Genomic DNA, 72,089 nt, shown 5'->3' with positions numbered 1-72,089 from the left:
GACGGGCTTGGAAAAGAAACACTCTAGGTCGTTTGATTAGTGACAAACCTAGTAGTTCTTCTTGTGAAGGCGGGGAGCTCGAAGACTCTTCTTTTGAGAGCCCTGTCTTTGGAAATTTCATTTTGAAAACTTGACAATTAGTGAAGAAAGTACTCCTAGTCCTTTGGTAGTGCCAGAAATGGCAACTTTGAAAGCTTTATTAAACCCAACTAGGACCTCTCGTCCGTCTTGTATCAAGTTAGCTGAAACCGAGGCAAATTATGAACTGAAACCTGGGACTTTACAGATGCTCCCAATCTTTTTAGGAAAGAGAATGAGAACCCCTATTTTCATGTTAGGGAATTTGAGGAAGTTTGTAGTACTCTGAAAATTAAAAACCTAGATGATGCGTTGAAACTTAGGTTATTCCCCTTTTCCTTAAAAGATAAAGCCAAATCTTGGCTGTATAGTTTGCTCTGAGTCAATTGAAACCTATGACCAACTTACATCTGCCTTTATACAAAGTTTTTCCCAAGGCACAAAACATCGTCTATTAGGACACAAATCTGTACTTTTGCTCAACAAGAGGGAGAATCTTTATATAGGTATTTAGAAAGGTTCAATGACTTAATATCTCAATGTCCTCATCATGGTTTAGAGAAGGTTAGGTTAGTTCAGATCCTCTACGAGGGTTTAGATTATTCAACAACAACCATGGTTGAGTCCTTATGCACAGGGGTTTGAGAATAAAACTGTTGATGAGCGATGACATTTTTGAATGAAATCGCCGATAAGACCCAATGGGAAAATAGTAGGGAACCCCAGAAAACAATTCTTCTAAGTAGAGGAAATGTCAATAGGGTAGAAGGATCTTATGAGTCAGATGCTAAAATAGCATCCATAGCCAAAAGGTTAGACCTTAGAATTAGGTCATTCTAGTGGTAGTAGTGGTAGAATAGAGCCTTTTGGGAAGGCCATACTGTTGAAAGCAAGCCAATGCTCTTTATACAACACTAGATTTGATAACCGTCAGAAGTTTGACCCATATTCAGAAACCTATAACCCTGGCTGGAGAAACCATCCAAACCTTTCTTGGTCTAAGGGCCAGAATCAAGGTCAGTCTAGTAACGCTCAGGTTCCCCCAGGTTTTGGCTATACTAAGAATCCTTCAGCTCCGGCACAGTTTCAGAACCCTTCGATAAGAAGATCATGAGTGTAGAAGAGTCTCTCGCCTTGTTACTCGTAACACTGTGCAGTTTCAAATCAGTTGCTCAAGGTTTGAAGAAATAAGAGAATAGGTCAGGCTAACTCTCAGGCTATTTCCGAGTTGAAAACCCAGGTTAGTCAGATAAATGAGTCTTTAGAGAAAGAGGTAAGTTTCCTAGTCAACTCAACCCAACCCTAGAGGAATTAATGAAATAGGTGAAAGACCATCCGATCATGTGAATTATTAAAACCCTTAGGAGTGGTAGAGTGATAGACAACAAGGTTTCCATGCCTGATAGTGAACATGTTGTAGTTCACCCTTCTGAACCAGAAACTGAGGAGACTGATAGAGTCTCTAAAGAGACCAATGAGGTCATGAGCCCGGCTTTGTTCCTAGAGCCCCATTCCCACAGCTGCTAGTTCCAACTAAGAGGAGTCCACCTTTAATGATATATTGGAGGTTTTTAAGCAGGTAACTATCAACCTTCCATATTAGATGCATTAAGGATTCCCGCTTATGCCAAGTTTCCTTAAGGATATGTGTACGCGAAAGCGAAAGCTTAATGTCCAAGAAAGCCTTTCTAGCTAGTCACGTGAGTTCCATTATTCAGAATACCACTACTCCTAAGTATAAAGACCCAGGGTCCCCTACCATTTCTTGCACAATAGGTAAATACCGTGTTGAGAAAGCTTTGCTTGACTTAGGAGCCAGTGTGAACTTACTCCATACCATGTGTACCTTAAGCTAGGACTTGGTGAGATGAAACCTACCCAGATGACACTTCAGTTAGCTGATAGGTCCGTTAAAATTCCTCGTGGTGTGATCGAGGATGTTCTTATAGAGGTCACAAGTTTATATCCAGTGGATTTTTTATCCTAGATACCCAACCTGTCCCTGACCCAGAGAACCAATACCGTATTTTAGGTCGCCCGTTTTTAGCTACATCCAATGCGATCATTAACTGTCGAAATGGTATTATGAATTTGTCTTTTGGTAATATGACTATTGAGCTGAACATTTTTAATATTAGTAAGCTACCCTCTGAACTAGATGACTCGAACATAGAAGAGGTGAACATGATAGGAATTAGTCGAGGAGTCATTACCAAACACTTTGTTAGAAGATCCATTAGAGAAATGCCTAGATTTTGGGATTGATTTTGATGATGATAATGTGATTAGGTGAATGCTTTGTTAGATTCAACCCCTTTGTTAGACTAGTAATGGATGGAAACCTAAGTTCGAACCACTACCAGTTTCTAAGTCTACCCTAGTTCCTTCGTTAGAAGAGCCTCCTAAGTTGGACCTAAACCATTGCCAGATACCCTGAAATATGTTTTTTAGGCCCGTCTGAACTTTACCTGTGAATTGTAGCATCCGACTTGGATAGTGATCAGGAAAGTAGGCTAGTAACCGTCCTTCAAACAACAAGGAAGCTTTAGGGTGGACCATAGCAGGGTCCTACTGTTTGTATGCATCAGATCTATTTAGAGAGTGACACCAAACCTTCTAGGGAGATGCAACGGACTAACCCTAATATGAAAGAAGTTTCGAACGAGGTTCTTAAGTTGTTAGATGCAGGCATTATCTACCCCATTTCAGACAGTAAGTGGGTCAGCCCCGTTCAGGTTGTTCCCAAGAAATCCGGTATTACTGTAGTCCAGAATGATAACAATGAGTTAATCCCACCCGAGTGACCACGGGTTGGCGTGTTTGTATTGACTATAGAAATTGAACAAGGTCACTAGGAAGGACCACTTTCCCCTTCCCTTCATCGACCAATGCTAGAGAGATTAGGGACATAGTCACTATGCTTTTTAGATGGTACTCTGGTATAATCAGATTTATTGCCCCAGAAGACCAAGAAAACCACTTTTACCTGTCCCTTTGGTACCTTTGCGTATAGACGCATGCCTTTCGGGCTATGTAATGCCCCTGCGACTTTTCAGCGTTGCATGATGAGCATATTTTCTGACATGGTAGAACGGTTCTTAGAGGTCTTTATGGATGATTTTTCAGTGTTTGGTTCGTCTTTCGATGAGTGCTTGCATCATTTGTCATTAGTGTTGACTAGGTGTAAGGAAAAGAATTTAGTGCTTAATTGGGAGAAATGTCATTCATGGTTCGTTCAGGAATTGTTTTAGGGCATATCGTATCTTCTAAGGGTATAGAGGTAGATAAAGCCAAAGTTGACCTTATTAAGACTTTACAGGTCCCAAAAACCGTAAGAGATATTAGGTCATTCTTAGGGCATGCAGGTTTTTATCGTCGATTCATTAAGGATTTTAGCTTGATTTCTAGACCTCTTTGCAATTTGCTTGCAAAATGTTAAGTTTGTCTTTGATGATGCTTGTTTAGAGGCTTTTGAGAAGCTTAAGAATTTACTCACTACCGCCCCCATAGTCCAGGCACCCAACTGGAACCTACCCTTTGAGATCATGTGTGATGCTTCAGATTATGCTATTGGTGTTGTGCTAGGTCAGCGAGAAACAAATTACTTCATGTGATTTACTATGCTAGCAAAACTCTGAATGATGCCCAGTTGAACTATACCACTACGAGAAGGAACTTAGCCATTGTGTTTGCCTTAGACAAGTTTAGACCCTATCTCTTAGGTTCCATCATATATACTGATCATGCTGCTTTGAAATATCTTTTTCTAAGGATACAAACCTAGATTGATTAGGTGGATCCTTTTGTTGCAAGAGTTTTCTCCAGACATTAGAGACAAAAAGGTGAAAATGTAGTAGCAGACCACTTGTCTAGGCTAGTTGTGATTCCCCTGATGATTCCCTTCCTATAAGGGATATTTCCTGATGAACAATTGTTCTTTGTTACCCAATTACCTTGGTATGCGAATATAGAACTATCTTGTTACTGGTCGAATGCCCCAACATTGGGGTAAACAAGATCGTTCTAGGTTTTTAGCCGAGGTTAAGCACTTCTTTTGGGATGATCCTTATTTGTTTAAGTATTGTCCAGACCAGATTATTAGGAGATGTATACCTGAGAGTGACCAGTCCAGTATTATTTCCTTTTTCATGATCATGCTTGTGGGGGTCACTTTAGTGCTAAGAAGACTGCTGCTAAGATATTGCAGTGTGGATTCTATTGGCCTTCGTTGTTTAAAGACTCCCAAGTTACTGTGTTACTTGTGAACGTGCCAGAAATTAGGAACCATTTCCGTAGGAACATGATGCCCTTGAACCCTATTTTAGTTGTGAGGTCTTTGATGTGTGGGGTATTGACTTTATGGGTCCGTTTCCTAATTCTTTTGGTAACCTATATATCCTTGTCGCTGTAGACTATGTCTCTAAGTGGATTGACGGTTGCGTGTAAAACCAATGACCATAGGGTTGTGATTGAGTTCTTGAAAAATAATATACTTACACGTTTTGGTACACCGCGAGCTATAATTAGTGATGGAGGGTCGCACTTTTGTAATGGACCTTTTAGGCTTTTGATGAAGAAATATGGTATTACACATAAGGTAGCTACCCCGTATCATCCACAGACTAGTGGTCAGGTAGAGTTTCCAATAGGGAGATAAAACGTATATTAGAGAAAACAGTTAATCCTAATCGGAAACTGGTCGTCTAGGCTTACTGATGCCTTATGGGCTTACCGTACTGCGTTTAAGACCCCATTGGAATGTCACCTTATCGACTTGTGTATGGAAGGCATGTCACTTACCTGTTGAGTTAGAACATAGAGCTATTGGGCTGTTAAGCAGCTAAATTTTTCACTCGACAAGGGAGCCCATAGGAAACTCCAGCTCAATGAGTTGGAAGAGATTCGTAGAGATGCATACGATAGTGCTAAGGAGTATAAGAACAAAATGAAACTTGTGCATGATAAAATATTTAAGAAAGTCATTTTCTCCAGGTCAAAATTTTCTGTATGATACCCGCTTGCATCTTTTCCCTGGGAAGTTACGTTCTCGGTGGACGGGTCCTTTTATTGTTCGCACTGTCTTTCCTCATGGAGTGTTGAGATCGAGACACCGATGGTAGTAGTTCTTCGAAGGTTAACGGTCAGAGATTGAAACCCTTTTTAGAGCCCTTTCCTACAGGTGATTTGAGGAGGTCCCTCTGGAGGACCCTTTACCCTTGATTGACCATCGAGGCGATTGTATGTTGTATATTAGTTTTTGATTTCTCTCTTCACCCAGGTACTATCTTTCCGACTTCTCTCTTTACTGATTCCTCATGTTACTTTACTTTTTGGTATTGCTCTTTCATTAGAAACATTGAGGACAATGTTAGATTTAAGTTTGGGGTGGGGAAGAAACTTTTTGTTAGATTTTAGTTGCAATAAATGAACTCCAGAGCCTATGAAATTTATGTTTATTAAGGATGACACTAACCAATCTAAGTGGATGGAAGCATCTTGGTTTTAGGAGTTGAGTTACCAATCTAAGTGGATGGAAGCATCTAAATAGTCTATTCATAAAAGCACAGAGCTCAGGTATTACAAAAAAAACATGGTAGTTTCGCGATATCTAGTTGAATCCTTTTCACCTTCTGTTTCTATTTTCTTTTTTTTAAATATGTTTCTAAATGATTTGGTGAGGCGCACGAATTAAGTTGTTACCATGCTAGGTTGAAATAGAGTGATTGAGTTACCATGAAAAAAACAATTGAGACCAGACCATCAAACCAACCGGAATAAATTCAATAAAGTCGACCACTGGTGCCCTTGTATATGCCAGTTGTGTTGACCTAGAGTTAGGATTATCACCTGCTGGTCCCCTTGTATATGCCAGCTGTGTTGATATTAGTCATACCGGTATCTCAGTCCATTAGGATAGGTTCATCTTGGCATTGGCCTTCAGACAGATATGGGAAACCCGTTCACCTTAGTCAACATCAAAACCATGTACGTTTTTCTTTACATCCATCTTCTTAATCTATCCATGTGATTGGTTGACTCCGGTTATGATGTCCAGAAACTATCTGAGTAGAGCTCTGTCACTTATATATGAATTTTAGTATGCTTGAGTGCAAACTCGTGTACAACAATTGGAATTTCGCATCAGGGTACTTCCTCCTTTAATCAATGATTGTATGCCAACCAGGGAGATTCTTTAGTGCCTTTAAAGGTTCTGCGTAGATAGCTAGGGTATGGAGTAAAAGTTTTTTGGGTACACCTCTTGTAAACCCTCCCGAGACAACACTCGGCCGCTAGGGCCACCTAGCGGTTTAACAGCTTGTTGCACGTGCTAAGTATAGCCGTGATGCCTGCGACAGTGAGTTAGGATTTTATTTTCTAGATTATATTTGCTCGAGGACTAGCAAATAATAAGTTTGGGGGTATTGGATAGACACATTTTTGTGTCTATGTTGTCCTCAATTTTCTGTATTGTTAGTGCTCATTTTTGTACTTATTATGGTGTATTATGTGTGTAGGTATTTTTGGGGAATAAAAATTTTTGGGAAAATCGGCTCGAAAAGTTGTCTAGAGCACCCGGAGGACACGTGTTATTCAGACTCTCACTTTTGGATAAGGGGCACCTCAGTTGGAGACCTGTTATTCGTACCCCCATGTCTGTTAGGGGGAGGTCATCCCATACCTTTCAAATTTCAAAACTGGCGGGAAAAGTGGTTCTTCAGAAAACAGATTTTAGGGTTTGTATTTTGGAGGCGTTTCAGTGAGATTCAAAGGCTTAATTTGATTGGGTTTGTTCCTCTTAGCTAAACAGGGTTGGTATGGCCCTTTTGTTCGACTAATTTTGGCTGGATAATCCGACAGAATAAATCAGAGCTCCACGTTCATGAGAGAGGTATTTCACGAGATTGCATGAGTTTTGGAGAGTTTGAACGAGTTCTGCACATGTTTTTGACTCGAGAAACATATTGGGGCGTGACAGAGATAAATAAGGAGAATTTGCAGCTGTAAGACGCGTGCATGAGAAGAAAAAGGAAATAATATCTTCCCGTGTCTAGCAGAGTAATTGGGGATTATTCCAGAGTTATCACAACGATTTTGAAGCCCTGTCGAGTATATAGAGTGTTGAGGAGTTGTAGGAGGGTTACGAAGTGATTGGAAGGGAACAAAGTGAAGAAATAGAGAGATACAAAGATTTGTTGTTGCTGCCATTAGAGAAACACGAAGAACAATAGACTGCAATGAGCAGTCATTTTCTAGTGTCTTATTTTTTTTGAATTTCTGTAACTCCCGAGCTGCAACATTTATCTTCACTTATTGAGACGCACATAGTAACAACGATTTCTGCAACATCTCATCAGCGTTTCAAATCACTGTTTTATTATAAATCATTTTTGTAATCACCTTTTTGAGCAATAAAAATGAATTTTGAGTGTGTTTCCAACATGATGAGCGGCTAAAAGTTCCCGGTGACCAAGGCAACGGAGGAAACTATTCTCTTACGCATGATTGGTAATTTTCTTTTAGAATTTAAGTTATTATTAATTTAATTTAATTCACTAAGATCACCATAAGTATATGTTTTTATAAGATGAAAATGGTTTTCTTAACTAGTTGTGAATCAATTTGATGTCTTCTGCTTAGAAATAATTCTTCCATAATTCATGCTTAGGGATTACAATTTAATGTTTGGAAACCTTACAGATTATAAGCGAGTTAATGTAAAAAGAGCTTTATAATAATTCTTGAAATATTTTTTTGTCAACCAATCAGTTAAAGGAATAGTGGAATCCGGAGTCTTGGTCTAGTTTTAAATCTTGATATCACTTTACTTGAGTTTATCTTTGTTTATCTTATGAATTTAATTTAAAAATCAAACCTTCACAAGTCTCAACGAACCTTTTATTACAACAACTTTGAAAACACATCAGATCGGTTACACCTTACTTCCCAAATTAGCTTGTGATCGGTTACACCTTGCTTCCAGAAGTAGCTTGTGACTGATTACAACTAACTTCCCAATGTAGCTTGTTACCGGTTACACCTTGCATCTTAAAGTAGCCTGTCACGGATTACAACATGATACACATTATATGCTATGACCGGTTATACCTCAATTCTCAACATAAGTCAAGATAGGTACCTTGTCATCTTGAATTGGTCATCCAAAAGATATTCAATAAAGAACCGGACCAATATGATTTCCTTTTCTACTTCCTTAAACCAATGTAATAATACATAGTTTTCTAGGATGGAATAACACATATATCTTACACATAACCAAGTAACTAAATACATAGACTATGTTGATGTCGTATTTACGAAGTTTAAAAGATAAGCGTTATACTTCGTAATTCAATAAATTTATTGACACTTTGATCATAATGATATGACCAAGTCTAATCACTAGTGTATTATGTTTATAAAAATTCACATGTTATGTTTTCAATATAATACGACTTGAAAGATACGTTAGGAATGGAAACAAATCAAGTCAGTATTTCTAAACTTAAGTGGAAGGATGATGTCTTCGTTTCAGTCGTTACGTCTTCACATTCTCCAGGTCTTCAGAGTAAAAATTGTACGTCTCAACATTCCTAGACTTTCTAGTCTAACCTAAACGAGGTTGACTCTAGTATTTAATCAAGCGACTCTAGATGAGTTTTGATACTAAAATATGACAACCAAACTTGACATACCATAGCTTGGTGAGTTCAACCGAGTTATGCTCTAACAAAGTTGTATATGCACTGACTGCTATATAATCAAGCATTGCAAAGGCACCTGTAAAGATGCAACCAATTTTCTAGAAAGGGCTCATGAAAAACCTTACTTCTTTGGCAAATTTAGCAATTTGAAGGAAGACTATTTCATCCAATACATCCACAACTTCTCCAACATCTAAAAAAGTCAAAAGAGTTTTGCCAATAGCACATTTTTCATTCCTCCTAAGGATGGTATTCCTATCAACATGGATTTCCTACTCAAACAAACTGATAGATATTAGACTATGAAAAAGGCTTAGGACTTCTCATGATTCTTCTCTCAGTCTCAATGTGCCATCACTGATCACATCACATATATTCAAGAAGCTCAAAGGTGCACAACACGAGGAAAACAAACTGAAAATCCATTAATAGAGAGTCAGATTATTACTATACTGATTAATCTTTCCTGCATTAAATACTTTACTAGCATCATTGTTTCTCTAATCATTATAAGTTACTTATATTTCAAGTTAGGTATTGCACTTTCAAACATTTATTGCATAATCCTGCATGCATTTATTATCATCTTAAGATTTATGTATTTTCTCATTACAAACATCATAAATTTTTTGTTATTACTATTAATGTTTTTTCTTTATCGTTTTTGCATTTCAATATACAACTTTTAAATTCCGCACGTCCAAGGTTTAAAAACCTCTACCACTCGAAATCATCTTAATGATCTGATAAGGGCCCAAAATCCTGACATCATATTTCTTTGTGAGACAAAAATTAGTCAAGATAAAAGTAAACTTTCTTAAGACATTACCAATACCCAAATCAAGCTTTCATTGAGCCAGTAGGTTTATCTGGTGGTTTAGTTTTATTAAGGAAAAATGTTTTCACTTGTGACCTATTAGATGCTAGCCAAAATATGTTTAATTTACTTGTTCAATCAGATCCTAGCAAACCTAAACTTTTGCTCACATGTATATATGTATATCCTAAATACCTAGGAAAAAGATCAGCGAGAATACATTCATCAAATTAGTGGGATGGTCCCGGGATTCTAATTGGAGATCTAAAATTTCACCTTTTCGATGATATTAATAGTGCAATCTTCTTTTATAAATGGTTTGGTCAATGGTATCATTAACTCTTGTGGTCTTGAGGATATTGAGTTTGTAGGAAGGGAATATACATCGACAAGTAATAACCTAGTAATTGGAACTAGAAGATTTAGGATAGACATGGATTTAGGGAGTGTAGATTGGAATTATAATTTCCCTCACTCCGAACTTATGCATCTTACACAAGTAGGAAGTGATCATAGTTCTATTATGCTTGTCACGGATACCAATGTCCCAAATTGCTAGAAACCTTTCAAATTTTTTCTAACCTGGTTAGATGATAAAACATGTATCCTATTATTGGAAATGCTTGGAAGATAGATGTTTCTGGCTCACCTGGTTATCAATTAGTAAAGATATTTTAATCAGCAAGAAATGAGTTATCTTTGTGGAACATAACTCACTTTGGTAATGTTAATCAAAGAGTTAATGAGACGCAACAAGAACTTGATGCCTTACAAGCTCAACCTTCATCTGATGAAAACCATAACAAGATTCTCAGCATCAACAAAGATTTAAGCATATTGCACAAAGCAAGATCGACTTCTATAAAAAAGTCCAGGGAGCATTTCATTAAGGATATGGACAATAGAAGCAAGTATTCCCACACCAAGACCAACAGGAAAAGGCCAAGGAATAACATTGATGCTCTACAAGTTCACAACAATAAATGGTTCTACACTAGAGAAGAAATTTCTCAGTGCTTTACTTCTTATTTTAAGGATATAAGCACTTCTGTAGCTGTGAATCATGGTGAAAGTCTTTTCATGCTTCTTCCTACCATCATCACTAAGGCTGATAATCTTCTTCTTACAAGATTTCCTTCTCATCAAGAAATTTATGATACTCTTAAGAGTATGGAGAATTAGAGTGCCCCATGACCTGAAGGAACTCTTATTGCAACTCCTAGGGCAGAAATTACCTTGAAGGAAAACATTGTAAAACTCTTAGGACAATAGTAGAGAAACAACACAAGTGGTATGAAATAGAAAACTTTAATCTTTATTGCTTGTTCGAAAGAACATTACAATGTTTACTTTTTAGGAAATTCTTCCCTAGGTGTTTGATAGACACATTTTTGTGTCTAATTTGTCCTCAATGTCTGTATTGTTGGAACTCTATTTTTGTACTAATATTGTGTTTTTATGTATTTTTAGGAAATAAACATTTTTGGAAAATTCGGCTCGAAAAGTTGATTTTGGCACCCCGAGGACAAGTGTTATTCGGACTCTCTGGAACATGAAGAATTGAGACTGACAGAGAAGCAGAGGATTATTAGATGTATATAATTCTAAATGAAACTGAAGGCGGTGAAACTTGAATTGATGCTGATCGTGTAGTATTCTCAAATTTAGGCGGTGTTTGTAAATGTTGATAAAAGGAACTAAATACCTGATTTACGTGGAAAGGATTAAGATATGTTTTCCATTTTCCGGCTCATCGTTTTCATGTGTAATGTAATTAATACCCTTCACAATTTTCCCTTATAAAAGGATACAGAAGTGTCCTTGTAATCTTGTAAACCTAAGCCAACTTAACCATTCATCTTTACCTCAGATTTTTCATTACTGATGAGTAATTTTGTTTATGGTCCTTATGAAAGTTCCAGAGGCAATCAAAATACTTTTGCAAACCCCTTTATCATAAAATACTTTTTATTGAAATTGTTACAAGAATTCCGCGCAGTGGTATGCTAAACAAACAATAAACACATCTCTTTTGGTGCATTTGCTTTACCTTCATTCACATGCAAAACAGTATTTTTAACACCAAAAAATTTGTAGTTCTAAAAACAAATTCCAAGCCTCCAGTACAAGATTCATCAAGTTACTAAGTGTACCTGAATGATAAAAAAACCCTTCAGGTATGCCTTCAAACATCCATGACTAATAGGATCCCCTCTGCAACCAGCCTTTTATTTGTATTAAGGTATTTTGGTCAGTTATATTCATATGCATTACAGACCAGACCGCCCTTTATCCTTTCAAATATATCCCGGACATCCATGGCCTAACAAAATTTTAAGAAAGGCTTCAGGACCTGGCGTGGTGTCAGTGGTTGAAATTTTACTTCGGAGAAGAGAAGCTAAATTGCACCCCGGTCTTCCCTCGGTCATGCTCTAGTTGCTTTAGTATGTAACAGTAGTTAACCTAAAAGAAGGAGAAGACATCAATTTTGCAAGTAAGGAAAATGAATCGTAATAAATAAAAACAACAGTCATTTTTTAGGGTCTAAAATCGATATATACAGGACCCAAAAACAAGAAATCTGTTAAGCCCATTCTATGAGGCAGATTTGTGTCTAGCTGCTCAGAGTCTCGTATAATGACGAGTCAATCAAGAGCACCCAATCCTACTAGAGAGACAAAATAGTTTATAAAGCAAAATGATTTATATCAAATATTGATGACTAACCTCCATACGGAACAGCTTGGTGGGAACAACAATCCCAACTCCAGCAGAGCTGCGCATGACTCCCCAAACCTCTGGAATGAGAAACCCTTGAACTCTTCCACAGTTGCCTTGGAGAGCTTTCCAGCACAAGCAAACAAGTGACCATGGATTCCAGCTTCTCTGAGCACCCTAAGTGGAAGGTCAAAAGAAAGGTCTGCAAATGCAGTAACAGCAATGTTGCCTCCAAGAGCATATAAACTTTCATCATTGGATTTACCAACAGCAACACTTGTGGTTCACTAGGGCCTAGTCCCCTTGTCTTGAACCCAACCAATGTTGCTGGTCCTCCCAATTTGCAAACTGAAGATGAATTACCACCAAAGAAGTACCTCTCAGACATAAGGGGAGTCGTGTTCCAGAATCCACTACCCCATGGTACAATAAAACCAGCAGAGGCACCAAAGTTGAGAGCTGCATTATAGAAACCCAATGGCAAAGCAAAACGAACATCGCACTCCTGTTCAGAATTAAAAGCAAAGCATGATAATAAAATCACTCACTGAACTGAGAATAAAAGCTGTACTGTAAAAACAAATACATGGTTGTTTCTCTAGTTATTAATAAAGTGGCAATACATACACACAATTATAATAAACAACAATTGCGACAAATGCAGCCAAAAAAATTAACCACAAAAGAAGCAAAAAAGAATAAATAGTAGACTTTCAAAAGATGAAAATGCTGGCTTTCTAACATTTTATAAGACAAATTATGTTTAATCTAAGTTAATTGATTAGCTTAAGTTAAGCCATAGTAGTTATAACACCGATTCAGGCATGGTTAAAGTTAAATCATGCACTACAACTTAGCTTGTGGTTAATGTCAGATAAAGTTAAGTGGGCGTGAGGTGTCCTATGACTCAATTAGTGGTGTGTCTCATCCAACTCATGATAGCAAGGATAGATGACACAGGGCTATGGACTAAGATTGTCTTCTCGCTTCTTTTTTTATCCATCATTCTAAGCAAGAGGAGATAGAAGTAGAAGTCTAAGTCAAAATCCTAGCTAGTAGTTGTGAGACTACGTAGCTATTTGCTCTTGAAAAATTCTGGTGATATTAATTAATAAGTATGTTAGTGCTGTAAAAAATGGTGACTTTACTGTTGATGATGCTATCATCATAGTGGTTTCGATGCTATTCAGCTCATATGTGGTATGATTTGATTGTGCTACACCTGGAGTTGTCTTATAAATTGGAGTTGTAAAGTATGCTAATATGACTGAATCTGGTTTTAGCAAAGGTTTCTTTCTAATCATGTTTAGGTCTACGGCATGATGATTATAAAGCTGAAATTCCAACTGAGTTCCTAAACTAGCAAGACACAAAATTCTTTGAAACAACTCAGCTAATTGAAAGAAGATTTCTGTGTGAACACAAAGAACATCTGTACATTAACTGAGACAAATAAAGGGATTTATGCAGTGAATATAACAGCAAATACAAGCACCACAATACAATAACATACAAAACAGCCATGAGCTGCACTGTAGTGAGCGCAAGGCAAGAATAGAAGCTAAAATATAAACAATTCCAAAATAACAACTTGGGAGCAATAAATTAGCTCATTCAAATCTAGGAAATATGATTGAGAAGCACCGTGTAGGTATAGCCTACTTATATTTAGTCATGAGAATCAAGATATAATTATAAAGTAGAGAAATGAAGCAAGGGATGACAAGTTACTGCACCTGGCGTAAAAATCGCGAGCTACGACTATCAGGTGCCAGACCACAGACTTGTGATGTAGATTGAAATGCATATCCACTTGTAGGTCGCACAGGAGAATCTCTTTGATCAAACTTATATGTATGTTTCAGCGATGAAAGTAAACTATGTCCAAGCTGACTTCGTATTGACTTAAAGGAACTTTGTGATGGATCTGCCAAGGACCGCCATGTTAAATTGTAAGCCAAGTCATGATGCATGGTTGAAATTAAGCCAACAGACAAGCCTAATAATTGATCTTTGTAAGAAGATAGCTTCATCCAGTCTTGGGAAAGAAGTGAAACTCGAGCTGTTAATGGCGTATTTATTCCTTTGAATCTGGGTAGAGAAAACCCGCTGCTTATCTCTGCTGTTTGGTCCCACCAAAAAGCCCAAGAACCATCCCAAATGTCACCATATCCAAAAAGGTTTTTCAATTTGGCAGATCCTTCAAGTGACCAAGTCTTGGCCTACAGAATCATGTGTATAAGCTTTAAATACCATATGAAAAGCAATACAATGACATTTTTACGATCCTTGCAAACACACTTACATAAATGTATACAGACAACTTGTTATATTAGTCAATATAAGAAGGCAGCCTCACAGAGTACTATCTTAATGTGTGTGTATTCAGTATAGGTAAGAAAGTGTCCATCCGACTGTGTGTATATCTAATATGTGGTTACTTCTAAGTATATTTTACTGTATAACCTTCAAATATTCATTCACGACTGTATATATATGAAATATGCATTTGTCAGTGGTTAAAGGTTAGATGTGGGTAAGTTTTAAATTCAGGCCGATGGTTCAACTCCAATGACTTATCAGTGCACATACATCTGTAGTCATCTCAGACAATATGACTGGACTGCTAATATACAAGAAGATGTACCTATTAATAACGAAATACAACTTATAAGTATAACATCCTATCTTAATACATTTGATGCATGACTGTTAATTAATCAACAAAGCTCAGCCCACTCACTACTACTCCCTAGTCCCTACCATATATGTACTTGAAGTTCTTTCATGTGTGTCAGTGTATCCCTATCTCAACAAATCTATGAGTACATATTCATGGCATTGTGTCCAGTTTAGAAATTAAAGATTCTTATTTCAGTAAATTCACAATCAACACTCAACCAAGTTTCTATACACTTTCCTTATTCAACTTCCCCCTTCCAAAAGGATAGCAAGTGATGCCATCCCTTTCAGGCATCGTCCATAAAAAGAAAAGTCTCTTTAATTTCACTAATAGTGTGCACTAAAGGTTTCCTATTTTAGTCCCAAATGTTCATACAAAAACACTAAAATCAAAATATACATATAAATTCTTTTTTTTTTTTTGCTAAGTTAAATATACATATAATTCAGAAAACTCAAAAACTGAAGAATAGAAGGAAATAAATTACCTCAGGTTTGGAGAAAACTCAAATTCACCAACAAAAGGATTCTTAGGCTCAACAACTTCAACCACAACATTAGTTGTACCAGGTAATTCAGTGGTCCAGTATCAAAAGTAATTCTAACAGAATCAAATTTCAAACCTCTGAACCCGAGAATTTACAAAGTAGCAATTGCAAGAAGTTCTTGAATTGTTGTTGCATCTTTTAGGGCTTTGATTTCTGATTCTAATAACGAGTAATTAGTTTTCTTGTTTCCTTTGATTACTACATCTTGAACTTTTAGGGTTATAGTTTCTGTTGATAATCTACGAACTAAATTCCCTAATAGATTGTCTTTCATAGCGTATTCTTGATTCAATACTTATAATCTTCTACTTGATTTTCGTCATCATCATCATCTTCTTCGGAGAACTCTTCTTCTACATCGTCGTCATCTTCGTCATTATCAATTGCATCATCATCATCATCTTCTGAATCTTCGATTAGGGTTTCTTCGTCGAGTGATTTCGCCATGGATTTTTGAAGAGTTTAGAGAAAGGGACAGAAATGAAGAAAGAACGAAAGAAAATGTGGAGATCTGTGGAAGCAGGTAGGACTTCGATCTGGTGCTGGAGTTTGATCTGCTGAGTTGGAAGGACTTTGATAATTTTTGGGCTCCACACTCATTATCGGCAAGTACCTATCTCACTTTCCATCAATCTCAACTTTCCATCAAGCACTATGGTGCACCATGTTAGTCATCATGTTAGTCATTTAGAGCAATTCCTTTGGATTGAACAGATAAGAGGTTTGTTCATTTTGTTACCGACATGAACTCAATAATCATGAAAATGAGTGAGCAAATGGACAATTTTATTGGTTTGTTGATTGGGGGGAAGGAAACCGCGCGTCTAAACTAAAACCTCGCGTACAGATAAAATCCACCGCCAGATAAAATCAAACCGCGCGGATGAAATTAATTCGGTGGCAGCTGGGAACATTGCGAGTGTCTTACTAAATCCGCTAACAGATACATCTCAATTTTAATCATCTAACGGTTTTACTCTTTTCATGTAATTAATTTAGTTCATTTCACACTTAAAATTCGCACCTTCTACACCTCTACCTCTAAATTTCACGATTTCATATCATTTCATACTCAATTTTTCCTTGTTTTTCACGTACAACTACTCGTACCATCCCAATCTATCAGAAAAATTCCAATAATCCCTTTTACTAAAAAAATATGGCATCTCCTCGCAACAACCACTACACAAACGCAACAAAGATGCGGCAGAGTTGGTGGTGCTAAGTATACGATGGATGAAGACGAACGAATTTCTAGGAATTATGCCTTTTTATAATAGATCAAATCAACGGTTGCCAGCAAGAAAATAATTCGTTTTATGGAAAGATTTTTCAAAAAAAAATATGAAGAAATCGATAACATTAATGGTCGTGATCCTGAGTGCTTGTCTCGTCGTTTTCATGCAATAACAAAAAAGTTGGTGAATACATATCTTTGATCATGCAAATGTGCCGCTCCAAAAGAGGCGGTGAAGTTGAAAAGGATGTGGAACGAAGATGTCGGGAAGAGTGGCAAAGATCCCAAAAATCTGGTTTCCAACAACGAATCTTGTTACAACATTCTGAAGGTGCTTAACAAGTTTAATCAATACTTGTTGAAAGGTAATGAAATGCCAGCAAGATAACCATATGGTCTAATATCGCAGGATTTTCAGAATGGTTCGCCTGCTTCCTCATCGGAAGGAAATGGATCTCAATATGCTGGGTCTCCAAGTAGTCAGGAAAAATATAACTCCAACCTGGCCGTTAACACCAATGTCAAGAGAAGAACAGAAAGAGGTCAGAAAGCTGAAATAGCAGCGAGGGATACAACCCAAAGAACAGCAGAAGGAGGTTCCCACGAGTTCAACTATTCTGAGTTCAAGGAATTCGATCATAAGGTAAAACAAGATAGAACCATAGACCGGGGATTGTCAATAAGGGAACTTCGAAAAAGTCGTCTTCCGTGAGAATAACATTACAGGGATTGTAACAGGAACAAGCTACTCTTCATGAACATTTCAATGATGAATTCACGACAACTTACTATATGGAATAGAGAAGTGGATAAGGAGGAACAACAACTGGATAAATAATAGTACCCACAACATGTCCAGTATGAGAATGAGGAAGACGATGCTGATGCTGATGCCGATGCCTCTGAAGAATAAGAAGATGAATACTGCCTTGATTACTTAGATGTAGTTAATTGTAATTTTTATATAGTACCTAACTTTAATTTAAATGTAATAGTTTAGTTTCCTTTAACTTACAATTAATTTATATAGTCTCAGTGCATTATATTTGATTAAATTAAACAACATTTAATTGAAAAAAACATTTATCTGTCCCGATTTTGACGACCCCGTATATCGGCTCTTGCTCTTTTTGTATCTTAAAGGTGCTTAGTTAGATTTTCCCTTAGGTTCCCATAGAGGCCCCAATTTTGAATTCTGTCAGTGGTCAATCTACATTCTCTTACAGGATGACCATGGTGCACAATAAGCCTCGGCCTCAAATCTTCGTATGAAAAACTAGTCCAGGTTGGGTCACGTCTGGTTTCCTCAATAACCATGTTAATTAGCATAATTTTGTTTATTTATTAAAGATAAAAAAAAAGTGTATCGGCTCAGCTATAATGGCGAACTTTCTTTTCAAAATTCCAAAAGTGTGTTCAACATCATTTCTCAGAGCCATTTGTTGGGTGTTAAAATATTCCATATCCTTCGCAGTCGTTGGTCCAAACCTTGTCTGACTATAAGCTTGAACCAAAGTTGTCCATTCTGGATAGATCCTGTCTGCAATATAATATCCCTAAGTGTAGTCATGACCGTTGATGGTGAATTATAGTACGACGCGGTCCCATGCTTTAGTTCTTCAAACAATGATGACTTAAGAAAAACACTGATATCATTTTGTGAACACGGGCATCCGAAAAAAACATGCCAAAAAAAATAATCATAAGTAGCCGAAGCTTTCAAAATCACAATTGGTTTTAGATAGTGAACCTTATATTTCCCTGTCCATTCAAACATACACAGGTACCACGTCCAGTGCATGCAATTGAGACTACCTAGCATTCCTGGAAAACCCCTCTTTGAGATTCGGCAGTGATTCTATCAACATCTACCTGAGTAGGTTTTCTTAAGAAAGTTGGACCAAAATGGTCGACTATTGTCTCGCAAAATATTTTGAGATACCTATATACGTTTGTTTTGTCCATACAAATGTACTCATCTGTGGAATCCGCTGGTACCCCATAACATAATATACATAGGGAGGCAGACCTTTTGTTCGGGATTAAATTCCCGTACATGTCTTGCATCAAACTGAAAATTAAATAAAGATTGTACTTGGAAAATCTCGGCAATAATCCTTTGAATCACGTTGCGGCCCATGCGGAATCGACGATGAAAATTTGCATCAAAAATACACACATCCATGATTAAAATAATCATGCATCATCTTGTCGTGGTAAAAATATCGATATCGCCACGTCCATCTTCTAGTCATAACTTCTTGCATCTCTAGCGGCCTTGGTATTATCCCTTAATGTAGTTACAACATAAAATTTCACCTCCTTATATCCTCAATTGCATCTTCATCCAATTGACGAAAAATCTCTACATACAATTCTTCCTCTTCTGCATCCAAGGTTTCATCCATTTCCATATCTTCCTTAGAAGAACCAAATCAGGATTGATGGTTGAAAATTTAAAGCGATTGAGATTGAGAAAACTATTAATCTTGTTAATTCCTTCAAGAAATCTGGTTGTGAGGATAAAGGAAAAGAGAATGAAGATGTAACATCTCATGCATGAGTTACTAATCTTCTTGTCCAAAACAGTTTGGACGCTAAGAGTGATATTCTCAATCTTCGCCAAGTACTTATCAGTACTTTTGAAACTCATCATAAACACGCAGCGTTACTAAGAACTGTTATTCGTAACCAAGTAAAATTGATTAAACTTGGAATCATTAATGGGGAGTATGCAAGAAATATTATTCGGAATGTTAATGCTTTAGCCTGTGAACATAATTACGGTACTGTGTGTAGAATCCAAGAAATCAATCGTGATGTTGTAAATGAAGATCCCGAAAAACTTGAGGATATTGAGGACGATATTTGAGAAAGACTATTCAAAGGTCTAATAGGGAAATAGACATGAATGTGTTGATTTATTTCGATATTTTGCGTAAGGTCTATTTGAATAAAACTATCTATTATGAATGAATAAAATTATTATTTTATAATCTTTGTTGATTTTTTGATAATTCCGATTGCACAACCTTTGTATGAATGCTTATATTTTTCTATGTACTTTCGGATTTATGAGATGTTTGATTTCGGTTTTTACTAACCTAAATATTCTATCTTATATGATGAATGCCCTTATGATTTGTGTGGCTTTTTGATTTAGCGAGATTAAGTTCAAGCCCATGTTGGTAGGCTTTATCAAAGGATCATAAGGTGTTCCGATTGAAACTCATATGTGAAAAGTCACAATATGTTGATAATTGATTTATGTTTAGATAAGTTGTGTTTAACATAACATATGTGTTTAGGGTTTCAACTTTTGCTATTGGAACGTATTAGTTAAAACCGATTCAACCTTTCTCTCGTAAAGGTTGCTTTTGTTGTTGTTCTTTTGTTCTTGCGAGAGGATGACAACACACAGAAGGAGAGTTCTTATTTGAACTTGTGTTTAATGATATATCTATCTGGGGAGAAGTGGTTGCGGAAATTGAGGTAACGATGATGTCGTCGTTGTAGTTCGTTACTTCTTCACATTCTTCAAGTCTTCGGAGTAATACTTGTATGTCTCAACACTCTTAGACTTTCTAGTCTAACCTAAACGAAGTTGACTCTATTATTTAATCAAGCGACTCCAAATGAGTTTTGATACTAAAATATGACAACCAAACTTGACATACCAACGCTTGGTGAGTTCAACCGAGCTATGCTATAACACATATCTTGAGAATATTTTCCGTTTTGGAATTTCCTTGTTATCCAAACAACCTTGGTCTAAATACTTGATTTTGCATTTCTTGTAAATTATCCTAAGAGCCAGGCAAACTTCATTGTTGTTGTTTCTGGTAGATCCGTCTATCCGAAGTGGAAAGTACATTAATCAGGTGAAATCTCTTATGACCACTCGTTTAAAGACTTTTGTGGGATCAAGAATCTCTACGAGTACCGTTGGTGGGAAACTAGATAATTGCAGTGTTATTAGTTTTCGATTATTGATATGATTAACTAACGGTTATTGAAATTTTGATCGCACCTAGTTTGTTTATTCTTGAGAACCTTGTTTTCTGATATAAGCTCACTCAAACTAGATCAAAGTATTCACGGGATCTTTGGATCTAAAGACGTCTTGTGATAATTCATTCTTAACATACTCCGTTATGTGCATGATTGATCACAAGAGGATTCAAGTGGTGTTGGCAGGTTATTGAAGGAAATAAAAGATTTGAAGACGAATTCATATTAGTTTTCATATCTTGTGGATTTAGTACACAAACCTTGATCGAATGGGATCCAACTAGAATCAGTTTATCTTTGATAAACTTGATTGATTAGTTGCATGAGATCGATATTGCTTTATAATTTATCTTTGATATCTATATTGATGATTAAGAATCTAGAGTATGATTATTTCGTTAATCAAAAGGTAGATTGATCTAACCAGACAAAGGAGTTTATTAGATTAAACAGAAGAGTCTTTCTCAACAACTTATTAATATCTTCTAGCAAGATTGATTAGAGTGGTTACCAAAAAGATTCTTCTTTTGTTGTTTAGAATACGATCCAAAGGACTTGCTATGCACGTGCGTGACTCTAGAATTCGAAGGCGCAGGGATACTGACGAAACTAAGTAGATAGGAGTAGTGTACTTGGTCTCAACTATACGAAATTGGTATTAGATTTTGTAGCGGCTTAATTCTGAGAGTATTCAAAATTGTATTAGGTCTCGGGGTTTTTATGCATTTGCGGTTTCCTCGCTAACAAAATCTTGTTGTGGCATTTACTTTTTTATTTTTCATTATAATTGTTTATCATAAATAAATTAAATTGCACTTGTACGTTAATCCGTAACACTTGATATTGATCCTATAGAGTTTCGGTTATTACGGTACCTATTATCAAGTGCACACTTTGTTGTCAAATCGTCTCGATCTTGTATCCATAGTCAATCACACAAGTGATCTTGTTGTATTGTCTCAATCTCGTATCCATAGACGATCACACGAAGTGTGAACCAATTTTTTTGTATTATCTAGACTCGGTCCATAGACGATCACGTTCGGTAAAGGACTTATAGGCGGATAATTAAAAGATTGTGGTGTATTTGGGTACCCTCGTCTTTTCAAAATTCTGTTATTAGCGTGGCACATTAACTAATAACCTTTTCTAGAGGATATGTTTTAATTGCTGGAAATCAAAACATATATATTTGAAAATCATAATTAAATGCTTTTCAATATTTCGGTTTGGGTTACCTTGAGCATCAAGGAGTATCTTTGAACAATTAATGATAAGAGTTATGTACATGTTCAAATAATATCGACATCTAGAAGTTTCTCTCAGCAAGCCCTAATTACAAAATCACATAAAACATAAAGAGATACGTGTATATTGGAAACTCGGTTTTGCTCATTGGGATCGGTTATACATTACTTACAATTTAAGTTGTGACCGGTCATACCATACTTCTCAAAATAGGTTGTGACCGGTTGCACCACTCTTCCCAAAGTATCTTGTGATCGTGATAGACACATTTTTGTGTCTAAGTTTTCCTCAATTTTCTGTATTGTTAGTACTCTTTTTTGTACTTATTATGGTGCTTTGTGTGTGTGTAGGTATTTTTGGGGAATAAACATTTTTGGGAAAATCGGCTCGAAAAGTTATCTAAAGCACTCGGAGGACACGTGTTATTCGGACTCTCACTTTTGGATAAGGGACACCTCAGTTGGATACCTGCTATTCGCACCCCCATGTCTGATAGGGGGAGGTCATCCCTACCTTTGAAATTTCAAAACAGCCGGGAAAAGTGGTTCTTCAGAAAACAGATTTTAGGGTTTGTATTTTGGAGGCGTTTCAATGAGATTCAAAGGCTTAATTTGATTGGGTTTGTTCCTCTTAGCTAAACAGGGTTGGTATGGCCCTTTTGTTCGACTAATTTTGGCTGGATAATCCGACAGAAGAAATCAGAGCTCCACGTTCACGAGAGAGGTATTTCACAGGATTGCATGAGCTTTGGAGAGTTTGAACGAGTTCTGCACATGTTTGTTGACTCGAGAAACAGATTGGAGCGTGGCAGAGATAAATAAGGAGAATTTGCAACTGTAAGACGCGTGCAGGAGAAGAAAAAGGAAAGAATATCTTCTCGTGTCTGGCAGAGTAATTGAGGATTATTCCAGAGTTATCACAGCGATTTTGAAGCCCTGTCGAGTATATAAGAGTGCCGAGGAGTTGTAGGAGGGTTACGAAGTGATTGGAAGGGAACAGAGTGAAGAAATAAAAGATACATAGATTTGTTGCTGCTGCCATTAGAGAAGAACACGAAGAACAATAGACTGCAAGATCAGTCGTTTTCTAATGTCTTATTTTTTTTGAATTTTTGTAACACCCGAGCTGCAACATTTATCTTCACTGATTGAGACGCATATAGTAAAAGCGATTTCTGCAACATCTCATCAGCGTTGCAAATCACTATTTTATTATAAATCATCTTTGTAAGCACCTTTTTGAGCAATAAAAATGGATTTCTAGCGTGTTTCCAACATGATGAGCGGATAAAATTTCTTGGTGACCAAGGCAACGGAGGAAACTATTCTCTTATGCATGATTGGTAATTTTCTTTTAGAATTTCAATTATTAATTTAATTTAATTCACTAAGATCACTATAAGTATATGTTTTTATAAGATGAAAATGGTTTTCTTAATTAGTTGTGAATCAATTTGATGTTTTATGCTTAGAAATAATTCTTCGATAATTCATGCTTAGGGATTACAATTTAATGTTTGGAAACCTTACAGATTATAAGTGAGTTAATGTAAAAAGAGCTTTATAATAATTCTTGAAATATTTTTTTGTTAACAAATCAGTTAAAGGAATAGTGGAATCCGGAGTCTTGGTCTAGTTTTAAATCTTGATATTACTTTATTTGAGTTTATCTTTGTTTAGCTTAGGAATTTAATTTAAAAATCAAATATTCACAAGTCTCAACGAACCTTTTATTACAACAACTTTAAAAACACATCAAGTTTTGGCGTCGCCGACGCGGACTTGTCTTTAGGCTAGAGTTTTTATATTTATTTGTTTTTTTTTTAATTTGTTCTATTTTACGTTTTTGGGTATTTGTCTTTTTATTACAGATTCTTGATTTCGGAGCGAAAGAAAAAGGAGTTGACAAAGCTTTTGGTGACCACTTAAAGATTTGGAGTCAAAAGACAAAGCGAAAAGAACGAAGAAAAGAAGAAAAAAAGAGGGAATTTTATTAGATTTTGTTTTTATCTTTTAGAAATTTTATTAGGATATTCTCTATTTTTGTAAAAAAAAAATATTTTGGACTTTACTTTTTGGACTTTGGACTTTGGACTTGGACATTTTATTTTATTTTTAAACCCTACGGAAGGGTAGTATTAAATATAAACTGTTTGCAGAGAAGGACGACAATTACGATATTGCCTCGGCCCCTCGGATTCGTACATGACATGGGAGTCGTGGCCCGAGTCGACTACAACGGTTCATCCCCCGTCTGGTACGGGAGGTAAGTTTATCGAACAACCCGTGAATCCCATGTCAGCGGGTTTACTGTCTTCCTTCGTATGCATATATGTTGAGGAACTGAACACGGATTTATTTTCTAGTAAAGGTCAAGGACTGGCCATACAAGATAAGGGTTCGGATTTCATCACCGTTCTCTTCTTTCCCGCCTTAGGAACACAAAACCTACGCGAACCCAAGCTTAAAAGACTGACTAGAACGAGGACGATAGGGTAAAGAGCTTAATAGGAAAGTCGTTCGAGAAATATTGGTTGCTCTTTTAAGCATACTTTGAAGTTCATGATGGTTAATGTAAGTTGAGCGTGCCGCCTTGTAACCAAAGTGAATGTTTTTCCAGTGAGGCCTGGGTGTCAAAGCTCCATTGAGCTTCTCTTGTCTCTATTTAAATTACTTTAACTCAGATTGATTCCAGAGGGGTTCGCTTAAATTGTAATGAATTCCCTTTCGATGGATTATAAGCTAGTCTAGAAACAATCTAAGTGGAGTCGTCATGCTTTTTTTCTGCTAGAAATCAGTAGGTTTGTTGTGGTGGAGTCAGCCTTGTTTGTGTTTGCATAGAACTTCCCTTCCTTTTAAGACTTTTCTTTTTAATTTTTTTTTTCTAGTGTATGCCCGAGGTCATTAGAGAACGGGCTTGGAAAAGAAACACTCTAGGTCGTTTGATTAGTGACAAACCTAGTAGTTCTTCTTGTGAAGGCGGGGAGATCGAAGACTCTTCTTTTGAGAGCCCTGTCTTTGGAAATTTCATCTTTGAAAACTTGACAATTAGTGAAGAAAGTACTCCTAGTCCTTTGGTAGTGCCAGATATGACAACTTTGAAAGCTTAGTTAAACCAAACTAGGACCTCTCGTCCGTCTTGTATCAAGTTAGCTGAAACCGAGGAAAATTATGAACTGAAACTTGGGACTTTACAGATGCTCCCAATCTTTTTAGGAAAAGAGAATGAGAACCCCTATTTTCATGTTAGGGAATTCGAGGAAATTTGTAGTACTCTGAAAGTTAAAAACCTAGATGATAATGCTTTGAAACTTAGGTTATTCCCCTTTTCCTTAAAAGATAAAGTCAAATCTTGGCTGAATAGTTTTCCTTCTGAGTCAATTGAAACCTATGACCAACTTACATCTACCTTTATACAAAAGTTTTTCCCAAGGAACAAAACATCGTCTATTAGGACACAAATCTATACTTTTGCTCAATAAGAGGGAGAATCTTTATATAGGTATTTAAAAAGGTTCAATGACTTAATAGCTTAATGTCCTCATCATGGTTTAGAGAAGGTTAGGTTAGTTCAGATCCTCTACGAGGGTTTAGATTATTAAACAACAACCATGATTGAGTCCTTACGCACATGTGGGTTTGAGAATAAAACTATTGATGAAGCGATGACATTTTTGAATGAAATCGCCGATAAGACCAAACAATGGGAAAATAATAGGGAACCCCAGAAAACAATTCTTCTAAGTAGAGGAAATGTCAATAGGGTAGAAGGATCTTATGAGTCAGATGCTAAAACAACATCCATAGCCAAAAGGTTAGAAGACTTATAATTAAGTCATTCTAGTGGTAGTAGTGGTAGAATAGAGCCTTTTTGGGAAGGCCATACTGTTGAAAAGCAAGCTAATGCTCTTTATAGCAACACTAGATTTGATAACCGTCAGAAGTTTGACCCATATTCAAAAACCTATAACCCTGGCTGGAGAAACCATCCAAACCTTTCTTGGTCTAAGGGCCAGAATCACGGTTAGTCTAGTAACGCTCAGGTTCCCCCAGGTTTTGGCTATACTAAGAATCTTTCAGCTCCGACACAATTTCAGAACCCCTCAGATAAGAATATCATGAGTGTAGAAGAGTCTCTCGCCTTGTTAACTCGTAACACTGTGCAGTTTCAATAATCAGTTGCTCAAGGTTTTGAAGAAATTAAGAGAATAGGTCAGGCTAACTCTCAGGCAATTTCCGAGTTGAAAACCCAGGTTAGTCAGATAAATGAGTCTTTGAGAGAAAGAGGTAAGTTTCCTAGTCAAACCCAACCCAACCCTAGAGGAATTAATGAAATAGGTAAAAGACCATCCGATCATGTGATTTCTATTAAAACCCTTAGGAGCGGTAGAGTGATAGACAACAAGGTTGCCATGCCTGATAGTGAACATGTTGTAGTTCACCCTTCTGAACCAGAAACTGAGGAGACTGATAGAGTCTCTAAAGAGACCGATGAGGTTCCTGATAAACCAGGCTTTGTTCCTAGAGCCCCATTTCCACAGCTGCTAGTTCCAACTAAGAGAGAGTCCACCTTTAATGATATATTGGAGGTTTTTAAGCAGGTAACTATCAACCTTCCATTATTAGATGTGATTAAGTAGATTCCCGCTTATGCCAAGTTCCTTAAGGATATGTGTACGCGAAAGCGAAAACTTAATGTCCATAAGAAAGCCTTTCTAGCTAGTCACGTGAGTTCCATTATTCAGAATACCACTACTCTTAAGTATAAAGACCCAGGGTCCCCTATCATTTCTTGCACAATAGGTAAATACCGTGTTGAGAAAGCTTTGCTTGACTTAGGAGCCAGTGTGAACTTACTCTCATACCATGTGTACCTTAAGCTAGGACTTGGTGAGATAAAACCTACCCAGATAACACTTCAGTTAGTTGATAGGTCCGTTAAAATTCCTCGTGGTGTAATCGAGGATGTTCTTATAGAGGTCAACAAGTTTATATATCCAGTTGATTTTTTTATCCTAGATACCCAACCTGTCCCTGACCCAGAGAACCAAATACCAGTGATTTTAGGTCTCCCGTTTTTAGCTACATCCAATGCGATCATTAACTGTCGAAATGGTTATGAATTTGTCTTTTGGTAATATGACTATTGAGCTGAATATTTTTAATATTAGTAAGCTACCCTCTGAACTAGATGACTCGAACATAGAAGAGGTGAACATGATAGGAATATTAGTCGATGAGCCATTACCAAACACTTTGTTAGACGATCCATTAAAGAAATGCATAGATCACTTTGGGATTGATTTTAATGATGATAATTTAATTAACGAGGTGAATGCTTTGTTAGATTCAACCCCTTTGTTAGACATTAATAATGGATGGAAACCTAAGTTCTAACCACTACCAGTTTCTAAGTCTACCCTAGTTCCTTCGTTAGAAGAGCCTTCTAAGTTGGACCTTAAACAACTACCAGATACCTTGAAGTATGTGTTTTTAGGCCCATCTGAAACTTTACCTATAATTGTAGCATCCGACTTGGATAGTAATCAGGAAAGTAGGCTAGTAACCGTCCTTCAAAACAACAAGTAATCTTTAGGGTGGACCATAGCAGGTCCTACTGTTTGTATACATCAGATCTATTTAGAGAGTGACACCAAACCTTCTAGGGAGATGCAAGGTAGACTGAACCCTAATATGAAATAAGTAGTTCGAACCTAGGTTCTTAAGTTGTTAGATGCAGGCATTATCCATTTCATTCAGTAAGTGGGTCAGCCCCGTTCAGGTTGTTCCCAAGAAATCCGGTATTAATGTAGTCCAAAATGATAACAATGAGTTAATCCCAACCCGAGTGACCACGGGTTGGCGTGTTTGTATTGACCATAAGAAATTGAACAAGGTCACTAGGAAGGATCACTTTCCCCTTCCCTTCATCGACCAAATGCTAGAGCGATTATCAGGTCATAGTCACTATTGCTTTTTAGATGTCTACTCTGGTTATAATCAGATTTTTATTTCCCCAGAAGACCAAGAGAAAACTACTTTTACCTGTCCCTTTGTTACCTTTGCGTATAGACGCGTTCCTTTTGGGCTATGTAATGCCCCTATGACTTTTCAGCGTTGTATGATGAGCATATTTTCTGACATGGTAGAACGGTTCTTAGAGGTCTTTATGGATGATTTTTCAGTGTTTGGTTCATCGTTCGATGAGTGCTTGCATCATTTGTCATTAGTGTTGACTAGGTGTAAGGAAAAGAATTTAGTGCTTAATTGGGAGAAATATCATTTCATGGTTCGTTCAGGAATTGTTTTAGGGCATATCGTATCTTCTAAGGGTATAGAGGTAGATAAAGCCAAAGTTGACCTTATTAAGACTTTATAGGTCCCAAAAACCATAAGAGATATTAGGTCATTCTTAGGGCATGCAAGTTTTTATCGTCGATTCATTAAGGATTTTAGCTTGATTTCTAGATCTCTTTGCAATTTGCTTGCAAAATATGTTAAGTTTGTCTTTGATGATGCTTGTTTAGAGGCTTTTGAGAATCTTAAGACGTTACTCACTACCTCCCCCATAGTCCAGGCACCCAAATGGAACCTACCCTTTGAGATCATGTGTCATGCTTCAGATTATGCTATTGGTGTTGTGCTAGGTCAGCGAGAGAACAAATTACTTCATGTGATTTACTATGCTAGCAAAACTCTGAATGATGCCTAGTTGAACTATACCACTACGGAGAAGGAACTATTAGCCATTGTGTTTTCCTTAGACAAGTTTAGACCCTATCTCTTAGGTTCCAAGGTCATAATCTTCACCGATCATGCTGCTCTGAAGTATCTTTTTTCCAAGAAGGATACTAAACCTAGATTAATTAGATGGTTCCTCTTGTTATAGGAATTTTCCTTAGACATTAGAGACAAAAAAAGGTGTAGAAAATGTAGTAGCAGACCACTTGTCTAGGCTTGTTGTGGATACCCCTGATGATTCTCCTCTTGTTAGGGATATCCCGATGAACAATTGTTCTTTGTTACCCAATTACCTTGGTATGCGAATATAATGAACTATCTTGTTACTGGTCGAATGCCCCACCATTGGGGTAAACAAGATCGTTCTAGGTTTTTAGCCGAGGTTAAGCACTTCTTTTGGGATGATCCTTATTTGTTTAAGTATTTTCCAGATCAGATTATTAGGAGATGTATACCTGAGAGTGTCTCGTCCAGTATTATTTCTTTTTTTCATGATCATGCATGTGGGGGTCACTTTAGTGCTAAGAAGACTGCTGCTAAGATATTGCAGTGTGGATTGTACTGGCCTTCGTTGTTTAACGACTCCCAAAGTTATTGTGTTACTTGGGAGTGTTTCCAGAAATTAGGAACAATTTACCGTAGGAAAATGATGCCCTTGAACCCTATTTTAGTTGTTGAGGTCTTTGATATGTGGGGTATTGACTTTATGGGTCAGTTTCCTAATTCTTTTGGTAACCTATATATCCTTGTCGCTGTAGACTATGTCTCTAAGTGGATTGATCCGGTTGCGTGTAAAACCAATGACCATAGGGTTGTGATTGAGTTCTTGAAAAATAATATACTTACACGCTTTGGTACACCGCGAGCTATAATTAGTGATGGAGGGTCGCACTTTTGTAATGGACCTTTTAGGATTTTGATGAAGAAATATGGTATTACACATAAGGTAGCTACCCCGTATCATCCGCAGACTAGTGGTCAGGTAGAGGTTTCCAATATGGAGATAAAGCGTATATTAGAGAAAACAGTTAATCCTAATTGGCAAAACTGGTCGTCTAGGCTTACTAATGCCCTATGGGCTTACCGTACTTCGTTTAAGACCCTCATTGGAATGTCACCTTATCGACTTGTGTATGAAAAGGCACGCCACTTTCATGTTGAGTTAGAACATAAAGCATATTAGGCTGTTAAGCAGCTAAATTTTTTCACTCGATAAGGCATGAGCCCATAGGAAACTCCAGCTCAATGAGTTGGAAGAGGTTCGTAGAGATGCATACGATAGTGCTAAGGAGTATAAGAACAAAATGAAACTTGTGCATGATAAAAATATTTTAAGAAAGTCATTTTCTCCAGGTCAAAATTTTCTGTTGTATGATACCCGCTTGCATCTTTTCCCTAGGAAGTTACGTTCTCGGTGGACGGGTCCTTTTATTGTTCGCACTTTCTTTCCTCATGGAGTTGTTGAGATCGAGACACCAGATGGTAGTAGTTCCTCGAAGGTTAACGGTCATAGATTGAAACCCTTTTTAGAGCCCTTTCATACAGGTGATTTTGAGGAGGTCCCTCTGCTGGAGGACCCTACTTACCCTTGATTGACCATCGAGGCGATTGTATGTTGTATATTAGTTTTTGATTTCTCTCTTCACCCAGTTACTATCTTTCCGACTTCTCTCTTTACTGATTCCTCATGTTACTTTACTTTTTGGTATTGCGCTTTCATTAGAAACATTAAGAACAATGTTAGATTTAAGTTTGGGTGTGGGGAAGAAACTTTTTGTTAGATTTTAGTTGCAATAAATGAACTCCAGAGCCTAGAAATTTATGTTTATTAAGGATGACACTAACCAATCTAAGTGGATGGAAGCATCTTGGTTTTAGGAGTTGAGTTACCAATCTAAGTGGATGGAAGCATCTAAATAGAGTCTATTCATAAAAGCACAGAGCTCAGGTATTACAAAAAAAAACATGGTAGTTTCGCGATATCTAGTTGAATCCTTTTCACCTTCTGTTTCTATTTTCTTTTCTTTTAAATATGTTTCTAAATGATTTGGTGAGGCGCACGAATTAAGTTGTTACCACTGCTAGGTTGAAATAGAGTGATTGAGTTACCATGAAAAAAAACAATTGAGACCAGACCATCAAACCAACCGGAATAAATTCAATAAAGTCGACCACTGGTGCCCTTGTATATGCCAGTTGTGTTGACCTAGAGTTAGGATTATCACCTGCTGGTCCCCTTGTATATGCCAGCTGTGTTGATATTAGTCATACCGGTATCTCAGTCCATTAGGATAGGTTCATCTTGGCATTGGCCTTCAGACAGATATGGGAAACACCGTTCACCTTAGTCAACATCAAAACCATGTACGTTTTTCTTTACATCCATCTTCTTAATCTATCCATGTGATTGGTTGACTCCGGTTATGATGTCCAGAAACTATCTGAGTAGAGCTCTGTCACTTATATATGAATTTTAGTATGCTTGAGTGCAAACTCGTGTACAACAATTGGAATTTCGCATCAGGGTACTTCCTCCTTTAATCAATGATTGTATGCCAACCAGGGAGATTCTTTAGTGCCTTTAAAGGTTCTGCGTAGATAGCTAGGGTATGGAGTAAAAGTTTTTTGGGTACACCTCTTGTAAACCCTCCCGAGACAACACTCGGCCGCTAGGGCCACCTAGCGGTTTAACAGCTTGTTGCACGTGCTAAGTATAGCCGTGATGCCTGCGACAGTGAGTTAGGATTTTATTTTCTAGATTATATTTGCTCGAGGACTAGCAAATAATAAGTTTGGGGGTATTGGATAGACACATTTTTGTGTCTATGTTGTCCTCAATTTTCTGTATTGTTAGTGCTCATTTTTGTACTTATTATGGTGTATTATGTGTGTGTAGGTATTTTTGGGGAATAAAAATTTTTGGGAAAATCGGCTCGAAAAGTTGTCTAGAGCACCCGGAGGACACGTGTTATTCAGACTCTCACTTTTGGATAAGGGGCACCTCAGTTGGAGACCTGTTATTCGTACCCCCATGTCTGTTAGGGGGAGGTCATCCCATACCTTTCAAATTTCAAAACTGGCGGGAAAAGTGGTTCTTCAGAAAACAGATTTTAGGGTTTGTATTTTGGAGGCGTTTCAGTGAGATTCAAAGGCTTAATTTGATTGGGTTTGTTCCTCTTAGCTAAACAGGGTTGGTATGGCCCTTTTGTTCGACTAATTTTGGCTGGATAATCCGACAGAATAAATCAGAGCTCCACGTTCATGAGAGAGGTATTTCACGAGATTGCATGAGTTTTGGAGAGTTTGAACGAGTTCTGCACATGTTTGTTGACTCGAGAAACATATTGGGGCGTGACAGAGATAAATAAGGAGAATTTGCAGCTGTAAGACGCGTGCATGAGAAGAAAAAGGAAATAATATCTTCCCGTGTCTAGCAGAGTAATTGGGGATTATTCCAGAGTTATCACAACGATTTTGAAGCCCTGTCGAGTATATATAGAGTGTTGAGGAGTTGTAGGAGGGTTACGAAGTGATTGGAAGGGAACAAAGTGAAGAAATAGAGAGATACAAAGATTTGTTGTTGCTGCCATTAGAGAAGAACACGAAGAACAATAGACTGCAATGAGCAGTCATTTTCTAGTGTCTTATTTTTTTTGAATTTCTGTAACTCCCGAGCTGCAACATTTATCTTCACTTATTGAGACGCACATAGTAACAACGATTTCTGCAACATCTCATCAGCGTTTCAAATCACTGTTTTATTATAAATCATTTTTGTAATCACCTTTTTGAGCAATAAAAATGAATTTTGAGTGTGTTTCCAACATGATGAGCGGCTAAAAGTTCCCGGTGACCAAGGCAACGGAGGAAACTATTCTCTTACGCATGATTGGTAATTTTCTTTTAGAATTTAAGTTATTATTAATTTAATTTAATTCACTAAGATCACCATAAGTATATGTTTTTATAAGATGAAAATGGTTTTCTTAACTAGTTGTGAATCAATTTGATGTCTTCTGCTTAGAAATAATTCTTCCATAATTCATGCTTAGGGATTACAATTTAATGTTTGGAAACCTTACAGATTATAAGCGAGTTAATGTAAAAAGAGCTTTATAATAATTCTTGAAATATTTTTTTGTCAACCAATCAGTTAAAGGAATAGTGGAATCCGGAGTCTTGGTCTAGTTTTAAATCTTGATATCACTTTACTTGAGTTTATCTTTGTTTATCTTATGAATTTAATTTAAAAATCAAACCTTCACAAGTCTCAACGAACCTTTTATTACAACAACTTTGAAAACACATCAGATCGGTTACACCTTACTTCCCAAATTAGCTTGTGATCGGTTACACCTTGCTTCCAGAAGTAGCTTGTGACTGATTACAACTAACTTCCCAATGTAGCTTGTTACCGGTTACACCTTGCATCTTAAAGTAGCCTGTCACGGATTACAACATGATACACATTATATGCTATGACCGGTTATACCTCAATTCTCAACATAAGTCAAGATAGGTACCTTGTCATCTTGAATTGGTCATCCAAAAGATATTCAATAAAGAACCGGACCAATATGATTTCCTTTTCTACTTCCTTAAACCAATGTAATAATACATAGTTTTCTAGGATGGAATAACACATATATCTTACACATAACCAAGTAACTAAATACATAGACTATGTTGATGTCGTATTTACGAAGTTTAAAAGATAAGCGTTATACTTCGTAATTCAATAAATTTATTGACACTTTGATCATAATGATATGACCAAGTCTAATCACTAGTGTATTATTTTATAAAAATTCACATGTTATGTTTTCAATATAATACGACTTGAAAGATACGTTAGGAATGGAAACAAATCAAGTCAGTATTTCTAAACTTAAGTGGAAGGATGATGTCTTCGTTTCAGTCGTTACGTCTTCACATTCTCCAGGTCTTCAGAGTAAAAATTGTACGTCTCAACATTCCTAGACTTTCTAGTCTAACCTAAACGAGGTTGACTCTAGTATTTAATCAAGCGACTCTAGATGAGTTTTGATACTAAAATATGACAACCAAACTTGACATACCATAGCTTGGTGAGTTCAACCGAGTTATGCTCTAACAAAGTTGTATATGCACTGACTGCTATATAATCAAGCATTGCAAAGGCACCTGTAAAGATGCAACCAATTTTCTAGAAAGGGCTCATGAAAAACCTTACTTCTTTGGCAAATTTAGCAATTTGAAGGAAGACTATTTCATCCAATACATCCACAACTTCTCCAACATCTAAAAAAAGTCAAAAGAGTTTTGCCAATAGCACATTTTTCATTCCTCCTAAGGATGGTATTCCTATCAACATGGATTTCCTACTCAAACAAACTGATAGATATTAGACTATGAAAAAGGCTTAGGACTTCTCATGATTCTTCTCTCAGTCTCAATGTGCCATCACTGATCACATCACATATATTCAAGAAGCTCAAAGGTGCACAACACGAGGAAAACAAACTGAAAATCCATTAATAGAGAGTCAGATTATTACTATACTGATTAATCTTTCCTGCATTAAATACTTTACTAGCATCATTGTTTCTCTAATCATTATAAGTTACTTATATTTCAAGTTAGGTATTGCACTTTCAAACATTTATTGCATAATCCTGCATGCATTTATTATCATCTTAAGATTTATGTATTTTCTCATTACAAACATCATAAATTTTTTGTTATTACTATTAATGTTTTTTCTTTATCGTTTTTGCATTTCAATATACAACTTTTAAATTCCGCACGTCCAAGGTTTAAAAACCTCTACCACTCGAAATCATCTTAATGATCTGATAAGGGCCCAAAATCCTGACATCATATTTCTTTGTGAGACAAAAATTAGTCAAGATAAAAGTAAACTTTCTTAAGACATTACCAATACCCAAATCAAGCTTTCATTGAGCCAGTAGGTTTATCTGGTGGTTTAGTTTTATTAAGGAAAAATGTTTTCACTTGTGACCTATTAGATGCTAGCCAAAATATGTTTAATTTACTTGTTCAATCAGATCCTAGCAAACCTAAACTTTTGCTCACATGTATATATGTATATCCTAAATACCTAGGAAAAAAGATCAGCGAGAATACATTCATCAAATTAGTGGGATGGTCCCGGGATTCTAATTGGAGATCTAAAATTTCACCTTTTCGATGATATTAATAGTGCAATCTTCTTTTATAAATGGTTTGGTCAATGGTATCATTAACTCTTGTGGTCTTGAGGATATTGAGTTTGTAGGAAGGGAATATACATCGACAAGTAATAACCTAGTAATTGGAACTAGAAGATTTAGGATAGACATGGATTTAGGGAGTGTAGATTGGAATTATAATTTCCCTCACTCCGAACTTATGCATCTTACACAAGTAGGAAGTGATCATAGTTCTATTATGCTTGTCACGGATACCAATGTCCCAAATTGCTAGAAACCTTTCAAATTTTTTCTAACCTGGTTAGATGATAAAACATGTATCCTATTATTGGAAATGCTTGGAAGATAGATGTTTCTGGCTCACCTGGTTATCAATTAGTAAAGATATTTTAATCAGCAAGAAATGAGTTATCTTTGTGGAACATAACTCACTTTGGTAATGTTAATCAAAGAGTTAATGAGACGCAACAAGAACTTGATGCCTTACAAGCTCAACCTTCATCTGATGAAAACCATAACAAGATTCTCAGCATCAACAAAGATTTAAGCATATTGCACAAAAGCAAGATCGACTTCTATAAAAAAGTCCAGGGAGCATTTCATTAAGGATATGGACAATAGAAGCAAGTATTCCCACACCAAGACCAACAGGAAAAGGCCAAGGAATAACATTGATGCTCTACAAGTTCACAACAATAAATGGTTCTACACTAGAGAAGAAATTTCTCAGTGCTTTACTTCTTATTTTAAGGATATAAGCACTTCTGTAGCTGTGAATCATGGTGAAAGTCTTTTCATGCTTCTTCCTACCATCATCACTAAGGCTGATAATCTTCTTCTTACAAGATTTCCTTCTCATCAAGAAATTTATGATACTCTTAAGAGTATGGAGAATTAGAGTGCCCCATGACCTGAAGGAACTCTTATTGCAACTCCTAGGGCAGAAATTACCTTGAAGGAAAACATTGTAAAACTCTTAGGACAATAGTAGAGAAACAACACAAGTGGTATGAAATAGAAAACTTTAATCTTTATTGCTTGTTCGAAAGAACATTACAATGTTTACTTTTTAGGAAATTCTTCCCTAGGTGTTTGATAGACACATTTTTGTGTCTAATTTGTCCTCAATGTCTGTATTGTTGGAACTCTATTTTTGTACTAATATTGTGTTTTTATGTATTTTTAGGAAATAAACATTTTTGGAAAATTCGGCTCGAAAAGTTGATTTTGGCACCCCGAGGACAAGTGTTATTCGGACTCTCTCTTTTGGATAAGGGGTAACCTAATTACTAAGGGGCACCCCCAGGTCACCCCCAAGGCATCTGCTATTCGCACCCAAGTCCATGATAGGGGGCATATCATCTTCAACCTTTTGAAATTCAAATTTTGGCGGGAAAAAATTGTTCTTGAACTGACGTGACTAGGGTTGAGGATTTAAAGGTGTTCCGGTGAGATTCAACGGCCCAAATTAAATGGGTTTGTTCCTAGGGCCTAGACAGAGCTGGTATGGGTGTTGGATTCGGTCAAATTTGGATAGATAATCGGTGGGAATCAAAACAGGGAAGATATTCTCAAATAGGGAAGATATTCTATTCTTGGAATTGTTGGATGGAAGAGACGTGCATGGGTTAACTCTATTGGCTGGAAACTTCTCCTACAGCTCAGAGATGATGCGTGAAAGAGATAAAACAGGAAACAATCCGTAACAAATCATAGAAATAAATAAAAAATATTTCGGAAAATATTCTTTTTATGGCCGGATATTCTTGGAGTTATTACAAGGATTGGAGTGACCTGTTGTGTATAAATAGGTCCCTAGTGTCGAGCAGAAGGGGTTAGCGAAGTTTAGAGAGAATTGGTAGAGGTTTAGAGCACTACAAAGCAAGAAAATCCAAGTTGCAGAGATTCTGGTTCTGCTACCGCTGTTGCTGCTGCGAGGAGGAAGAACGTGAAGAACAGACTCTCCAAGACCGTCGTTTATCAACAGTGACATCGACTGTCAGCTGTGGGTCGTAGTTTCCCAACGACAACATCACTTCAGCTCTGTCGTTGTTTCTGGACGCCTTCTGTGGGTCGCAAAATCCTGTTTTACATCATTTTCTTGTCTTTCTCTTCATTGTAAAACACTTTTGAGCATCAATGAAATATTTTGAGAGGTTTTCCAACATGATGAGCGGCTAAAATACCTGGTGACTGAGGCGATGGAGGAGCTATTCACTCATATTTGATTGGTAAATTCTTTTTATAATTTCTTAATTATTTATTTTATTTAATTCACTTGGATCAATAAAAAAAGAGATAAAAATGGTTTTCTTAATTAGTTGTGAATCAGTTTGATGTTTTATGCTTAGAATTAATTCTTTGATAAATCATGCTTAAGGATTACAATTTAATATTTGGACACCTTATAGATTAATAAGTGATTTAATGGAAAAAGAGCTAGATAATAATTATGAAATATTTTTGTAATCAATTAACTTGAAGTAATAGTGAATCCGGAGCCTTAGTCCATTTTAAATCTTGACATCACTCTTTGAAAATTAATTTGCTATAATTTTATTTAAAACTAAAAAAAAGTTACCTTCACAAGTTCGAAAAGAACCAGTTTTCACTATTATCTACAACAACTTTTGAAAAAACATCAAATTTTTGGCGCCGCCGACGCGGACCTGTGCTTAGGTAGAATTTTTTTTTTTTTTTAGGTTTATTATTTATTTTTTTAGCATTGTTTGTTCCTTTTTACGTTTCTTTTTGTCTTTATTTTGCAGGTTCAAAGTGAAAACTAAGGACTTGTAGAGGAAAAAGCTTAAAGCGAAAAGCGAAAACAGAAGAAAAGAGGACAATTTTAGGATTTAATTTTTAATTCTTTTTGAGTGTGTGAGGAAAACCGTAATTTTTTTTTCTTTCTTTTTGAACTTTAAATTGGACTGGACATTTGGAATTTAATTTTTAAACCCTACGGAAGGGTACCCTTAAATACAAACTGTGTGCAGGGAAGGACGGTGATTACAATATCACCTCGGCCCCTCGGGTTCGCACACGGCATAGGAGTCGTGGCCCGAGTCAACGACAACGGTTCATCCCCCGTCTGGTACGGGAGGTAAGTCCAATCGAAACACTCGTGAATCCCCTGCAAGCGAGTTACTGTACTCCTTAAGGTGCTAATTGTTTGAGGACGAACCAGACTGTCTTTATTTTCCTAGTAAAGGGAAAGGCCTGGCCTAAACAAGATAAGGGTTCGGATTTCATCACCGCTCCCTTCTTGCCCGCTTTAGGAGAACAAAACCTAACGCGAAGCCAAGCTTTAAAATCTGATTAGAAAGAGACCTATAGGGTATCGAGCTTGTTAGGAAAATTTTTCGAAGGATTATTCTTTTAGCATACTTCGAAGTTCATGACGGTTTCTGTGAGTTGAATGCGTGACTGCTCCGCCTTGTACTGCGGTGAGGCCTTGGGTATCAAAGCTCCACTAAGCTTCCCTCGCCTCGATTCAACTTACTTTAACTCGGATTTATTCCAGAGGGGTTTGCTTAAATTGTAACAAATTCCCTTTCGAGATATAGAAGCTAGTCTAGAAACAATCTAAGTGAGCCATCATGCTTGTTGTTTGCTAGAAATCTCTAGGTTTGCTGTGGTAAAGTCGAGTCAGCCTGCTGTGTGATTGCTAGAACCTTCCTGTTAGGATTTTTATTTCTTTTTGATTTTTTTTAGTGTATGCCCGATTTTGTTAATAGGGATTGGAAAAGAGATACTCTAGGTCGATTGATTAGCGAAAAACCTAGTAGTTCTTCTGATATAAGCAGGGAGCTCGAAGATTGTTCTTTTAAGAGCCCTGTTTTTGGAAACTTCAGTTTTAAGAATCTGTCTCTTCGTGAGGAAAGTACCCCTAGTACTTCTGTTGTGCCAGCGATGGCAACTTTGAAAGATTACATGTTCCCAACTAGGTCCAACCGAGCTTCGTGCATTAAATTGCCAGCCACTACGGCTAATTTCGAGATAAAACCTAGTATTCTTCAGATGATACCTATATTCTTAGGAAAAGATGATGAGAACCCTTATTTCCATATTAGGGACTTTGAGGAAATTTGCGGGACAATTAGAATAAAAGACCTTACTGATGAAGTCTTGAAACTTAAGATGTTTCCCTTTTCCTTGAGAGATAAAGCCAAGACCTGGCTGAACAACCTACCATCTGAATCCATAGAAACATGGCAGGTACTTATCGCTGCCTTCTATATGAAGTTCTACCATAAGCATAAAACTGCAGTTGTTAGGCAGAACATTAGTACTAGTGTGCAACAAGAGGGAGAGTCTCTTTATAGGTTTTTAGAGAGATTCAATGATCTCCTATCCCAGTGTCCTCACCATGGATTTGATAAGATGAAACTTATAGAGATTCGACCAAAGCCATGGTCGAGTCTATGTGCGCTGGTGAGTTCACTAGTAAAAATGCTGATGATGCTTTTACCTTCTTAGGAGCTATCACTGAGAAATCCCAACAGTGGGAGTCTTGTGTGGAACCCCCTAAAATACTCTTAGTCAATAGAAGTAGCACCAATATGGTAGATACAAGTTTTGCGTCGGATGCCAAGTTTGCTGCTTTATCTAGAAGGTTAGAAGCGTTGGAAATGGGTCAACCTAAAAATAAGTCCCTTGTTGAACCTAATAGAGCCTCTCAAATCTCTAGTTGTGGAATAGAGCCCGATAACTCATTTTGGGAAGGTCAGTTTAGTGAAGAGCAAGCTCATGCTGTCTATAACAATGCTAGGTTTGAGAACCGTCAGAAGTTTGACCCCTACTCAGAGACCTACAACCCTGGTTGGAGAAACCATCCTAATTTCTCTTGGTCTAAGGGCCAGAATCAAGGCCAGTCTAGTAATTCTCAGCCTCCCCCAGGTTTTGGTTATACTAAGAACCCTTCAGGACACACCCAGAACCCATCTGAGAATAGAATAACTAGCTTAGAGGAAACCCTTAGTATATTAAGGAAGAGCCAGGAAATGCTATCACAAATCCAGGAAATGTTAGTAAAAAGCCAGGGTAATTTTCAAGAGGAAACCAAACAGAATTTTAAGAATAGTGCCCAGTCTTTTGCTAAATTAGAACTTCAAGTCGGCCAAATAGCTAAGTATATTAATGAGAGAGAGGAAGGAAGGTTCCCTAGTCATACTGATCCTAACCCTAGAGGAGAGAAATCGTACAGTCATGTTAACTCTGTTACGACCCTTAGGAGTGGAAGGAAAGTTGATAATAAGGTCGACATACCTGAAAGTGAACATGTTGTAGTTCACCCGTCTGAACCAGAGAATGAAGAGACTGATAGAGTCTCTAAAGAGACCAATGAGGGTCATGTTGAGTCTAATTTTGTTCCCAGAGCCCCATTCCCACAACTGCTAGTTCCGAATAAGAGGGAGTCCAACTTTAATGATATATTGGAGGTTTTTAAGCAGGTTAATATCAGCCTTCCATTATTATATGCAATTAGGCAGATTCCCTCTTATGCCAAGTTCCTTAAGGACTTGTGTACGCGAAAGCGTAAGCTCAGTGTCCAGAAGAAAGCCTTCACAGCTAGTCACGTGAGTTCTATTATTCAGAATACCACTACTCCTAAGTATAAAGACCCAGGGTCCCCTACCATTGCTTGTACAATAGGTAAGTACCGTGTTGAGAAAGCATTGCTTGACTTAGGAGCCAGTGTGAACTTACTTCCATACCATGTGTACCTTAAGCTAGGACTTGGTGAGATGAAACCTACCCAGATGACACTTCAGTTAGCTGATAGGTCCGTTAAAATTCCTCGTGGTGTGATCGAGGATGTTCTCATAGAGGTCGACAAGTTTATATATCCGGTGGATTTTGTTATCCTAGATACCCAACCTGTCCCTGACCCAGAGAACCAAATACCAGTGATTTTAGGTCGCCCGTTTTTAGCTACATCCAATGCGATCATTAACTGTCGAAATGGTATTATGAATTTGTCTTTTGGTAATATGACTATTGAGCTGAACATTTTTAATATTAGTAAGCTACCCTCTGAACTAGATGACTCGAATATAGAAGAGGTGAACATGATAGGAACATTAGTCGAGGAGTCATTACCAAACACTTTGTTAGAAGATCCATTAGAGAAATGCCTAGCTCACTTTGGGATTGATTTTGATGATGATAATGTGATTAATGAGGTGAATGCTTTGTTAGATTCAACCCCTTTGTTAGATACTAGTAATGGATGGAAACCTAAGTTCGAACCACTACCAGTTTCTAAGTCTACCCTAGTTCCTTCTTTAGAAGAGCCTCCTAAGTTGGACCTAAAACCATTGCCAGATACCCTGAAGTATGTGTTTTTAGGCCCGTCTGAGACTTTACCTGTGATTGTTTCTTCCGACTTGGATAGAGATCAGGAAAGTAGGCTAGTAACCGTCCTTCAAAACAACAAGGAAGCTTTAGGGTGGACCATAGCAGACATTAAGGGTATAAGTCCTACTATTTGTATGCATAGATATATTAGAAGAAGACAAAACTTCTAGGGAGATGCAACGTCGACTAAACCCCAATATGAAAGAAGTAGTTCGAACTGAGGTTCTTAAGCTACTAGATGCAGGCATTATCTACCCTATCTCAGACAGTAAGTGGGTTAGCCCCGTTCAGGTTGTTCCCAAGAAATCTGGTATTACTGTAGTCCAGAATGATAACAATGAGTTAATCCCGACCCGAGTGACCACGGGTTGGCGTGTTTGTATTGACTATAGGAAATTGAACAAGGTCACTAGGAAGGACCACTTTCCCCTTCCCTTCATCGACCAGATGCTAGAGAGATTAGCTGGACATAGTCACTACTGCTTTTTAGATGGCTACTCTGGATATAATCAGATCGTTATTGCCCCAGAAGACCAGGAGAAAACCACTTTTACCTGTCCCTTTGGTACCTTTGCGTATAGACGCATGCCTTTCGGGCTATGTAATGCCCCTGCGACTTTTCAGCGTTGCATGATGAGCATATTTTCTGACATGGTAGAACGGTTCTTAGTCTTTATGGGATGATTTTTCAGTGTTTGGTTCGTCTTTCGATGAGTGCTTGCATCATTTGTCATTAGTTTTGACTAGGTGTAAGGAAAAGAATTTAGTGCTTAATTGGGAGAAATGTCACTTTATGGTTCGTTCAGGAATTGTTCTAGGGCATATTGTATCTTCAAAGGGTATAGAGGTAGATAGAGCCAAAGTTGACCTTATTAAAACTTTACCGGTCCCAAAAACCGTAAGAGATATTAGGTCATTCTTAGGGCATGCTGGTTTTTATCGTCGTTTCATTAAGGATTTTAGCTTGATGTCTAGACCTCTTTGCAATTTGCTTGCAAAAGATGTTAAGTTTGTCTTTGATGATGCTTGTTTAGAGGCTTTCGAGAAGCTTAAGTCATTACTCACTACCGCCCCCATAGTCCAGGCACCCAACTGGAACCTACCCTTTGAGATCATGTGTGATGCTTCAGATTATGCTATTGGTGTTGTGCTAGGTCAGCGAGAAAAAAAGTTACTTCATGTGATTTACTATGCTAGCAAAACTCTGAATGATGCCCAGTTGAACTATACCACTACCGAGAAGGAACTATTAGCCATTGTGTTTGCCTTAGACAAGTTTAGACCCTATCTCTTAGGTTCTAAGATCATATATACTGATCATGCTGCTTTAAAATATCTTTTGTCTAAGAAGGATACTAAACCTAGATTGATTAGGTGGATTCTGTTGTTGCAAGAGTTTTCTCCAGACATTAGAGACAAAAAGGGTGCCGAAAATGTTGTAGCAGATCACTTGTCTAGGCTAGTTGTTAGTTCCCCAGATGATTCCCTTCCTATAAGGGATAGCTTTCCTGATGAACAATTGTTCTTTGTTACCCAATTACCTTGGTATGCGAATATAGTGAACTATCTTGTTACTGGTCGAATGCCCCAACATTGGGGTAAACAAGATCGTTCTAGATTTTTAGCTGAGGTTAAGCACTTCTTTTGGGATGATCCTTATTTGTTTAAGTATTGTCCAGACCAGATTATTAGGAGATGTATACCTGAGAGTGAACAGTCCAGTATTGTTTCCTTTTGTCATGATCATGCTTGTGGGGGTCACTTTAGTGCTAAGAAAACTGCTGCTAAGATATTGCAGTGTGGATTCTATTGGCCTTCGTTGTTTAAAGACTCTCACAGTTACTGTTGTTACTTGTGAACGATGCCAGAAATTAGGAACCATTTCCCGTAGGAACATGATGCCCTTGAACCCTATTTTAATTGTTGAGGTCTTTGATGTGTGGGGTATTGACTTTATGGGTCCGTTTCCTAATTCTTTTGGTAACCTATACATCCTTGTCGCCGTAGACTATGTCTCCAAGTGGATTGAGGCGGTTGCGTGTAAAACCAATGACCATAGGGTTGTGATTGAGTTCTTAAAAAATAATATACTTACACGTTTTGGTACACCGCGAGCTATAATTAGTGATGGAGGGTCGCACTTTTGTAATGGGCCTTTTAGGCTTCTGATGAAGAAATATGGTATTACACATAAGGTAGCTACCCTGTATCATCCACAGACTAGTGGTCAGGTAGAGGTTTCCAATAGGGAGATAAAACGTATATTAGAGAAAACAGTTAATCCTAATCGGAAAGACTGGTCGTCTAGGCTTACTGATGCCTTATGGGCTTACCGTACTGTGTTTAAGACCCCCATTCGAATGTCGCCTTATCGGCTTGTTTATGGCAAGGCATGTCACTTACCTGTTGAGTTAGAACATAGAGCTTATTGGGCTGTTAAGCAGCTAAATTTTTCACTTGACGAGGCAGGATCCCATAGGAAACTCCAGCTCAATGAGTTGGACGAGATTCGTATAGATGCTTACGATAGTGCGAAGGAGTATAAGAACAAAATGAAACTTGTGCATGATAGAAACATTTTACGGAAGTCATTTTCTCCAGGTCAAAAAGTTCCTCTGTATGATACCCGCTTGCATCTTTTCCCTGGGAAGTTACGTTCTCGGTGGACGGGTCCTTTTATTGTTCGCACTGTTTTTCCTCATGGAGCTGTTTAGATCGAGACACCGGATGGTAGTAGTTCTTCGAAGGTTAACGGTCAGATATTGAAACCCTTTTTAGAGCCCTTTCCTACAAGTGATGTTGAGGAGGTCCCTTTGGAGGACCATGTTTACCCTTGATTGACCATCGAGGCAGTTGTATGTTGTATATTAGTTTTTGATTTTCTTCACCCAGGTACTATCTTTCCAACTTCTCCTCGTGTTATTTTACTTTTGTTACTGCTCTTTAATTAGAAACATTGAGGACAATGTTAGATTTAAGTTTGGGGGTGGGAAAGAAACTTTTTGTTAGCTTTTAGTTGCAATAAATAAACTCCAGAGCCTAGAAATTTATGCGTATTCAGGATGGCACTAACTAATCTAAGTGGATGGAAGCATCTTGGTTGTAGGAGTTGAGGAACCAATCTGAATAGATGGAAACATCTAAAGAGTCTATTCATAAAAGCACAGAGCTCAGGTGTTAGAAATAACATGATAGTTTCACCATATCTCGTTGAGTCCTTTTCACTTCTATTTTTATTTTATTTTGTTTTTAAACTATGTACTCTAAGTGATCAGGTGGGGCTCACGATTCAAGTTGTTACCAATGCTAGGGTGAATTAGAGTGACTGAGATATATAAAAAAAAATAAAAATGAAAAAATGGTAGTTACCAAAAAAAAAAAAAAATTTGAGACCAGACCATTTGACCAAAAGGAATAAATTCAATAAAGTCGACCACTGGTACCATTGTATATGCCAGTTGTGTTGACCTAGAGTTAGGTTATCGACCACTGGTTCCCTTGTATATGCCAGTGTGCTGATATTAGTCAGACTAGTATCTCAATCCATTAGGATAGGTTCATTTTGGCGGAGTCCTTCAGACAGATATGGGAAACGCCGTTCACTTAGTAAACATCAAAACCATCTATGTTTTTCTGTATCCATCTCTTAATCTTTCCATGTGATTAGTTTGACTCCGAATATGATGTCCATAGTGCAACTATCTGAGTACAGCTCTGTCACTTATATATGAATTTTAGTATGCTTGAGTGCAAACTCGTGTACATCAATTGGAATTTCGCATCAGGGTACTTCCTCTTGTAGTCAATAAGTATGCCAACCAAGGAGATTCTTTAGTGCCTTCCAAGGTTCGTTGTAGATAGCTAGGGTCTGGAGTATAAAGGTTTTGTGGGTACACCTCTGGTAAACCCTCCGGAGACAACACTCCGCCACTAGGGCCACCTAGTGGTTTAACGGCTTGCTGCACGTGCTAAGTGTAGTCATTTTATTAGATTTGCTCGAGGACTAGCAAATAATAGGTTTGGGGATATTTGATAGACACATTTTTGTGTCTAATTTGTCCTCAATGTCTGTATTGTTGGAACTCTATTTTTGTACTAATATTGTGTTTTTATGTATTTTTAGGAAATAAACATTTTTGGAAAATTCGGCTCGAAAAGTTGATTTTGGCACCAAGAGGACAAGTGTTATTCGGACTCTCGCTTTTGGATAAGGGGTAACCTAATTACTAAGGGGCACCCCCAGTTCACCCCCAAGGCATCTGCTATTCGCACCCCAGTCCAGGATAGGGGGCATATCATCTTCAACCTTTTGAAATTCAAATTTTGGCGGGAAAAAATTGTTCTTGAACTGCCGTGACTAGGGTTGAGGATTTGAAGGTGTTCCAGTGAGATTCAACGACCCAAATTAAATGAGTTTGTTCCTAGGGCCTAGACAGAGCTGGTATGGGTGTTGGATTCGGTCAAATTTGGTTAGATAATCGGTGGGAATCAAAACAGGGAAGATATTCTCAAATAGGGAAGATATTTTATTCTTGGAATTGTTGGATGGAAGAGACGTGCATGGGTTAACTCTATTGGCTGGAAACTTCTCCTACAACTCAGAGATGATGCGTGAAAGAGATAAACCAGGAAACAATCCGTTACAAATCAGAGAAATAAATAAAAAATATTTCGGAAAATATTATTTTTATGGAAGGATATTCTTGGAGTTATTACAAGGATTGGAGTGACCTGTTGTGTATAAATAGGTCCCTAGTGTCGAGCATAAGGGGTTAGCGAAGTTTAGAGAGAATTGGTAGAGGTTTAGAGCACTACAGAGCAAGAAAATCCAAGTTGCAGATATTCTGGTTCTGCTACTGCTGCTGCTGCTGCAAGGAGGAAGAACGTGAAGAACAAACTCTCCAAGACCGTCGTTTATCAACAGTGACATCGACTGTCAGCTGTGGGTCGTAGTTTCCCAACGACAACAACACTTCAGCTCTGTCGTTGTTTCTGGACGCCTTCTGTGGGTCGCAAAATCCTGTTTTACATCATTTTCTTGTCTTTCTCTTCATTGTAAAACACTTTTGAGCATCAATGAAATATTTTGAGAGGTTTTCCAACATGATGAGCGGCTAAAATACCTGGTGACTGAGGCGACGGAGGAGCTATTCACTCATGTTTGATTGGTAAATTCTTTTTATAATTTCTTAATTATTTATTTTATTTAATTCACTTGGATCAATAAAAAAAGAGATAAAAATGGTTTTCTTAATTAGTTGCGAATCAGTTTGATGTTTTATGCTTAGAATTAATTCTTTGGTAAATCATGCTTAAGGATTACAATTTAATATTTGGACACCTTATAGATTAATAAGTGATTTAATGGAAAAAGAGCTAGATAATAATTATGAAATATTTTTGTAACCAATTAACTTGAAGTAATAGTGAATCCGGAGCCTTAGTCCATTTTAAATCTTGACATCACTCTTTGAAAATTAATTTGCTTTAATTTTATTTAAATTTAAAAAAAAGTTACCTTCACAAGTTCGAAAAGAACCAGTTTTCACTACTATCTACAACAAATTTTGAAAAAACATCAGTGTTGTTCCTTCTTTTTTGTTTGTTTTCTGCCTGTAATTTCTCTAATCTTATACCGTTCCTCTACAAGCACTCTAGGTGTCTATTTATAGGTTTTGGACTATGTTATAACTAGTATGTTTTCGGTTTTAGTGCACTTGCAAGAGTTTGCACGAACCAATTCACTAGGTTCTTTGACAGCTTGTCGAATCGTGAGTAAGCTAAACTTCTGATTAGCATTTACCAAGTGTTGTGCATCCAGAAGTTGTAGTTTCTTCTTTTCTTTATAAGCTAGAATGTGAAATCTTTTTCCACCTTTTACCAGCTTCCAAATATTTTTCTCGTTGTAAGTACGTTGCATCTTTATCCAATAGGTAATGGCTACCTAAAACAATGTGACACACATCTAATGGGAAAACATCGTATGTTACCTTGTCCATATACTTCCCGTTAATGGCGAATTCGAATGTGCATTTATCCGTCACTTGAATTTCTGTATCCTTCTTTAGCCATCCTAATAGGTATGGCTTAGAGTGTGATGTTGTCTTCAAATTCAGTTTCTTTACAAGTTGTTCAGATATCAAGTTTTGTTGTGATCCGCTATAAAGTAAAGTAAGGACCCCTATCTTGTCGACTTGACAATACACCCAAAATAGCTCTAAAAGCAGGGTGACATACTTCATCAAAATCTAAATGCAAAAAACTGCACCTACACCTGAAGTGGCATATCAAATGACTGCAAGTTGTTCAACAGAATTATTTTATGGAAGTTAACAATGACAGGAAAATAAAATTTTGGCTGGATAGATGGATCCCTGGTTTAGATTCTCCACCTCAACCAACAACTGGAATGTAGACCTACTTAATCAACTTTGTGATGTCAGTACTTCACAAAAGATCCAGGGCTTATTTCTTGATACTTCTAAAGAAGACATCATGGTTTTGATGCCGGCTAAGGATGGGAAATTTTCAGTCAAGAGTACATACAAGAAACTCATTATGAGCAGCTCAGAAGTACAACTGAACGGCAAATTCGTTCAAGGAAAATTTTGGAGAACACTCTAGAAGAGAAATATAGCGCACATGATTAAACTTTTTGCATGGAAATGCATACGTGATTTACACTCTACCAGGTATAAGTTGGATCTTTATAATGACAACATTGACACGCAGTGCGCAATCTATGGAAACAGTGAAGAAACCGTAGAACATTTACTGTCTCATTGTAGTCATGCAAGATCGGTATGGAAATTGGTCAATGTAGACGTAGATGAAGTGCAAAGTAGATACAAAAGTGTATCAGAATGGGTGCTGGTTTTCAAGCAGCAGCAACAGCACTGATGAAAAATGGTTGTACACACTGATGACAAGCACCTGGAAAATCTGGAAAGATAAATGTGACATGGTTTTTCAAGGAGTTAATCTTAACCCTTTTAGTTCCATGCATAAAATCCATTATCACCTGCACTCCCATTTGCATGAATACAAGTATTATAAATGCTCATAGGATTTCACAATAGTAACCTCCCATAGAGGATGTTCTAAAATTTAACTTAGACGTTTCCTTTGATCATGAGACTAACACACTTGGCACTGATATTGTTTTACGTTCTCATGCAGGAAATTATGAAGGGATCAAAGGATTCTACGCAGATGGAGTTCTAAGTACAAAAAATGGAGAATGCATGGCTATACATGAAGCTTTGATGTGGGCTAGAGAGAAACAACTTACGAAAATTCACATAGAAGTTGATGCAAAACTGGTGATTCAATCAATCACAAAAAAAATTCTCCTAATTCAATGGGAAAGCAGAAATATTCTGAAGGAAATAAAACATTTAAGCTCAAGTTTGATTCATTGTAACTTTTCCTTTGTCAGTAGAGACGATAATCAAGTAGCTGATGCAGTTGCAAAAATTGTTAGAAAGACAGCTACAGACATGGACATTTTGAATAACTTATTTGCAAAAATCTGTAGTCTCCTTGCAAGGGACTATATTTTTTCTCCCACCTAAGCAATAAAATTTTCCTATTATCAAAGAAGAAAAAAACTGAAGAAATCTTACGACATTAGGCCAAGCACTATGGTATAGGGTTTCCCTTCCCTATCCCTCAAATAAAAGAAAGGGATACAGGTCACAAGGCAGCTCCACTATGGTGCCTTTTTATCCCTTCCCTATATGATACGGAGACTCAGTTTCCGTGTGAATAGTGCTATATGGAAACTGAGTTTCCGTGTTTTTTTCCCCAATTTCTTTTTTTCGTTGGAATATATTTGTTTAGGTAATGAAAGATAATTTAGAATAAAAAAAGGAGATATAATAGGTAAAAAAAGAGTTTCAGTAAAAAAAAGAGTGAAAAAATAAAGTTTGAGGGTAAAACTAAAAAAACCAAAAACTAGATTTCCGTGTAAAATGTTATAGAAAACTGAGTATCCGTAAAGCAGAAATTTTGACGAAAACTGAGTTTCCGTCTCATTTACATTCCCTACTACCCGGATCAGATGTGATCCACCTAGTAGGGATATGGGAGACCATAATAATTCCCTACAAATGAGGGATAGGGAAGGAAAATGGGGCACCGTGCTTGGCATAAGAGGGTGGCCCATGTTATCTATGATGCTTCGAACAGGGACAGGATCCAAGCTCGAAGCCTCGAACCAATATGTATATGGTTCGGCTAAATCCCACCACCACTAATGTCTCTCAGTTTTAATCTAATCCGACTATTACTTTTCCTAAAAGATTTATTAATGAGCTTAATATCTCTAACACCTAGCTCCCCATCAATCTTAGATTTGCAAATCCGACATTTGATATAATTCACCTTTGGACGAGTTGATTGAGACAATTGTTTTAATGGCGAAATTGGAACCAATTGAAGATCGGAGGAAGAGGAGGAATCACGGATCGACAAAAGTCTTCTTATTTATTGATTATCTATTTCTTCTCATATTCTTCGCATTCCTCTGTTTTTTTATATTTAAGATATTTGGGATTTGATCTCAAATCCAGAGATGGCGAAAACAGGACGGACCTTGCTGTTCTTCTCATCTGCTAACAAGGTAATGCCCGATTAGGCTATTCATTATTGGAATCATGATTCCGTCGAAAATTTTGTATTTTTTTTGGATGATTTTATTAATTTTATCTGCTAATTTTTATTAATTTCTTCAAATACATTGTCTGAAATCGAAATTTACAATTTGCTTTTGAATGTTGAATATGAATGAGCTTGTCCCTTGAAAGCAACTAGGAAAGGTTCGTTTTTATGCCAAACTGGAAAATATCAGATCTTTATTACTTATTTTTGCTTATATCCTGCCTCCTAGTCCTAGGTAGAAAGACTAGAGATAATCACACAGATGGTACTGATATTTGTTTAGCACAACCCATAGCATAAACAATGGCCGGTATTTCTTGATCATTAAAAGATCTTTCTAAAGGAGGAAACTTTTGTTAAATGTGTACACGAGATGTCCACATTACAACTACTTTTGCCTTAATATTTCCCCAACTACTTAGTTAGCATCCTTGAAGTTTTGTAGTACTAAACTACTTGAGCCTAAAGGAAGAACGGAGTAATGAAACCAAAATCCATCAGAACACTGCGATATTATTAAACACTATTACAACTTCTTTCATCAATTCCCTGAACATTGATTCAGTCATGGAAGATGATTTGATGAGCCTAAAATGCCCGAGAAGGTTAAACATCAATGCGCCAATTTTATCGACTCGGAAACGGAACCCTTCTCAATGCATTGATAAAAAACAACCTGGTAGTCCGTGTGATTCAAGTGATCAGATGGTCCCATTTTCATGGGAGGAAGTTCCTGGCACACCCAAAGGCATATCTAGAGAAGATCTCCAGGCTTACAGAAATAGAATTCCTGCTCTGAAGCCACCACCTAGTCAGAATATTATACCTAATGGTGGTGGTTCTTGTGCTGCAGGTGGTGATAGTGAGTTTGATATTTTATCAGATGAACTGGATATGTATTCGTTGTCAGAGTCTTTGCAGGTCGAGCCAGAAGAAAGTAGTATATACCCAAGGTTAAATAAGTTGGATCTAGATATCATTGAGGCAAGAAACAGTAGTAGCAGCAGCAGTGTTCAATCACCTAACTTTATCATTCGGCGTTTTCTTCCAGCAGCAAATGCACTAGCATTTCCATATGCTAACTCTACTAGTAATCCTGAAAGTAAACATATAGTTATTCCAGAACCAACCCAAAAACAAACATTACGAATACGTTCCCGATCTGTTGGTAGTGAGCGTTCTGCAGAACGGGATAAAGCTTGTGGGATGGAACATTTCTTCCCATGGCGTAAGAAACTGACACCTTGTGGATTAAAAAGTCCAGTTCGTGGAAGTTTTGTTTCAAATGGGAAGCTTAAATGCAATAGCAGAAGAAGTAAGGGGTGTTCTTCCCAGAATGTGTTTAGTTTGAAGGATTAGAAGTATTATAGATTTGGATCATAAACCTATTTTGGTTTATTTATGAAAATTTTAAACTTTTGTATATGAAACAAAGAATGTACTTTTGTTGTTTATGATCAAATTGTGTTTCAGAACAAATATTTAAGTTTATACCTCTTTATTCAAGCAAAAATCTGCTAAACAGATCTTCTCAGTGATACATAATAACATGAGTAACAAAGACTGAGCATACAGCTACACTGCTCAAATACTAGTAATGATCTTCTTCGGTTTTAGGACGGAATGAAGGACGGAAAGCCAAAGGTCCCGAAGAATAAACAACAGCTTCATAGTTGGTATTATATAATCTCTTGTTTTCATAACGAAAAGGAGAACCATTGATCCCGTAATTGACGTTTGAAAGGTGATTGCAGTCTGAAAGAGGTGATGAAACTAAATGAACACCACAAGCATGAAGAGGATGATCTAATAGGTAATGATCCATTTTGAAATTCTCAAGTTGTCCATAGAAGTACCCATTTTTATCAGTCTGAAACACTTTGTAGTAACTAACTCTATTCTTGTAATCTTTACAAATTACACTAACTCTTGCTGAAGTAATTGGTTTCGCTCCTGTCAAAGACCATGTTCCATGTGCATTACAACTCTGGCAGTAAACTATACCTTCAACCGCAATATCTACGTCTTTCTCTTCGGATTTTTTGTACACCGCAGCTTCTTCAACAGCGTTTACGGCTGCAGTTAAACCTAGTGAAAGGAAAAGAAGTGATGAAATAAAGAAACTCAACTTTTGGGTTGCCATGTTTTCAAGAGAGACACGGATAGAATGTTAGATTAGAATATGCAACTGATAAAGGATGAGGAACAATGAAAGTGACAAAGATACATATACTTGCACGAATACTAACAGAAGAATGCATACGAAATAGTTGATGTCTTCACGTCTTATGCCGCGTACGTGAAAGCCACTACTATACCATAATAACTTGTTGTTGCTGGGATTCCTTATAAGGGAATAAACTTTCAGTTGACCTATAATGAGAAATGACAAGGCTTCAATATAAAATTCTGGTCGTTAGGCATTAATGAGAATGGTATTCCTTCTGTAAACCTGAACCAAAGTTCAATTGCATAATGCTAATCTGTTACTGTTCGGAGGAGAATTTAGGATGGATGTATAAGTAATTTTGTTGAGGGAATCGTTTCCCTTTCACGATAGGATTTCGAACTCCTGGTGGTCCAATTATTTTCTGTAGTGCTGTAACTAGTATGCAATTTATATAGGAAACCTGCAACTTGACTACATTGAAGACCTTAACTGAAAATACTAACAAGCAGAAACAAGTGAAAAGAAGTTTCACAGTTGTATTCATAATTGGCAATTTTTGCATTCAACATCTACAAATGAAGGAACAGAACAAAACAAATGCACAACCTTTTTTTTTTTTTTTTAACTTGGTTATATACAAAACCATAACATTTAACGCAGTATGTAAGAAGTATATATCTAACTCTACACAGCACGCACAACTTCTTCTGTAAAGAAGGAAAAAATATTAGTTGAACTTTGGAGTAGAGTATTATTTTGGTTCTCACTCTTCAGCTTGAAGTAGAAAGGATCTCAAGTTCAGCCCACCAAAGTGGAGAAGCTCTTGGTGATGCTGCATCAGGTGCCATTCCCGTAATGCCTCTTAATTGACCTACAACCTCACTTATGGTTGGTCTCTGAATTGGGTCAGGTTTTAAACATGCCCTAATCACCTCACATAGCCGTTCGAGTTCATCCTCATCAAACTTTTCCAGGATTGGGTCCACCATATATCTAGCAGGTTCCTTCCTTGTTAGATAATCTGAAGCCCAATCTAAAAGCTCATCATCATTTTCATCTGCATAGGGGAGCCTACCGGTAATCATTTCTAGTAATATTACCCCAAAGCAGTAAATATTATTTTCTGGATCTGATGGTGAATCTGAGACTTCCGTAATACGTGATCCCATCTTAGCCATGGCGGCGCCATTCCAGAAGCTAAAATCTGATAACTTCGCTGCATAATCTTCCGTCAGATAAATAGCAGTCGAGTTCAAATGATTATGGACTACAGGTGGAGTCAGTTGATGCATGTGTTCAAGACAGTAAGCCACTCCCATTGCTATCCTTAAACGAACCCCCCATTCCAAGTGCTCTGCTTCTTTTACTGCAGGACACATCGAAATGAAAATCATTTAAAGATCTTGCTGCATGATGCAATGCAAATACAGTTGACTCACGTCACTTAAACAACTAAGGTTCTTTACACTGGAAACTGCATGTACAAAGAATTTGGATACTCACTGTGCAGATGCTCGAAAAGTGTTCCATTTGGAGCATACTCAAAAACCATCATTCTAGTAAAAGGCTCCTCTTCCTCACAGAATCCAACAAGGTTCACATAATTCTTGTGGTTAACTTTTGATAATGTATCTATCTGAAGCATGGCAAAAAAGAGAGCATTACACATTGTTAATCTAAAAAATGGACTGCATTGAAGCTATTGTGAATTACCTTTTTCCTAAAGTGCCCCTCTAAATGATTTGACCAATCCTTGGCAGATAAAACTGTTGTAGATGTCACTGCAATTTCAACTCCACTTGAAAGAGTCCCCTTGTACAATTTTCCATCAGATGAAGACTCAATGACATTACTGAAATCTTCACAAGCAGTTACAAGCTCTGATCTATTGAGCTTTGGTACACCTGATAATAGATAATCTGTTATGATGATTGTATGCTGCACATGCATTTCACGTAAGTGCAAATGTTTATATGTTCTAACTGGAAAGAAGAACTAACCTGTAATGAATGCTTTCCGCAGCGGCCCACTTAATCCTGTGGCCCAAGGTTTTACCGTGACCATCTTTTTAGTTCGAAATATGAGTAAACCGATGAACATGATAACAAGGAAACCAGCTACTACACCTAAAGATATTATCCATTTATTAGTTCCTGACAAGCCACTTTTCTTTGGTGGCTCTGGTGACTGAGAAGATACTGTGGTGGGATTGGAGGGTGGTGGTTCACTAACAGCGGGAATTTGTTTTGGAGCAGGGGAGATCGGGTCTGGAGTTGGTGCAGGTGAGGTTGACGGGGATGGGGACGGCGATGGGGATGGCGATGGTGACGGGGAAGGTGAAGGCAAAGGTGAAAATGAAGGTGAACGTCTGGTAGTTAACCTGGGAGAAGGTGGAGACCTTCTGGAAGGAAGAGGTGGCGTCTGTCTGGGAGCAGCACGCGGAATCCTTTGTTGTAGCTGCCTTCTTGAAGATGCATATCCAACTTCCGCATTTGGCCTGGAAGACATGAACACAAATGTCATCATATGAATTTTGAAAACATAGAGATCTCCTTGGTTAGATACATTGAAATTACACCTACCATGAATGAAGTCCTCTATTACATGATGAACTCTGGGTAGCATCAGATAGCTGATCCTTACCCAGCTGCAGTTCAGAAACCAAACACAGCTCACGGAGGTAAGGGGAAATGCTACCTAGGAATTTGTTGTGGTCAAGTAAACTGCAATGCGTATTAGAAACAGAGTTATTAGAAAATAAGGCAATGCGGAGAAATTTAAAATGGAACCTAGATATATATAGAACACTCACAGGGTTGCCAAGGAAAGGTTACTTCCTAGGTCAGAAGGAACAGGTCCTGCAAAATTATTGTATCCCAAGTCTAACACCTCCAACTCCTTCAGTTCCTCGATCTCTTCAGGGATTGTACCCGTAAAAGAGTTATTCCGCAAAATACTTCACATCACGATAAAGGATAAATTAAAAACCGTAATAGGAAAAAAATGCACTTACATTCAAATTAAAATCATGTCATTTTTTTGTGAAAGGAATGCTTATACTGCGCTTACATAGATTTAATGTGAATGAGGCTCCCAACTTCTGGAGCAAGGGTTCCTCCAAGACAAAGATCTCCTAAGTTCCTGCAACGTGAATAAATCAATTTTCAGAATAGATCAAAAGAACCTCAGTGCCAATGTAGTACAGAAACTAGCATGGATAAACTGAACTACAGCCTTATTTTCTGAACATCAAAGGCATTTTACAAATAGCTCTTAAGATTGCATCTCAGTTGTAATTTGACTACTAAATCTGTTACTTGTCATTAGTTCTTTCTCTTTGAGTTCATTCTATCCGAAACGAAATCGAGGCTGCAGTTCTCAAGCGCCAAGAATAGCGTTCTTGATAATAACATATAAAACACCTCGACAAAAGAATTATAATGTCTTATCAGGTTGTCACTAAAGCATTTGCATTCAATCATAGTGTCAAACTTTCAATAACTATTGATGTTTTCTGGAAATTAACTGGAATTTTTTGCCGATCTAAAAAACTGAAATTATGCAAACGACAACTATTCAATGACAATGATTGTCTCATGCAAAATCTACGATTAACCATATAGAACCAATCATAGAACCCAAATCCAAACCAAAATTTCAACCAACACAATCCAGAAAAGAAAGTACTTTTGAAGCGGGTAATACCAATTTTACTTACAAAGTCACGACTTTACCATGATGAGAACATCCAACACCAAACCAAGAACATGGGTTTTGATCCTCCTCATCCTCATTTTGTCTCCAATCCAATAAAGCACCATAGGGATCACTAACAATTCCATCTTTAAATCTCAACAGTGCCAATCCTGCAACAGAAACAGAAACTTTAAGCTAAACTTAATCACCAACAGAAATGGAAATGGAAAAGAAAAAGGAAAGAAAATAAAAATCAAATCAAATACCTTCATCATTGAGAGAATGACAAAGCTGAAAATTCTGATTGAAGAGGCATAAAAGAAGTAAAAAGAAAGCTAATCGTAACCCAAAACCATTGAATCTCCAACTTCTCTCCATTCATATGAAAAACTAAAGTGAAAATCAGAACCCGGAAATCCTTTAAATTCTTTATCTCAAGTCAATGTGCTCGTCGTAAAACTGCTTCCCTGAGTTTACCAATTCTTTGTTTTGTCTTGTGTCCTCTTCAAACAATTACTCCTCCTACCTTTGAATTGTGTTCTCTCTACTTTTTCTTCGTTCAATAAAAAAAAATGCGAAATTAGACAGAGAAATAAGAAAGTAGCAGCAGACTAAAGAAGAAGAAGAAGAACGGGTTACTTAAAATTGTAGTGAAAAAAGTTGTGTGATGACAGTAAAGTGCGAAAACGCGTTTTATCGGGGGTAATTAAACGATTAATTAGCTAAACGCTGCTGATACGAAATGTCCAGGTGGTGTGGTCCGTGTGGACTCTAGTGTATGACATTGAAGACTGATGGCTTGTTCTTTGGAATCTTTGAAAATTAATGATACGGAATTGTTAGATTTAAGCGTATGATTAACTCACATCAATTATTGGTTTCTCAACGAGCGAACCATTCATATAATTTCCGGGAAATTTGATAATCTACGTAGTTACCCTCAGTTTATATAATTTCTGTTAAAATTTAGTAACCCCATTGATTTATGTAATTTTCTTAAAATTTGATAACCCGTGTAATAGTCGTGATCAATCGTCTCGTCACGAAAAGTCCTGTTGAACAGAGATTTTAAACCTCCAATGTGTTAGACAAAAAGCAGACTTCCTGGGTTATTCATTTTATTTTTTGGGGAATCTAAATCTTCGTTGGCTAAGGATTTTTCGGTGGACGTTTACAAACCGAAAGAAGAAAACAAAACAAAAAAAAATTGGGGGTATTCTTTTTTTTTTTTTTTTTTTTTTTTTTTCTATCTTGTTATTTTATTTTTCCAGCACGTTTCCTTGTCATAAAGAAATTTAGAAAGTTTGGAGATTGTTCAGGTGCCGGCATCAGCATTCGACTTTTTCAAACGCAAAAGCAAAAGCTCCCAAACACGACCTTTTATGGAAATTGAGTGTGGGACTTGGGCATAAATAATCTACTTTTGGTGGATGTTGGGGCTTGCCGACGACTCTAAAGTGGCAAAAAAGGGAAAGCCATCATGCCAAGTACAACTTAGTAGAATCAGTACGATACATTTTAAGAAAAGCCGGTGTCATTGTAATAAAGTGACAAAATTATTGGGTGATATTACCAGTGACCTGAACTCGCCGGCACCATATTCTTTAACGAGATCTACTTTCTCAATTCTGATAGTAAATATTGGTGTCTTGCCGTTTTTGGCGATGGATATAGACCCTGACGGCTCCACTTCATTTTATGCTTCTTTTATTCATTTATGGTATGTGCGCATCTAAACAGCAGCTCAGACTACTAGTATTGAACTTGTCTCTAGCTTTAAAGTTTGAAACGAAATCTAGTGGCTCCTGTATCCAACAACATTCAATTTTAGTGGCTGTATTATCCAACAACTGCTCCATCACGAAAGTGCCGATTTGATTAAATCCTACCTAAACTCCCACTTCTCAAGTTGCAATAATCTTCAAAAAAAAAAAAAAGATCTCAGCGATGACAGTGTCAAAATTATACATCCGAGAACATGTCACTTCTGAAGTGTCACTGGGTTCATCTTGCAAATTATATCTGTCACCATGTCATACAAACGAAATTTAAAAATAAATCGACCAATTACATTTATGGTCACCATGTATTTTGACAGAGCATCAAAAAACTGTTAAGTTCTCCAACAAGGGAAAAATTCTAATACAAAAGGTAATATAATTCACCTTTGCGCCACGTATAAGGGTTGTGTCAAAAATCTCGTATGAATGTGATAATGTACACTATTGTTTTTTTAAGTCACTAAACAGTTAGTTAGGTTTGGACAAAGATGTCGAACATGATTGGGAAGACGAGGAACTCAAAAAATCCTAACGTGGCACAGCTGTTGAACTTTGAAATTTGCATCTTTAGATTGCTGCTGCTTAAAGTAGTAGAACAAGATTTATGGCCCCGATGGAACAGTGGTCTTCCCAACCACTAATTATTCTTTCGTGTGTCATGCCTTTGCAAATTTGCACATGATCCATGTTTCCGATTCATAGATAGCTTCATGCACCCTTCCATATGAAGACCATCCTTCAAAAACAAAAGCTAGACATATGAATGCATAAGCTAATTGTGATATAAAAGAATTTACTCACGTTTTTTGAGAATTTTTAATTTAGCAGAATCACAATCAACCATTTTATGATCGGTAGTAATGATACTTGTAGAAACATTTGATAAATAAAAGTTCTACCTAAATTAACATTTTGATTGAAAATGGCAAATTATATTAAGAATGGAAATCACTTGAAGTGACAAGTACAAAAGAAAAAAAAAAAAAAAATTAACCAAACTAGGGACAATGCATAACGGCATCCAAGTTGAAAATCAAAGTGGATAATGAGAAGCCATTAAACAAACTAGTACGCATAGCCCATCTGTGAATTGTGCATTTGATATCCACAATAAGTTCCTTGGCGCTTTTTCTTATGTTCGAAAAGACTCTAGCATTTCTTTCATTCCAAATATCCAAACTGCGAATGGAAGCATAGTCCAAATACTTTTCTTCCTTGATTTTTCCTTAGAAATACTCCATTCCCAAATCACAATTTTCACATTCTCCGAGAAAGCATCCTGAATCCCATAGCTACTCAAAAACTAGTCCCAAATCTGTTTAGTAAAATTACAGTGAATGAAAAGATGAGAGTTTGTCTCGATCATGTTAGCACACAAGAGACAGGTTGGAGATTGAACCTTACCCGTTCTGAAAAGCATATCTAAAGTAGGTGCACCATTGTAACAAAGTGTCCATACAAGGAAAGACAAAAGAAACATAAAATCTTTACCATCCAGCTGCCGCTTTTGATCATCACCCTATGATAAAAGGTCTGATGGAGAACCAATCAGAGAAAGAAGTTGCACAACCGAGCCCAATTCATCTTCACTAAGATTTCTTCTGAATTTCAAATCCCAAGCATCGCTAGAAACCATATCACTTATAGAACAATCTTTTCCCCTAGATAATTTGAAAAGATCAAGGAAAAGAGCTTTAAGTGAGTGATTTCGAAATTAAGTATCTGACCAAAAAAAAACACTAAAACCATTCTTCACGGTCAGATTAGAATTTGCAGACACCAAATCTCTAGATTTTAAGATACCAACCCATAAACTGTGACCAACAGAAACTTTACTAGCATTAGGAAAAAGAGCCTTAAAATTTCCACCAAATTTCTGATGAATAATCCTTCTCCAGGGAACATTCTTTTCAGAGCCATATCTCCAAATCCATTTAGAATGAAGAGTTGCATTAACAATTTTCAACTTTTTTATACCTAAACCTCTCCTAGCTTTAGGTAACATCACTCTGGACCATGAAACCCAGCTTCTCTTCTTTAAATTCAAAGATGAACCCCTTAAGAAGTTTCTCATAATTTTCTATTGTTCTTTAGCCATGGAAGATGGAATTTGAAAGAGAGAAAGGAAATAAATGGGTAAACTTGATAATACACTTTGAATCATAATGAGCATATTTAGAAAGGTAAGATCTTTTCCAAGCTGAAAGTTTTTGATTGAATAATTACCTCTCATGCAGCCCTACATTTGGATTTACTTCCCAAAGGGATACCAAGATAATTGATAGGAAGACTTACAAGATCACAACCACAAGTTTCAGCACAACTTTTTCCATTGTGAATATTACCAATGTACACCACTGCACTTTTCTTGTAATTAACTTTCAGACCAGATATAGGTTCAAAAGCAATCAAAATATGTTTCAATTTTCTCACCTGAGACTCACTGTCATCCAAAAAAATGATCAAGTCATCAGCAAATTGTAAATGGTTAATCATTGAGGCATCAATTGAGACTTTGAAACCCCTAATAAGATCATCAGTTGTCTTGAGCATAATTGAGAGAACCTCATCTACTAAAATGAAAAGAAAAGTGGATAAAAGGTCACCTTTCCTTATTCCTATATGACTTCTAAACATTCTAGTAGCTTCCCCTTTGAGCAAAACAGAAAACCTTGCTTGAGAAATACACCATTTAATCTAACTCCTCCACTTAGAACCAAAACCAAATATGAAAATAATGATATCTATACAATTCCAATTGACATTATCAAATGTCTTTTCAAAGTCCACTTTACAAATGATACCAGGCTTATCTTCTCTAATTCTAGAATCAGTAAGCTCAGTTGCAATAAGAATGTCATCATTGATTTGTCTACCATGGACAAAAGCACCTTGATAATCAGAAATAATTGAAGGAAAGACAATCTTCAATCTTTCAGCTAATAACTTGGATATAATCTTGTAAGTTCTACCAATCAAGCTTATTGGTCTAAAGTTATGTAATGAAACTGCTCCATTGCAATTATGAATAAGAGTGTGATTGGTCAATTACGTCTCCAATTCAGAGAACTTGGATTCTCAAACTCTTTTACTATCTTCATTAAATCAAACTTAATAACTTCCCAAGCATGTTTAAAGAACTCCAAAGTAAACCCATCTGGACCTGCAGATTTATTGAGACCAAAATGACAAACAATATGTTTAACCTCCTCTACCTAAAGTAACTACATTGATTAAATGCCATATATATTGTAAAATGGTTGGTTGTAATGATGCTAGATAAAAAACGCTTGAGCATTTGTGAGTAGAATTTTTACCCGCTAAAAAATAATATTATTAAATTGAGCAGTTTTCTTTTCCCTTATTCTTTATAGGTTCACTCAATCTCATTTAATTTATATCATGCAATCAACTAAAGTTTCTTTTTTCTTTTATTTTATTATATTTGAACAGTTGTTTAAAGTTGTTTTGTTCAAAACAACTATTCTTCAGACAAACCAAAAGTTAAGTAGGGGTAAAAATTAAACTCGAAGAATTATATAATTTCTCAAATGAATTCTTCTCTAGTTGGAAATTAATTGAGCATAGAATGTGAGGACATTGATAATCAAGGTTTTTTTTTTCACGAAAACTTTACATCAAACTTGCGACGACTCCAATTCCAGACACTACTTGTTTCCGCCATACTCACAATTTTTTTTTATTTTCATTTGTTTTACAAATCAAGTATACATTAAAAGATTAGTACAACCAAAAGGTTACTATAGTTTCTTGAATCAAGTGGACTAAAGATATGAATGTAAGGGAGTTATTTTCTACCAGCCTAATATTAGATTTATCCACTAGAATATTATGCCTTTGCTTGATTCCCCGTTCAAAATAAAAAAATAATTTTTTTGTTTTGTTTTTCTATTTTGCAACAACGTTTGCTATATTTTTCACGGATATTGGAGTAAACTTAAACTTAAAACATTCTTACATTGTTCAATCACTTTTTTGGTTTCCCTAAGAAACGCAATGCATTACAAACTCACGAATGTTTGTTTTCCTTGATAATTAAAATGATTTTTCGGTCATCATTATAGAAGTTTGTGATGGCCTTTTCATTTTCCTATGTGGCCGCCTGACAAACAATTGATGATTCTGCTTCTTCTACTGTAATCGTTATGCTAGGTCTTGCTACAGATCCTTGAAATATACCTATATTATTTGTACCTACATTATTTCAACTAATTAAAGCAAAGATAAAGTTAGATAATTAAATGTGATATTTAAGAGATTTTGATGTTTGAGTGCAATAATCATAAATGAGAAAATCAAATAAATAATAGTTGTTGATACTTAGCGCCTTTGTAATGGAAGTGACTTGACGCAATGGATGAGATCTCCAAAATTTCAGCTTCTCCTCAACATGGCAAAACTTTGAAAAAACAGAGTGACTCACGTGTTTAACATGTTGTCCTTAAGACATTAGCACACAACTACATTAATGAGTGATGCTATAGCCTTCATGGATGAATGCCTCCACAAAAGAACACCCTACTACACCTACTTCTAGCATATGTATTAGATGCTCAACTTGAGTTTTTCAATTTAGAAAAAACCTTCAAGGATCTCAAAAGCTTAATAAAAACATTGTTCTTTAGGTCTCTTTAAAAAATAAAGAGAAACTCTCTTCCTTGGATGTCTCAATAAGTTGAGAAAAACTTGTTTATATAATCTCCTGATATAACTAAAGAAGTAGAAACTCTCCGATGTGGGACGAAAAAGTTCATATAATCTCTTAAAACAACTTAAACAAGTGAGAAGTCTTCGATGTTGGACTAATAAAATATTCATTCACAAAAGAAAACAATAATATATTTATTTTCTTAAAATCGTTATTATTCATTTTTGTTATTCATTGTTTTCCAATATTTTTTGGTTTGTTTGCTTCTAACCTTTCTCGATTATCTTATGTCCTCTTTATTGATCTATATTGCCTATGTTAGGGAAGAATTTTATATGTCTTTGGATTGCAAGAAATACTGTGAAGCTTTATTGTTGTTTTTTTCTTCCGAAAGCACCCTATTACATAATTATTTCCAAATGAACTAGCCTTTTGTAGTTGCACTTTCGATGCATATGGTTGATATCACGTCTCTTGTCTAGTTATGGATTACTTAGTTATGGTCACGCACCCTGTTGGAAACCCTTGGTATTGGTTGTTTTTGTCATATCGTATGTTTGGCACATGTCCTTGGACAATCCCTATTTAGTGTCTTTCTGTAATAGTGAATCTGATCAGTGAACATAATTGTATTGTTCCCTTTTTAAGGTTTGTTCTTCATTTCTAAAGTGTGGATCCTGTAGACTTGGATTTTGATTACTCATTTGTAGTATAGATCACTATAATTAAGTACTTTTAATAGGACCAAATCTTATAAAGATCGGCAAAACTATGATGAACATTCATAAAAGATAGATCATGACAACATCCAAATAGATTTAGTATAATGACAATATATATCAATGAATAGATGTTTCACTGATTCATTTTCCTGAAGCGAAACAAAAGGTACAACCTTGATTGAAGTTTTAGACAAATCTGGACAATTTATAGTAAGTAGATAAGGCATCATTCAAGCATTGTCATAGAAAAAGTTTTATTCTTTTTGAAATTGTTAAGTTCCATTTTTTTTTCAGAAACATTTACTACTATTGTTATTAGATATTAGATGGTTACAATCATCGAATGATAACAGAGATTAACTCTATACGGTATTGATACGATGTGTCCTTGGGGTGTAGTCTGTGTGGACCATGGTGTGAAGATTGATGGCTTAGATTCAAGAGTATAGATAACTCACATTCATTATTGGTAAAGATATAGATATAGCCCAATTAATTTTGTTCTACAGAAAAAACTCCCGTTGATGATAATCTCAGTTACTGATAAAAAAAATATGGGAACAAAGCACTCATGATCTGTAGTCTAGACAAGTCATAATTCCAAAAAATAATGCACATGATAATTTTGTATTTTTCCTGCAGAGTGGAACAATTCATATAATTTTCTTCGAATTTAGTAACCCATGTTGCAGTCTTGATTAATTCATGTATTTTCCATGGAATTTGAAATCCTATAGCAGTCACGATTAATTGCATCTCACTTAAACAATGCCCTCCATAAATTACATGCAAATGTAAGTATAAGTATTTGCTGAAAAATGACAAAGAAATACGGTAATCTTTGTACAATACTAGATAAATGTTTTCTATTTGAGTTATGTTTGTATTACTATGATGTATTTCAAAATACATTGCAGTTGTTTACAAATAACAACCTGAAAGCAGTTATTATTCCAACAAATGTATGAATAAAATGTTACAAAGAATAGTAAGGGAACAGATCCGTTGGTGAACTGTTATGTTGGTTGATTACGTCCAACGAAGAGATGCTCTACTGGATTGCATCCTGTGAAACACATTTGTTCAAAGCATTGCGACTCTGAGTCGGTGTCTTTTCGGTATCTATATATAGATAGAGTAATTGATCTCCGTAACACCAAAAACTGACAAGCAGAAACATTTCATCTTTGTTTTCTATATGAAAAGACTCTTGGAAAACATAATGTATGTGGAAAAACTAAAAGTATTGTATAGGGTGGGCTTAATAATTTATGTATCCGGACTTAAGCATGGCTTTGCTTCTGCCCATGTATAAGGTTAATATGGGACACATAAATTTGTTTGACTAGGTCAAAGTAGGAAAACTATGTAAGCATAAGTGGGGCACCTTATCACTTACCAGTTACCACTAACTATTACCTCTGGACACAAATTGAGCGAGGTCCGCATACCTCACTTTACCCTTCTAAGTCCACCATTGCATAAAATATTTATGTAGCGGTTGAAAAATGTGCTTAATTAGATGATTTATTTAGCTTTCTTTTGCATAGTGTCTAATCACTGATCTAACCTACCTATGTGATGCTTTGCGGATTGAACGATTGAGGAAATGATGTAACAGTACTATTCATGCCATCTCAAAGTCTAATATAACAAGTTGCATATATATATATATATATATTTATAATAGCTACTCTCTTCTTCTTCTTTAAAAAAAATATACATAATTTTAAACTTAAAAGAACATGAACATGGACAGGTCAGACACATAAAGTCGTTAAATAAAATTTGATACAAAAAAATTACATATTATATATTTTTAGGTTGTTGCCTCAAATAATCTATGCTGACTTTCTCCAGGTAACTGGACAAATCTGCCCAATATAGGTTTTTTTAGTGAAATTTTCAAATATGCAGAATGAGACTGTGATTAAATTCTTCCATTATGAATATGATATTATTTTTACTTGATAATTCAAGAGAAGAATTAAAAAATTTGTTGTCTTCTTTGGAGTGTTTTGAATTCATTCAGATTTGAAGATCAACACAATGAAAACTAGACTAATCCCTATGGGTAATTGTCCTAATCTGCATTCTTGGTTTGTGGTGCTTGGTTGCATGACTAAAAATTACCATTAATTTACCTGGGTATGTGAATAAGTTCTAAAGTCAATAATGAAGCCATCTGGAAACCAATCTTGGCTAAGTTTTGATAACAAACAATGTCAATAGACTCGGTGCTCAGTTTCTAAAGGAGCTAACTATGTTGAAATGTAAGCTTTCTTCTTTGCAAATGTATTACTTCTCCTTGTTCAAATCTCCATCATCTATTATTCTTCTATTTGAAGGAAAAAATTTGAGTTAGCTTTTTGGGAGCATAAACATGGTTCAAAAATATCTCGCTTGGTAAAACTGAAAATGGTTTGTGCATCAAAAGACAAAGGTGGTCTTAGAGTGTTAAATTTCAAACAAATGAAAATTGCTTTACTAGATAAGTGGTGTTAGAGATATGGGACTGGGAAAAACCATATATGGTATAAGATTATTGCTGAGAAGTTTGGTGCAGTTTCTTCTAATTGGATATCCATACACTAGAAGATGGTCCTTAGGAAACAATGGAGTTGTTCGTCAAAATTGTATATGCTAAATTTATTGAGGCTGATGGTGTGTCTGATTTCCTCTTAGTTTCATATGGAACTCGAAAATTTGTGTATTATTCGTGGTAAGTTAAACACTTTGGATATGCTAAATCATAAGGATATTATGCTTGATAAGTGTTGCATTATGTGTAATGCGAATGAGGCTGTTGATAATCTTTTCTTATATTGGGACTCATATAAGGTCTGGACTAAGGGAAATCTTACAAACTTCGTGTGGAACTTCCCCAAGTCTCATTATTATGACCTTGGAAAATATTGGTATTATGGTTTTCAGGATGGTAATAAGGTGGTACAGAATCTAATACTAGTGACTATTTTTTGGTTTTATGGAGAGAAAGAAATGCTTGCACCTTCAAAAATAAGCACATTTTTAAAATTAGATCAAGAAAAAAAAATAGATGTCAAATCTTTGGTGAAATCTTGGGTTGTTGTTTTAGTTGATGTAAATTAGTTTTTCTTTTTTATTGTTATCTATGGTCCTTGTACATTCTTTCTCTAAATCTCTCTAAAAAAAGTAAAGAATGTCGAAGACAAAAGAATAACCCAAAAAAAAAATTGAACAAAGAGACAAAGCTAACGCAAAAAAAAAGAGATCATTCCAAGGTCAGGCGGAGAAGATATAGACAACATAGTGAGACGTAAGAAACATAAATATCGGGATTAAAAGTCTTCAAGGTCGTAAACTCCGACCATCACGACTTTCAGACTTTTTTGGGCATAAAATTTAACCAAATTTTGGTGTATAGATACGTTAGGGTCGTGAGATGGACCATGATGACTCCTTGGAGTTTTTTAGACAAAGAATCTAAGTTATTTTAGGTCTTTAGAGTCTCCGGGGACGTGGTGAAGGACCGTAACGGATGTAAAAACGTCTTGCGTGAGTTTTGACATGTTTTTAACTTCTAATTGAAGAAACTTGGTCCCAATGGGTTTCCAAAACCTAGAAACAGAGGGTACGAGGGCCACGCATTTAATGTTATATAAGAAGACATCCAAGGCTCAAATAAGACCACTTCTTACCTATTATATTACATCTCCTACATCTTAAATGTAGGGTTTACCCCTTTAGTTGGAAACCATCATTGTTCTTATTCTTCCTCTTCTTTGTAATATAATATTTTGTTGATAATTGATGAATCTAATGTTCTGAGGTAAATCTTTAACTGGTTACGCAAGTTTATTTGGAGTTTTCATTATTCTATCATTAGTATAAAATTGGGAGATAAGTATAATAGTCAAATAATGATATAGCAAAATGGAAATCATGACGCCTTGCAGAGGGATTCTTTAGAGCAATTACGAGTACACAATACTAGAAAATGGACCTTGAGTTAAGAGTTTAACTAATGTGATCATTCTAAATTTATAAAGCCTAAAATATTCGGTTGGGTTACACATTGAATGAGTACTACTTGGTGATTCAAGCGAATATAATCTGTTATTGGAGAACATCTGTATTCATTGATATAAGGAGTTTGAGGGATAAAACTAAGCAGTTGTTATTCTATAATTGGTGGTGGATGGTTCTGACGAAAGATAGATATGTATGTTGATTAAGTGAACATTTGGTAATTGCTAAGGAGTCTGAAATCATCTATTCTTCTTATTTATTTTTTGAGTTAATCAACCAACCCCTTCTTAGTATTTTCTTTCATTACAGTTTTGTTAATCTAAATAATATCTCAATGACATAGCTTTTATGTCGCTTTTTACTGATCAGTGTTGTGGGAAATATCTTAAGTACTTTTTTGCATTTACGACATGCATCATGTAACTAAGTATTATTATTATCATGGTGATAACAGTTCCTTTTTACCACCTACGAGGCTGACCTCAATTTGCATAATTGTTTATCATAATAGTATCTACAGAAGAATGTGAATAATATATTACTCTATAATTCAGTATGTTCTTTCTCCCCCCCCCCCCCCCCCCCCCCCCCCCGCCGGAATTATTTATTTTTGCTTTATATGTCGTTATTGGGCACATATTACCTTCTTCTCATATAAAAATGCTTCGTGCACAAGTCTTACATGTGAGGTAGTAAACTACTAATGACATCCCTCTTTTTTCATAGAAATATACTGTAAAATGTGAAAGATTTTAAGTTCATATAATTCGATCTTACCTTTAAGAGACTAATCAAGACAAGTGTAAAATATAAAAATGAAGAAGTGGTTTACTAAGTCATCATTACTTAGTTTCTCATCGGAGGGGAGAATTAAAATCCTCTCTTAAATTTTTGTATTCATCGAAACGATTATACTAAAACCAACTAATACCTTTTCAATTGAAAAGAGTTCTTATATCAATTTTAACGATCACTCAACTAAGATCGACCATTCATATGTATACCACTTTAATCATCTAGTTACAAGAACATAAAAGGTGATATTATTTTATATGACATACTATGAGATCCAAAAAGGATATATTTTCTATGAATTTGAAACTTTTATTCAAAGTTTTTCAAGTCTAATTCTTGATTAAAATAAATTCTTTTGTATCTTATAACTACAACCGAAGAAAGGAAAAAAATTCAAGGTGTTTCACAAATGGATGTTCATGGTATTTTTCTATCAGTGCACCTAGTTCCTTATCCGATTTCCATGTATATGAAAAAAAAATTGTACTGCTTGGTTAATGAGTCTTTACAGGGTGTTTGGTTTTTTGGGAAACAAAAGTTTCAATTAGTGGATAAAATCTTAGTTGACTACACATGTAACACAAGAAACATTTGATACTCAACTCTACGAGATTGAATCAGTAGAAAGAGAGGCATTTCCAAGAGTAAAGTCGATGTGGCTTTAAAAAAAGAAACACATCTTCTTACTTTAGAAGTCATATCATGCTGTATTTTGCACAATATCTGTGAGATCAGCACTGGCTACATGAAAATAAAAATATTACTTTAGAGACCGTAATGGAGACTGGGTTTGCAAAATAATCGTAGTATCTCTGAGCCAAATGTTATGTCAGGGATTGCATGTCAAAAAAGAGATGCGCCCGCTGAATGTCTTCCAAAGAAAATTCCACGTTTGTATCTTTATTTATAATTATAGAACATGATACTACTTACTATGCATTGTGGAAGGTATGTTCTTAATTCTTTTTTCCTTGATTTTAACACACTTAGCCTCAAAATAGATCTTATATATGGCTGGATATTAGTAATTTGAGTTAACTTTTTTTTTTTTTTTTTAATTTCAGCGAGGACAATTACCCTAGTACATACTGCATTCATTTCATAAAATTTGAGATATTTCAAGTTTGCACAATTTGTAAGGAATCAAGGAAAGACGAGTTGTTTTTTAGTAAAATTTAGAAATAAGATACCTTTCAAACCATGAATCAATATCTGTAAAATTTATACCGTTGTAAAGCATTTTAAACCGCCTACATAACGAATATAAATTTGACTATCAAATTATATATATATCTTTTACCAAAATTTAATAATGATAATTAATCAAAAGGTTAGAAATGTAGGCTTATTTAATGATAGTATCAAGTTTTGTGAAATAAAATTTTAAAATAAATAACTCTATGAAACGGAAGGATTGTTACATGCTATATATATATATACACATATAATGTGATATATGTGATCAATGTGCTACTTTTTATATTTTTAAATATAATATACCAAGTAAACACATCTTGTATTGGATTTGTAAACACATCTTGTTCATTGGGTGTGCACAATCATCGAATCTCGGGTAAAAACACATAGTAATATTTAGAAATAACGAATGTGCCGATTTGTGTCAACGACATGCACAATCATTTTCCATGTTTAAAATCCAAAACGCTTGTCAAAGTGAGATCCTTTTTCTCTATCGTTCTAAATGTATAACCAAACGAACGAATTTATTGGTTTTACTTCCTCAAATCTACTTTGTAACATATTTAGGTATCTATATACATCAAGGATTTGGCTCCGTATATGAACAATCTTTGGGTTATTATTGGAGTTTTAAATCTGATCCTCCACAACTCAGATAAGCAAAGCTTCATAACATACATTGCTTCTTCATATAAATTTTTGCTTGATACCTTGGATCAATATGGTATAGTTGATATCTCATTTACAATATCTCCAATCACCTGGTCAAACAGAAGGAAACAGAACAGAAATGTTAAAACTAGAATTGATAGAGCTCTTGCTAACCCTATTTGGTTTCAAACAATTCACACTTCAATTATTCATAGCCTTCTACCATTTGGGTCTGACCATGCTCGCATTTAAGAACCAAACTCCACCATTTTGAAGAGAATCCCAGTTTAAGCATGACTTGTTCAAGATAATTCAGCTCCATTATATCAAACGCTATTGACATATCAAGCTTAACTTCTATAAATCCAGGATAGACCTTTGTTTTCTTCATATAATATACATCCTCATGAGCTATAATAATCTACCTCCTGGAAAGAAAAGTCACTTACCATGGAGATATTAACTTGGGCAGAAACAACATGTTACTTTCTGGGAATTAACTAACTACGGTCGTGCTTGATCCATTCGAGCAACGAAGAGCGTACGTAGGAAGCCGATATGCGGTTCAGCACAACTCTACAAGGTTGTTCATATCATCTGAAAGTGTTAGTTGTTGTTTTGGCAGTTCATACCATCATTCGGAGATGATTACAACTCTATATTTTTGGAAATTGGATGTTTATTATTTTCGGCAATTGTCCGTCTCTGATTTTGGCAATTGGTCATCTTTTATTTTCGGCAATTGACCGTGTTTGGTTTTGGCAACTGTTCATCTCTTATTTTCGGAAATTGGCCGTCTCCAGTTTTGGCAATTGGCCATCTTTATTTTCGGCAATTGGCCATCTCTGATTTTGGCAACTGTTCATCTCTTGTTTTCGGCAATTGGCCGTCTCTGATTTTGGAAATTGACCATCTTTTATTTTCGGAAATTGGTCATCTCTGATTTTGGAAATTGGCCATCTTTTATTTTCGGCAATTGGCCGTCTCTGATTTTGGAAATTTGCCATATCTTATTTTTGGCAATTGGTCGTCTCTGATTTTGGCAATTAGCCATCTCTTATTTTCGAAAATTGGCCGTCTATTATTTTTGGCAAATCCATCAATTTGTTGATAATCTTATAAATGATATTACACAAACTTATTGGCTTAAGTCTTATGGATTGCTCACATACTCTTTCTTAGGTATCAACACTTGATATGTTTCATTTATCTGATTTGGAAATTTCCCTAGAATGAAGAAATTCTGCACTAGAGAAACCACATCTTGGCCTACAATATCCCAAGTGTTAGAGCATAGCTCGGTTGAATTCACCAAGCGTTTATCAAGTTTGGTTGTCATATTTTAGTATCAAACTCATCTAGAGTCGCTTGATTAAATATTAGAGTCAACTTCGTTTAAGTCAGACTAGAAAGTATAGGAATGTTGAGACATACAAGTATTACTCCGAGGTTAGTAATACTGACTTGAACTTGTCTAAAAAACATACCGACTTGTTCCATTCCTAACGTATCTTTCAAGTCGTGCATATTAAAAACATAACAACGAAGTTGTATATATTGTATGTTATACTCTAGTGATGTGACATGATCATAATAGTATGATCATAGTATTAAGGAATTAGACTACAAAGTATAATGCTTATCTTTTGAACTTCATAGATATGACACCGACATAATTTTGTATATATTATTATGATTATGTGTGTGGGCTATGGTGAAGATTTCATCCTAGAAAACAATGTTTTACATTTGTTTAAAGGAAGTACATTCATAAACTTGTTTTGTGAATCAAAAGGGAAATCAATAGGATTATTGATCTTGCTATTCATTGCATATCTTTGGATGACCAATATGTATGAGTTGGTAGAACCGATCTTAACTCAGGTTATGTATCTTGGTATAACCGATCACAATGCCTAGATTTATGATTTGGTATGACCAGTCTTGGTAATTGGTATAACTGATCCTAAGTAATCAGCATGTGATGGTATGATTGATCATTGTAATTTATGTGACCGATCCTAGTTATTGGTGCGACCGATCGTAAGAGTTTTGTGACCAATCCTTGTTATTGGTGTAACCGGTCCTGGTAACTGGTGTGACTGATCACAAGTAGATACCATGTTTACATGGAACTCATCCTTGTAATTGGTGTAACCGGTCCTGGTAACTGGTGTGACCGATCACATATAGGTACCATATTCAGCTATAACCGATCCTAGTAATTGGTATAACCGACCTGAACCCATGTATGTGACTTGGAAATACCGATCATAACTAACCATTGTAATTTGGTATAACCAATCACATAGTAGTCTTGGAATACAGGAAAAACAATTCTAAACTTGTTCGGAAGTGCGATATAACCAATTCCAAGAAAGCAAATCCATGGAAATATGAAATA

General features: G+C 36.3%; 3 protein-coding genes, 1 long non-coding RNA gene and 1 pseudogene across 6 annotated transcripts; 2 read left to right on the top strand and 3 right to left on the bottom strand.

Moving 5' to 3' along the window:
* Nucleotides 1-11,803: 11,803 nt before the first annotated feature.
* Nucleotides 11,804-15,819, bottom strand: LOC113338940 (annotated as a pseudogene).
* Nucleotides 15,820-41,521: 25,702 nt separating this feature from the next.
* LOC113338975 lies at nt 41,522-43,554 on the top strand (the record flags this gene model as incomplete). The annotated part of the gene is made up of 4 exons (XM_026584374.1): nt 41,522-41,614; nt 42,339-42,525; nt 42,724-43,080; nt 43,328-43,554. Coding segments are annotated over 4 exons (864 nt in total), but the record flags the coding sequence as incomplete, so codon positions are not given.
* Nucleotides 43,555-49,542: 5,988 nt separating this feature from the next.
* On the top strand, nt 49,543-51,452 carry LOC113338660. Its single transcript, XR_003354805.1, has 2 exons — nt 49,543-49,952; nt 50,844-51,452. It is a non-coding gene; the product is annotated as an uncharacterized LOC113338660 (long non-coding RNA).
* Nucleotides 51,453-51,581: 129 nt separating this feature from the next.
* LOC113338939 (non-classical arabinogalactan protein 30-like) lies at nt 51,582-52,294 on the bottom strand. Its single transcript, XM_026584331.1, has one exon. It carries the CDS (start codon nt 52,131-52,133, stop codon nt 51,582-51,584), a length of 552 nt encoding a protein of 183 aa, XP_026440116.1. The 5' UTR covers nt 52,134-52,294.
* A 378-nt stretch (nt 52,295-52,672) lies between these two features.
* LOC113338806 (inactive receptor-like serine/threonine-protein kinase At2g40270) lies at nt 52,673-56,517 on the bottom strand. Of its 3 annotated transcripts, none has more exons than XM_026584190.1 (9): nt 56,123-56,517; nt 55,879-56,026; nt 55,230-55,301; nt 54,973-55,116; nt 54,743-54,883; nt 54,161-54,657; nt 53,874-54,079; nt 53,664-53,796; nt 52,673-53,526 (listed from the first exon to the last, which is right to left on the bottom strand). In XM_026584190.1, the coding sequence occupies exons 1-9, from the start codon at nt 56,232-56,234 to the stop codon at nt 52,931-52,933; spliced, it is 2,049 nt and encodes a 682-aa protein (XP_026439975.1). In that variant the 5' UTR covers nt 56,235-56,517; the 3' UTR covers nt 52,673-52,930. The 3 variants fall into 3 exon arrangements, with proteins under 3 accessions (XP_026439975.1, XP_026439977.1, XP_026439976.1); XM_026584191.1 differs by having other exon boundaries at nt 52,677-53,526; nt 53,874-54,064; nt 56,123-56,512; XM_026584192.1 differs by lacking the exon at nt 56,123-56,517 and having other exon boundaries at nt 55,895-56,021.
* Nucleotides 56,518-72,089: the final 15,572 nt, after the last annotated feature.

The sequence above is a fragment of the Papaver somniferum genome, unplaced genomic scaffold (assembly GCF_003573695.1).
Source record: "Papaver somniferum cultivar HN1 unplaced genomic scaffold, ASM357369v1 unplaced-scaffold_19, whole genome shotgun sequence".
In the NCBI taxonomy this organism is placed as follows: domain Eukaryota; kingdom Viridiplantae; phylum Streptophyta; class Magnoliopsida; order Ranunculales; family Papaveraceae; genus Papaver; species Papaver somniferum.
The sequence above is the reverse complement of the archived record's forward strand: the minus strand, read 5'-3'. Positions and strand labels throughout refer to the sequence as shown.

What these genes read in the sequence shown, in the direction of transcription:
- LOC113338939 (XM_026584331.1), bottom strand. Translation starts at nt 52,133, where the DNA reads ATGGCAACCCAAAAGTTGAGTTTCTTTATTTCATCACTTCTTTTCCTT.
- LOC113338806 (XM_026584190.1), bottom strand. Translation starts at nt 56,234, where the DNA reads ATGGAGAGAAGTTGGAGATTCAATGGTTTTGGGTTACGATTAGCTTTC. An exon ending in CATGGTAAAGTCGTGACTTT is followed by an intron (nt 55,302 to 55,878) that starts GTAAGTAAAATT and finishes TTCACGTTGCAG; the next exon opens with GAACTTAGGAGATCTTTGTC. An exon ending in CTCATTCACATTAAATCTAT is followed by an intron (nt 55,117 to 55,229) that starts GTAAGCGCAGTA and finishes CGTGATGTGAAG; the next exon opens with TATTTTGCGGAATAACTCTT.